This window comes from Protopterus annectens, chromosome 13.part0 (assembly GCF_019279795.1).
Source record: "Protopterus annectens isolate FY-2018-M chromosome 13.part0, PAN1.0, whole genome shotgun sequence".
NCBI lineage: Eukaryota > Metazoa > Chordata > Ceratodontiformes > Protopteridae > Protopterus > Protopterus annectens.
The window spans coordinates 275142806-275214894 of NC_056747.1; positions in this window are offsets into that span (position 1 = coordinate 275142806).

A 72089-nucleotide genomic window follows, 5' to 3' on the forward strand; every position below is an offset into this window, starting at 1 on the left:
AAACCAGGACTAGGAATCTTATTGTATTGCCCTTAAGGGTGAACTAATTTCTACCCTGGAAGGGTGGAAGCTTTGAACTGGTTTTATAGCTTCAAGATGCTATAACACCTTAGCAAAGCTCTGTGTGTGTATTATTGACACATATGTGCTAGATTCTGGTTCAGTTGTTAGTAAAGGGGTAGTATGAAAACCAGAAGTCAAATGACCAGATGTGTGTGATGTCATTCTGTAATATAGCACTGAAATTATGTTTTAATTTGAGATGTTCACAATGAGGAGGGATGCATGTCCAAAAGCTTTGTGTTTTATTAAAGGCGTTTTGTTGTATTGAAGCTGCTATCAAGTGTTTCCTTACACTGGAATTTTTGTGTGTTTAATATTAGATGAGGCAGAAGTCTCAGTCAGGGGCAGTCTGTTTGTGAAACCTGACAAAGAAGGACCCCCCCTCACCTACTTCATCTTGCCTTGTTTTAGTAAGTCAGGAAAATATACTGAGATTAGTTAAGTACTATTTTTTTCTATCTGTGTGAATTTATCCATCAAAGTTATTTTTAATATTTCCTGTGACTGAAACTCTGGTGTTTATTGTAAATAGATATTTAGTGTTCTTTTCTTATTTATTATTAAATATGTTTAAATGTTTCATTGTAGCTGGTCTTTTAGGGACTATTTTAACCTTTGAAAGTACTCATATTTATTTGGTGGCACTGTGGCTGCTCCTGAAAGCCTTGCTACATTGGTCAAGCACTAACATTTGTATTAGTATTAATTTTACACAGTATAATTGGGTACCCTTGTAAGATCCTTAGAGTATCTGGCTTTGGAGTGTTCTGGTGGCAGTACCTACCTTACAGTCTAGGCAGAAGGGGCATAGGTAGTAAATCTGTGCCAGCCTTTCCCAGGTGTGTGTGTGTGTGTGTGTGTGTGTGTGTGTGTGTGTGTGTGTGTGTGTGTGTGTGTGTGTGTGTGTGTGTGTGTGTGTGTGTGTGTGTGTGTGTGTGTGTGTGAAAATCAAATTTCAAAGAATGTGTGTGTCAGCTACTTGGAGCAAGGACACAGAGCACTGGATTCACAGAGAAGGGTGGTAGAGGACTTAGCTTAGAACACTCAGCTGAGAACTCAACTCTACAGCTGTATCAGTGGGGATTCTTACTGGGGACCTGGAGTGAGAGAGAGGGAAACCCAGCCTCCAGATTGAGTTCCCTGTGTGCTCTTAAGAGCAGTTGTGCTTGGTGCAGAGAGCTGCATCTGGAAATACTGTGTGTATCTATTTTTGTTCCGAGTGAATGTCCCTCATTGGTATCCCTGGTAAGGATTGAGACTCCTTGATCACTGGCCCAGAGGAGGGGAGTCGAACCATTGGCATTTAAAGACATTACAGAAAGCATCATTGTATTAAAGAATAATTATTCCCACCTTTTATGTATAACAGATTTTTTTGCTAATTGTCTAGCTTCAGCTTTTTGTTACATGCATACACTGTTTGGCAGGTTGAACTTTTATACAGTTATTTCTTGTCTTATCCATTTGAGCCTATGACACATCTTACAAAATGTTTTGTTTTATTGAAAAGCCCTTAAGCAAAAAAAAAAAAAAACACCCCAAATACTCCCAAAACCTATTAACTTAATACTAACAAAGAAAACTATGTACATATTCAAATATTGAAGTTTTACCCTCCTAATAGGAACAGATGTCCCAAACTGACAGCCACACTCACAAACTTCAGTTGACCTAAAAGAAAGGTTATCCATGCTAAGACACATGGTGCAGCCTATGCATCTGATAAGTGCTGTCTGCTTTTGTCATATCTTTATAGCTCACTACAAAAAGGAGACAAATGCAGTTATAGTACTGTTTTTTAATGTGTGCTTTATTTTGAGCATATGTGTCATAGAGTCTTTTAAAGAGTGCATATTTTTTCCTTTCTTATAAATGTGTATCTTTTTTACAAATATATTTTTTATCTGTGTTTGACTTTAAGTGACTATTTGATTAAGTGATTTGATTGGCTATGTCTTTTCAGGGTATTTAATGAATGCATTGATTTTTAGAGTTTGTATCACACTGAAGAAGGGTTTACTACACTGAAGCTTTGTGGATAATAAAACATTTTTTGTATGCTCTAAGCTTATAGCTCTCCTGGGAAAATACCTGAATGCTGTCAGAAAATATTATTTCCTAGAAAATTCTCTATTTTTGTTTTGCCAATTTCTCTTTATCAGATTGTAGCCAGTTTTTCTTTATCAGATTGTCTCCATGGAGACATGAGGACCAGATACATAATTGCTACTAAGCATACATTTATTTGCTAGAAAAAAAGCCTTATAATATTCAATATTATTTTTCATTTACTTGCTTTCTCTTAAAACTTGTGATTAGATCAAGCTAAGGGCCTTAATCCAGTCTTTTCCCCATGCAAGAATGACAGGAATGAGAAAAAGCACATTAACTTCTCTTTTGTCATGCTCGTTTAACCAGATTTTGTTTTACATTGCAGTGCCTACATTTCTTAAAACTGAACAAGGAGAAAGAGAAAAGAAGGGAGGAAAAAAAACAGGAGCACCTGTTTACAATAGTATTTCCATTACACTTACAAACAACTGAGAAAACTTTACTTTATGACATGCAAATCATATGTTATAAAAATAGCACTATTAAGAAAACCATTGTTTTTATTTACAGTTAACTTTCTCCCTCCTCTTCCTCTCCCCTAAGTATTTTTTTTCAAACATTAGTGACATGAAGTAGGGCAAATACTTTAGAGTCCCCCACAAGTCCAGTAAAGTCCAAAAAGGTCCAACATTTCATTCTGTCATATTTCACAAATATAATTATTGAATCCCCTATTTGTCAATTTCCAAGTTACTGGTTTTATTCCTATTCATCTCCATCTCCCAAATCTTGTCTCTGCCTCATTTTCAGTGTACTCTTGATTCTTCTAGTTAACTCTCATGCTCCCTTCCTTCTCTACAGCATTTTCTTTTGAAAATAAAATGGAAAAGGTTTCACTGGCATAGTCTCTCAGTGGTCTTTGTTACCAGAAGAACAAGAAGCAGAATTTCCTGCTGTTTCACAGTTCATTTTTTTACTGGACAAACTTTTGTATTTCCTCCTTAGCATGTACTTCATCAAAAATGATTTTTCCCTCCAGTGAAGAATATTTTGAAGATAACTGGGCACAGCAGTTTGAATCTCATGCCTGCTTCTTGACATTCCCTGAATAATGGAATACATTTGCTCCTCTTCTGCATGGTGTACAATGAGTAATCATTCTCCACAAATGCTACTTTGTCCTTCTGGCCCAGTTTTGTCAGAATCAACTCCTTCTGCTGGTAGGATTCCATCTTTACTATTAAAGGTCTTGGTTGCTTTCTCATAGCCAGGTTTGGAGCATACACACAATGTGCTCTTTCAGTTAACAACTCCTGCTGTGGAATACCAATCCAGTTGCTTATTTGTGCTTTCATAAAATTAATTCAGTCTGTTCTTTCCAGCTTCTCTGGCACAGCTGAAAATCTTAGATTTTACATGCTCTATTCTCTAATTCTATTATTTTTTGAAACATCTCTTCTTGAGCAGTCTCATATTCAGCCAACCTTTTCTTCATTTCATTTTTCTGATTTTTGCAGTTTTATCACCTCATCTGAATATTTGTTTAAAGCTTCTTCCATTTTTTCCAGCCATTTGTTGTTTCAGTTGATATACTTTATAAGTGTTTCATTTATTTTTAACCAGATCTGTGTGTAGTTCTCTTATGCTTTCTTCTAGGTTACTGGAAGTCATGTCTGGAGCTTGCACTGCTTTTCACTGAATAGCTGCAGTTCTTTTCCCAGTCAGTGTTTTTTCCTCGCCTCTTATAGCTGATTTTCCTTCAGGTCCACTGTATTTCTTTTTTTCTTGGCATCCATGCAGTGCACTCACTAGCCACTTACTGAAATTTACCCAGAAATGCAAGTCCACTTGCCTTCTCTGCTGAGTTTCTGTTTTCACACTGGGAGAGCTAGAATTGAGCTGTTACTCAATGTGCAGCCTTCTTGAGAGTCTGTGGCCTCTTGATTGTTGTGCTGTCTGCAGCATAGCAATCCTCACATGAGGTCAGCCAATATGTTGTAGATTGTTTTGTTCAAGGCAGAGTGATTATTGATTTCCAGAAATCCCTCTTATTATATTATAGGCTCATAGGTGTTTACTAGGCTAATGACAACAAGGGCCTTTTTAAGGCTAGCCATGCATCTCAAATCTCTGACAAGTTCTGATATCCTTGATAAGTGTAAGCAGGGGCTTGGTAGATGAAACATTTCAAGCAGGGGCTTGGGAGATGAACCACTTACAGGTTGCATGTCCATTAGAGACATGGATGCCAAACCAGGGATGAATTTCCTGTAACCCATCTAGTTGTCCAAGTTGCACTTGAATTAGGTTAGGGAGGAACTCTGCTTCACTTGGCTGGGGAGTCTGTTCCAGAGATGGGGTAGTCTCTGGGATACATAACTGTCTCTCCAGCAGGTACTGTTTATATCACAGGCAAGGTTTAAGTTTTTAGAATGGGTAATTCTGGTGCTGTTTGTTTTGTGGATATGCAGGAGGTCCATCAGAGTGGTGTCTGACAATGCCCTGTATGCCAGGCATAGATCTCCCTTCAAAACCCCGCAGGAGACAGAATACAGGGATAGGGCCTTGAGGCTGTCTGTAAAGGAAATTTTATTTATGCCCTGTATTCTTTTAGTGAGGAACCTCTGTGAACATTCCAATTGTTGGATATGCCTGATTACATACATACGAAAGGTGGCATTGTACTCAATGATAGATCTGCTGAATGCCAAATTCAGTGGAACAATGACTTCCTTGGACTTAGATTCCATACCTTTATTTATAAGTTGATGATGGTCAAAGGTTAGATTACTGTCTGTGTGTGTCCCTAAGTCCCTGATTACTTGGACAACTCTAAGGGGTGTGTTGTCAATATGATAGTTACCAGGGGTGGATGACTTCCCAAAGGATACTATTATGCATTTCTTGGCATTTAGTTTTAGTCCATGGGTCTAACACCAGTTGTTTGTCTGTGTCTACCCTTCTTGGAGAACATTTGTGTCAGTGTGGGATTCAATGACAGCTCCTAATTTGCAATCATCTACAAATTTAGTCAGCCAGAAACCACTGAAACTGGCCTTGACTTCAGAGAAGTAAATGCCAAAAAGGAGTGGTCCAAGGACCAATCCATGAGGGACTCCATTTGCGACTGGCCTCTTTGTAGAGGTGGACTTCCCAATTCTAACCTCCTGGGTCCTATCTGTGAGCCATTTGGCTGTCTACCAGGTGTCATATGGGTTTGTTTCTAACCTCTTGAGTTTGTCAACAATGCCAGAGTTGAGTATTGTGTCAAGTGCCTTAGCCAGGTCAAGGTAGGCAGTGTGCATCATTCTGCCCTCATCAATTGCTTTGGTGACGTTCTCAAAAAAGTCCACCAGGTTGTGTTGGCATGACCTGCCGTTGACAAAAACCAAACTGTGTTGGTTCCAGTATTTGGAGGTTTACTATATCTAATCGATCATTTCCATTATAATTCTTTCAATGGCTTTACATATAAGACTAGTGAGACTTATGGGTCTGTAGTTTCCAGGGTCTGTAGATGGCCCATCTTTGTGCAGGAGGATGACTGTTGCTGTTCTCCATTCATGATGCTGGAGCCTGCTTGATGGCTACAGTTAAAAAGCAAGTCCAGAGGGCCTGATAGGTCATGATTCATGCTATTTAGTAGGCATCCTGGAATATTGTTTGGACCTATCATTGCAGTGTCCTTGGCCTTAGAGAGAGCATTAAAGATCTGTTCCCAAGTGATAGCAGGGGGAGTTATATTTGATAGTATTTCCTGAGGGAACGTTGAGCGGGAGACAGGGGTAAAGTTGGAGCTGAATTTATTGGCCAGTAGATTTGCTATATCTTTTGGCTCAGTATAGATGGCTCCATTTACAATGAGCTCTGCACACAGTTGTGTATTACTTTTGAGGTTGCAGACATAGCTAAATAATGCCTTTTAGTTTTCCTTGGCCTGTGAGGCCAAATTTAACACAAATTTGGCTTTGGTAGACTTTATTTGTCCTTTGAGTTGTTTGATTAGTTTGAGGATGCTTTTATTCTGCTGGGTGCTTCACCTCCTAATTTTTGCCATGATTTTCTTCCTTCTATTATACAACCTATTGATTTTGTAATTCTACCAGGGTGGCTTGTTTTTTGAGTTAGTTCAGTACTTCTTCCTGGTGAGTACAACTGCCTGTATGCAGCTACTAACATGCTTGTACATGGTTTCTGTGAATAGTTATGCATAGGCAGTTGTGTTCTCAAGGTTTATGGAGGCTTGAAATTTTGCAGTTTTGCCAGGTTATCAATTAATAGCAGAAAGTTAGCCTTTGAATAGTTCCTGAATATTCCAGTTTTAGCTTGGGGTCCAGGTTTTATTTTTACTTCAAAGGAGACCATTTTTTGGTCTGCCCTTGCCAGGGAAGATATTACAGGAGGGGGGTGTGCAGCAATCTCCAATATTAGTAATTATTCCTTTGATTTATTGATTCTGCTTCCAGGTCTTCTAATTTATCTTTCAAAAATATGACAGAAGTGTGTTTTTTTTTTTTTTTCGTTTTGTTCATTTCCACCATTTGTGCGAGAGCCAAGAGCTATTGCTATCACAGAGTGGAAATCACTAGCTTTGCACACTTCCTAACTCCCCATGGTGGCTGATGAATAGAGTGCAAAAGTGTGACTGCTGTACTGGTCCAGTGGTACATGTGTGGTCTACTCCCATCCCCCATACACAAGTATGTATGCAGACACAGTAGCATAGCTAGATGGGGTAAAGGGGGCAGGTGCTCTGGATGTAAAGTGATACAGAGGTGTGATCAGTAGATACTGAGTGAGTGTAGTGCATTAGTGGCATTCAGAAATGAATGGCATTATTGCATTTATGGTCAGAACTGAAGTGCTTACAGCTTTGTATGTGGCATAAACAACTGTAGCAGCTGCTTGCTGTTGCAGTTTAAAAGGAAACATTTTTTAATAACTGAAGTGTATGTGGCAAAACTGTAACAACTATTTGATAAAACTGTAGCAAGTAGTCGCTACAGTTTAAAAGGCTAGAAGAGAGCCCTTTTATCATTAGTTCTTACACAGACCTTGGATTTTGCTGAATTGACAGTGAATTTGGATTGTTCTTTAAGAGATGTTGAAGTGGGTTGGTATCCCTGTGATAGTGATGCTGCCTGTTACTGACATGGCTGAATATGCCCTGTTAAGAAATGCAGTATGTGATCCTTCTTCAATAAATAGGAAGGTCTTGTTTACTCCTTTTTTTGTTTTACCTGTATTTCTAAACATTATGTTATTCCAGATTCTGATTCTGATATTTCTTTATTATTAGGGGAAGACTACAATGTATATTTCCCCAGAACCTGCCCAAAACGTTTTATTTATTTATTTATTTATTTATTTATTTATTTTTTGAGTGATCTTGGCTCTTTCAGAATAAAATCTGTCTGATGCTTCATCAGCTACAAAAGTGCTGAAAGTGGATCCCAAGTAAGCCTTCTTCTTCAGCCATGATTGTGTTTGAGATGACTGTTATGCAGGAGAAAGCTCTGAAGACAATTTCCAGGTGGACTTCATCTAAGAGGCAGCTTCCATACTTCATATCTCGATCCCCAATCCTTAGCCATGCAGACTTTCAAGTCCTTCTGAAGTGCATTGGATGAGGATTGGGAACACATGATGAGGGCTTTCTTGATGACTCAAACTGAGGCATCTTCCCATCCCCCTCATTCTCAAGGGCAGATTGGGCTGACCCTTCCTGTCCCATCTTTTGCCCTTCCCTGATCCATGTTTTGGTAACAAAGGTTTTGGAGCCAACACAATTAGTGGACGCCAATCAGTGATAATTCAATAAAGATGTTTCTTGTTAAAAAAAAAACAGAGGACATAACTAGTTTGTCAGGAACTGTACTCCAAAGCTGCTTATTCACTAACAGCTCTGGAAATCTTACATATACAATACATTCAGCACCCACTTTGACTCCATCCTGTATGGATCCCTTTTTGGTGCCAGAGGTTTGGCCTTCGAGGTTTTGCACTGATCCTGTCATTAAGGCCCTCTAGTATGTCAGTTTCTTGCTTTCATCAGTGCCACTCACATCTTTCTCAGGGAGGAATGGCCATAATAATCAGTGTAGATTCTTCAGATCCGACAGATCTTGGGTTGGCTTTCAAAGTTATGGGGACAATGATAGCTTCTCCACTAAGAACATCGACACAGATTCCATCGGTGTTAGCTTTACTCCAGGGCACTCACAGCCTCTTCATAATACTCCCCATGGTCAGAGCTGAGGGGATAGCCACAAAACACCTTCTCATTTGCAAACAAAGTCTTCTGAAGAGTTGGATTCCTCCTCACAATTTTCCAAGCAATTGGACTTGTGAAAGGAGACACATCAACTATCCTTCAGACCTAGATTAGGATGATTGAGAGTGTTCCTCCAGTCACCTCTGAAATATGCCATATTTGGCAAGATTCTTGAATTAATGTGATGGGGGGTCCTGGCCTAGAGACCCACCCTGTCAGGAAGAAGAGGTCTTGTTTGAGGCTTATCACTTGTCACCTGATAGTTCTTGTGTGGTTCTTCCTACCAACCACCTTATTGACCTGGTCACCAGGAGAGTATGGCAGGAGCTGGACTCCTCAGAAACCATACCTAGTAAACCAGACAAAATTATTTAGCCACCCAAAGATAGACAGTTTTGGTCAAAGGGTTCTTTGGTGAATTCTCTTATTGTAGCAATAGCTGCAAAGGAAGAGCTGACAAATGACAAGTCCACTATTCACCAACCCAGCAAGCAGTCTAGGGCTATGTACAGAATAGGGAAGCAGGTGTATGCTTCAGGTACCTTTGCCTTGGGGCCTTGAGCTACATCACTGACACAAACCACTTCCAAAGTGATCTAGCAGAAGAAGCTTTAGCATCTTTGAGGAAGCCACCTGCACAAGATTCCAGAAAGCAAATCAAGACCACTTTGGGTAGTATGCTGAGTATACCTAATCTGTTCATGCAGCTCATACAAAGCTTGGTCAGTGGAGCAGCTCATGCAGCTGGTACTGGCATTACAAAGAGATGTCATGCCTGGCATCACCATTGTGATTTTAGGACAACTATAATGAGTTCCTTACAAATGTTTCATATTATGGTTCCACTTTGTTTGAAACATATATGCAAGGAAAAACTACTGAAGTGCAAGCAGGAAGACAAGTTGCTGTCTGCCATAGGTGTCAAATTTAAAACCCCTCAAAGATCATGTGACAGAAACCAAAAAAGGTCAATAACCTTGTGGTTTCACAAACCCTGGCATCAACTCTTTGACTCCACTTCAGATAGGTTTGGCCAAGGCAGAGGCCATCCCCTTCAGCGAATGTATGAATTCATACCCAGAGGTTGACGTGGAATGCAAAGCCAGTGATACTGGAGTCTCCTGTAGGAAAAGCAACCCAACTGTTCCTGAAGGGCTGTCTGCCTGCCCCTCTCTCGTGGCATTTGAGGGTTATTTATCTCTCTGCTCACCTGCATGCATGGCCATCATGCAGAACTTTTGAGTAAGAAGAAGAATATTCAGAGACTATACAATTTCCTTTTCCTGCCAACCACTCTTACTATGTCACTCACTTCCACACATTCTGCCCCATCAGGGAAAAGCTGCCAAAGGAGAATTTCTTTCTCTTCTAGAAAAATGAGCCATTCAAGATGTCCCACCAGATCAGAGAGGGTAAATATATTATTTGAGTTTGTTTTAGTTCCAAAGAAAAAACAAGGACCTTGGGGCCATTTTATACCTTAGCAGCTCAAACACGTTACAAGGCCCCTTTTCAGAATGGTCACAGTGCAAGCATTGTCTATAGGCAAATGACTGGATGAGCTCAGTAGATCTTCAAGATGCTTACACCCACATCAGAATAACCAAGGAATCCATATATGTCTGATTGGGGGCTGTCATTTTCAATTCAGTCCTCTGCCCTTCAGTTTCACCATAGCACACTGGGTGTTAATCAAGTGCATGGAGAAGGTTGCAGCTCATCTGTGACTCAAAAGGATTAAAGTGTTTGCATATTCACTGGTATGACAAGATATTTGCTGCTGAAAGCCAAAGACTACTTACTTCAGCTCTGTTTCTCTTTAGGAATTTCTATAAAATATAGAAAATCACATCCTCAACCATAAATACTGCAGTTTATACAATGCAACCTAGACACAAGTTGTACAGTATTTCTTCCCTCAGAGAGAATTCTGTCTTAAGGAATTCAGTTCATTTTCAATTTTTTTTTTTTTTTTACTATTTTCCACATACAAATTTAGTTGTAAGGATTCTAGGCCTCACAGCTTTCTCCATAGTCATGGTTCAGTTTTCCTTCTTTGCAAATACTTCAGTGGCTTCTAAGAACACAATGATCTCAACTCTCAGATCATCCATTTGCTCTGGCCATCATCACCCAACTTTGCAGTGTTCACATACAATAGTGGCTGATTTCCACCAACATTAATTTAGGAAAACCTGTTGTTAATTTTGGGCACACATGTTCAGATAAGATGGCATGCACTTATAAAGATCAAGGAAGAGAATTTTTGTAGCAGATATTTTGCAATATTTGACAAACACAAGGCAGGATTTTTGCCGGGTCAAAAAAATGTAACAGTTCACAGATAGCAACATTTGATGCATCTTTGATGGTTGTTAATGCTAGGATCATTCATAATAAAGTTTTTTCATTGGAAAATCTGCTGCGTTCTCACATGATTGATGCTGTTATTTTTTGTGAAACATGGTTAAAGAACAGTGACTGGCAACCAGTTCTGTCTGGGTATAAATGCTTTTACTGTAACAGACATTCTAATAAAAAATCTGGTGGACATGTTATGATAGGGATTAAAGATAGTTATGAGACCTGTGATTATTACATGTTCAAGGATGACACCAGTACTACAGATTGCATAACTGCAAAATAAAGACAACCCTGGAACGTATAACAGTTGTTGGAATATATAAACCACCAAAGTCAAATGCAAATGACCTAGAGGATTACATACATTTCTTGTAAGAAAGACAAGAAGGAAAAAGAAGAATAGTGGATGGAGACTTAAATTTACCAGAATAACTGAAATAAATTAATTCAACAGCATTAGTAAGGAAATTATTCACAATGTATGTTCAGGAACAGGAATTGCTTCATATTGTAAAAACCCTACTAGGAAACTGAACATACTAGAAATTGTGTTCCTAAAGAAATTACTGTTAACTTCATGTCAAGTTTTACCACCATTGATGTGCAGTGATCATGGACTTATAAAGGTTAATTTGGTGCTAGATAATTCTGCCAAACTGAAATCTAAAACAATGCACAAAAGATTAACAACAGATGATATGGAAACAAAACAGTCACTATGTAAAACTAATTGGAGTGATGTATTCTGTGGAAAAACTGTAGAAGGAATGTGGAAAGTTTTGAAATAGAAATTGTTTGAATGCAAAAAAAAAAAATATTTAACATCAGGATCTAGGCACACAACATTAGGAAGAATATATTTCCATAAGAACAAGAAAGCTGATTAAGGTAAGAGACATAAAAATATAAGAAATGGAAAAGGGGTTGAACTACAACTTTGAAAACTGAAATAAAAAAGCTGAACAAACCAATTAAGCATAGTTGAGACAATATCAAGAAAAAAATTGAAGAAAAATTATATAAAAATATTGAGCACAATAGGAAACCATTATATAGATACATAAGATGTGGAAAGAGTAAAGATATACACATTAATAAACTGTGCATAGATTCTAAAATTTATTCTTAGACATGCCAGTTTAGAGATATATTTAGAAAATTGTATGCAAAACAGTTTAGCTCCACAAAGGGAGTGATAAGCTGTCCTAGTGGCAGCCAGGTAACCTCAGATACTGAAATCAAATTAGATTATATTGACAAAGAACTATGCAAACTAGATCCAGTTAGTAATAATGACCTGAGAAAAATTCAGCAGAACTTACAGTACCATTATGTGTATTATTTAGTAGGTTGTATAAATGTGGGGAGATTCCTCAAGATTGGAGACATGCAGGGGAAGCTGAAGATAAAAGGAGAGTGGGATTTTGGATGCAGGCCTTTAAGGAGAATAACAATAATCACAGAGAATATTATATCCATAAAGTAACAGAAAGTATTCTAAGAACTAAGCTAACACGGGAATGGAGAAAACAGATTCTGATGCTAGGGATGACTGCAATTAGGGATATCGACAATAGGCAAGATGGGATTGGAATTTATTGGAGGAAACTGGCAAAGGAACCAAGGCATTGGGAGCAAATAACTAGAGTGGAAAAGATGATAGAATGAGAAGATGCCAAGAATTTATTTGGACTGCAGGTTAGAGATTGCCTTCCCTATCAAGGATAGATAGAGTATAAGCAAAGAGAAAGAAATAGGGGGGTCCTAAAGAAGCGACCAGCACTGGTAGAGGTTTTAGTAGAATCTAGAACAGAAGCTGCCATTAAAAAAGGAATAATTAATACAGCATATAAAATATTGCATAATATATAACAATCAATCAAAGGAGGTTAGAAAGGATTGGGAAGAGAGACTGGATAAGCAATTCACAAAGAAACAATGGGAGGATATATGTATGTCTGCCAAATATGCAACAAAATCTAGAAGATTTAGGATTTTTGCTAGGAAATATTTACATAGATATTTTTATACCCCAGGTAGACTCCAGAGAATTTTTCCTTGGGTAGATAGCAAATGGAGGTGTGACAGAGAAGAAAGAAGTAATTGGGAACATATTTTCTGGGAGTGCAATGAGTTGGCGGATTTTTAGGATTCCCTGTGGGATGCACTGTCAGAGATACTGAGTGGGCAGATTGGTGTGATAAAGGAGATGATTTTTCTGAGCTATGATACAGGATTGGAATTGCCTAGACATAGTAAGGCCTTGATGTCTCTAATGATGGTGGCTGCCAAAAAAAGCAATTACTAGAAAATGGAAATCAAAATCTAACCAACTATATTAGAAGTAGTGAATATAGTAACAGAGATAAAACAACTGGAACTGAGATCTTTTGAAAAATGTAGGAGCAAACTACATAGGAAAAATGGGAATTGTGGGAACAATACATACAGAGGAGGAATGAGGTTTAAAAGAAGGCAGGACTTAAATGAACAATGTAATGTTTGACTGAAAATGATTGGGTATATTATAAGTGATGTATAATGTTTTCAACTGGGAGTGCGTCAGTATGGTTTGTGATATAAAATGCTTGCAACTAGGATTGTGTCGGTCTGGTTTGTTTTAATTTATATAAATGTGTGCTTGCTTATGTCGTAAGTGGTGGTTTAATAAAGATGTTTCTTGTTTAATAAAAGGGGCAGGAATTGAATAATGTATGTGATGTTGCTTATGTTATATGATATATAGCAATATATGTGAAGCATAATGTTTGTTAATTTTAACTTGTTAATGCAGTTTGAGTACTTTTATATAAATGTAAATGTAACTGTGTTTCAAGTTATAATTCAATAAAGGTGTTTAAAATAAAGAAAGAGATTGGAGACATGCACTTATTAAACCTGTCTTTAAGGGAAAGGGGAGTAGGACAAACCCAGAGTCATATAGACCCTTAAGTTTACTTTCACACTTTGGAAAAATAATGGAGAAGGTAATATTGGATAAGTTATTGTCAGAATTGGAAAGGCTGGGAACTGAAACCATATATCAGCATGCGCATGTTGAAAATAGTTCTATTACCATTTGTAACACGATGTTCTATAATGATACAATAACAGCTATGAATGAAACATTGTGCTGTGATATAATTTATATAGATTTAAGTTCAGCATTTAACAGGGTCATATTCAAAACACTGATCAGTAAATTATAACAACTATATATTCATGTACTCTTGATAAAATGGATAGCTGTATAGTTTACAAATAGGACATGGCAAATATACAGCAATTGGACAGGTGAAAGGTGAAATTCTTGGTTACAGTCAGGGTGTCCCACAAGGCTCTGTCCTAGGCCCATACTTGTTTAGAATGTATTTTTCAGATCTATATTTTTCAATTGGGGTGTTCTTCAGTCTCTATGCAGATGACTTGAAATTGGATAAAATTATAAACACGTTACAAATGGGGAACATCTGCAAAAGAACTTGACTAAATTGACCATTTGGGCACAAGAGGATAATATGCTGATAAATACATCAAAAACTAGGCATATGAGATTTGGGAGACACAGACGGAAAGGTGAATATTTAATACAGCACACAGTGATTGAAACAGTAGATTCAGTTAAGGATCTGAATATATGGGTAGATCCAGCTTTGAGTTTTTCTAATCATTATCAACCAATTGGCTAATGAGAGTTATAGAACTATAGATTGTATACAAAGATTTATAAAGTCTAGGAAATCAGAAATGATGAAGTCATTGCTTATTTGTTAAATTAGACCCAAAGTTGTTTATGGAATAACAATATGGAAACCTTATAAGAAAACAAGTATGAGTAAACTGGAAAGAGTACAGTGAAAATATAGAAAAAGCATCCATGGATGTGAAAATTTAAGTTATTATCAAAGAGTAGAGTATTTGAAGTTGTACAGTGTCTCATTTAGATATTTAAGAGGATACTCAATTCAGGTATTTAGTGAATTTAGAGACAACTACCTCTAGGAATGTTTGGGGTTATCAAAACATAGTAGAGAATCATTAGACAACCTATGTACAAAATTATGTAGAAATAAGTGTACTAATTGATTCTCTCAGACAGCAACTAATGTATGGAATAGACTACTAAGTTACATTAAAGCAAGCACTACTTTAGATATTTTTAAGAACAGCCTGGACACTTATAATGGGAACAACTGTTTTAGTATATTGGTAGGCTAGAAGGGCATTAATGCCCAAGCTTAAAATATTTGTATGTATGTATGCATGTATGTATATATTGTTATTCCACTTTCCTCAGCAATGGTCACCATAGACATTGGGATGAGGTGGAGTATTTTCAGAGAAGGATGGTCTAAGGTATTTAGAATCTTCAGGAGGCCAGTCTTCACAACAATATCCTGGAGATGAGAGCATTTCTTCTTGCACTTTAGGACCTCTTGCCCTAAGGAATAACCCCCTATCCAGACAATATGTCTGTAGTATGGTACATCAAGAAGAAGTGTGTAACAAAATCATATCCCCTATGCCAAGACACTGTGACAGTATGGCAATGGGAAATCGTTTCACATCATTTTCTGAGAACAACACACACATTCCTGGGAAGACCAACTATCTTGCTGACAGGCTCAGAACATCTAATTTGATGCACCCCCAAGTGGTCTCTCAATCCAGCTGTAGCTCAACAGATTTTTATCTGCTGGGGTCAGTAAACTCAAATCAACAGCAAGTTCAGGAACACAAAACCAAGATTCCGATTAAGACTGCACTTTAGTCACATAAAATAACATAATAACTTCTGCAACAGTAATTCCCAGAAGTTATTATTTTATTTTATGTGAATAAAGTGCGGTTTTAATTGGAATCTTGGTTTTGTGTTCCTGAACTTGCTGCTGTTGATTTGAGTTTATCTGCTGGAGTCAGCCATGCTGTAATCTCTTTGCCTATATGAATTACACAAAGTGCAGTAGCTTCTTTGCCTTGATTTCTCCAAAGGACAGTGGTCTAATAAAGGTCTACATGCCTTCCCTCCTTATCACCTCATGCCCAAATTCTTACAAAATGTGATGAGATGCAAAGCCACCATAATTCTCATTGTGCTATACTGGCCCCATAAATTTGATTCTTTTTGGTAAGGCCTCACCCCAAAAAGCCCAGATGGCTTCCAGATCCCTGGCAGGATTTTATTTCCTACCCGTCCATATTGCCTCATCCAGACTTACATAACCTTAAATTAACCACATGGTTTCACCAATTCTTTTGATGACCAAGGATCTCTCCCTCATTATCCAATAATGTCATTCATATTCTCTCAGCCTCTTAGAAAGAATCTACATGCAAAATTTACAGCAGTAAATAGACTTGATCTGACATTGTCAATTTTCATTCACTCCTCAACTGATGGGTTCGGATCCAATCCATCAGATCCGACTCAGTCATTGCTAAAGCTTGTGGCAACCAGGAACTCTCAAGCTCCTTCCTTACCCATAATGCGCCAACTCCAATTACCTCAGACCTTGATTGACGCTTCAGCAAAAAGACGTAGTGTATTGCTACTCTCAAGCTTTGTAGAGATAAGTAACAATTATATTTTTTACATACTTATTTCCTTACTGCTTACTATCTTTCTTATTATAAACCTTATCCTAATGCCGTTTTCATCTGTTTAATAATAACTTTCTATTTTTTCTTCCCTCATTTGTACTTGCATATTCTCCTGATACTATTGTTAGTAACTCTCCCTCTACCTTGATATTTCTTCATTGCCATTGTTGGAATTTTCCCATTTTTCCTTCTGCCTTCCAAGAAAAAAATCCTTCTTTTTCTTCTGTTTAGACAATTTTCAAAAGCTTCTAAACATGTCAAAAAGCCAGCAGGATTTAAGAAATGCATAAAGTGTGGGCATAAATGGCCTCTTTCAGATACACACACTTTATGAATTTATTGTTTTGGCCCTCTTCACTTGCAAGAAGACTGCCCTATCTGTCATAGTTTCAATCCATGAGCTTTAATGGTAAGAAAAAATAACCTCATTTTGAAAGGCCTGCTTCCCCCCTCTTTTGGAGAAACTATTTCTGAAGGTAGTTCTTCAAAAGTTAAAACAAATAAATTCTCTTCTCCAATGCCTTCCTCTATATCTTCTACCTCAGATTTCTCAAGAAAAAGATCAGCAAAATATCCAGTCTCAACCCCAGATCATAAGAAGTCAAAACTTTCAGATCCTACTTCAGCTACGGATCCAAAGGCCTCAAAATCATCTGCTCCAACTGTTTCTGATCTGACAGTTTCCAAACAGGATCCAAGTTAAAACAATTTTTGGATCCTAAGTTATCAGATCTGAAATCACCAAAAATAGCATTTAAACCCCTAGCTAGAGTAAGGTACTCTCCCTCCCTGGACCCTGTCCTGGATAAAGTACCTTCTCCTTTTTTTGGAGTGCCCCAGATGTCCATCTACCTTTTCTGCTCATTCTTCCAGGAGCCTAACCGAAGAAGATATGGAGAGACTGGTGAGGAAGATCCTCTCAGTGCAGGGACAGATTGGAGTTTCCTTGGCTCCTACCCCTCTGGGTCAGGAGATCCAAATGTCTTCAACCCCCCCCCTTTACAGGTTCCTCCTCTGACTACCACTGTAGCATCAGAGTCCTTGGATATGACTTGTCTGAATCCATCAGTTTCATATCCAAGGATATCCTTATCCTTGGATCTGAAGTTATCCCTGAGAGCTCTGATTCCTTCAGATCTGGAGAGCTCCTGAAACCATAGTCTGCCTGTGAGATGTAGAGTGTTGCATTCAACTCTGTGATTTTCAGAGACATCTCTGCACTGTGAAGCCTCAGCACTGGGCAGCTCTGCTCCAGCTTCCACCTTGGAATTCTTGCTCTCAGAGTAGTAGGGGGCTATGGTCCAGAACTGTGTCTTTTTGGGTCCAATGTCCTCTTCTTCTTAGGGCCGCTCCAACTTTGAGGCTGTGGAGAGAGTCTTTTCTGCCTCAGTAGTTCTGACAAAACCTTCCCACTTGGATCTGGAGTCTTCCATGATGACCTAGCACTCAGATCCTCACCATCTCATTTCACTAGGACAGCTGGTACAAAAAGCCCCTCTTCAGATACCTCCCCAGAGCTTCCCACTGAAGAGGTCCACAAAAAGAGGACAGGCAGCAGGAAGCACATTTTCTCTGGATGAATCTGTCACCCAGGATATGGATTTTGACAAGGATGAAGGGTCCCCAAGGTCGCCTCCTGAAGATGTCTCACGTGGAGACATCCTGGAAATTCTTAAACATAGAGGTGGCTGAATGCCCAGTAACCCGAAGCCTGAAGAATCTGTTCTCCTGGAGGCTTTTGGTACTAGACCTTCTACCTCCTGGGTGACTCTGCCCACTGATGAGCTCATTGACATGATCTCTCAGCAGATATGGAAAGATCCAGACACCATAGAACCCATTCCTCAGAGACTGGATAGGATTATGGCACCACCCATGGATAGGCAGTTCTGGAGTAATGGAGTTCCTGTTGATCCCATGGTCATTTCAGTGGCCACCAAAAAGGAACTAGCTGAAAAAGGTTCTAATGTCCATCTCCCCACCAGGGAGTCATTAGCAACGGACAGATTTGGAAAGCGTGTATATGCCTCACCCACTTTTGCACTGAGGTCTCTCAACTGCTTGGCACATTTTATCAGATTACAAAGGGATTTGATTAAGAAGTTATCAAATACCCTTTCAGGTGCTGTTTTTGAGGAAGTTCAGGCTTCTGTGATTTCCTAGTTAGCTACCCTTCAGTCTATATCCAATTCTTCCATGAGGTTGATCTCAAATGTAACAGAGGGAATCTCAAGAGCAGTGGGTTCAAGCATTTCCATAAGGAGACATGCCTTGATGTGCATTTGTGAGTTTGAGGAGCCTTTCAAGTCCTCTTTTCATCAATGCACTTTTGACAGAACTTCTTTGTTTGGCCCCAAGATTAAGGACACTATCCAGGTGTGAGAAGGATGAAAAGACCCTTTCTGCCATGGGCATGCTTTTTCAACCCCTCAATAAACCTTTTCCAGGAATCAATGAGGAGGTCAGAAAATGTGATTCAAAAAGTCTCAGGGTCCTTTCCAGGACACACTTGGAGGAAGATCCCTCAGAGGCAGAGGAGGGACCTCAAATGGATGCCGCCATCCACACAGCAGAAATGGCCTGCAGAACCAGGATTTCAAAGATTCATTCTTTGACAAACTCTACTAGCACTCCTGAAAGGAGGCCTGATTGCTCACCTCTGGAGGCAGTCTGTGGATGATTATCCCTGCACAAGAGAGCCTGGATAGATATAACAAAAGATATTTGGGTGCAGATGATTATTTACAGGGGATATATAAAACCATTTTCCCCTTCCACCACCACTTTCAAGAAAAATCCCCAATGTTTCACCCAATCAGAGGGAAAAAGCAGCAATTCAAATACAAAAGCTGCTAGAAAAAAGAATCATCCGAGAGGTCCCGCCAGACCAGATAGAATCTGGAACTTGTTCATGGTTCTGCTTAGTGCCAAAGAAAACAGAGGACTGGAGACCAATTCTGGATCTCAACAAACTAAACAAGTCAATTCAAAGAACCAAATTTCAGATGGTCATGGTTCAGTCCATACTCCCCTTTCTGAGCAAGGATGACTGAATGTGCTCAATAGACCTTCAGGACACATACTATCACTTAAAGATGAACAGATGGTCCAGAAGGTATTTACGCTTCTGGCTGGGAGCCAGTCATTATCAATTCAGATTACTGCCCTTTGGACTTACCACAGCCCCCAGGGTGTTAACCATGTACATGGCAGTAGTAGCAGTACACCTGAGACTGCAAGGATTCTGAGTGTTTCCATATCTAGATGACTGGCTCATTACCACTTCAACAAGGCATCAACTCATATGTGCAAGAGACCAGGTCCTCCAGACTTGCTCTTGTCTGAGGATAACCATAAACTACAATAAATCTCATCTGGAACTGACTCAGAGTTTAGAGTTTATAGGAGCAGTTCTCAATACAAAGACAACCATTGCTTCCTTTCCATTACTGAGGGTTCAGACTATAAGACTTCCAGTCACAAAGATAATCTGCAGTGCCTCAGTTTCAGCCTGACTGGTCCTTCAGTCTCTGGGATCAATGGCAACAGCAATAACGGTGGTACCACTAGGCAAGTTTTATATAAGAATTCTACAATGGATGTTAGCTGCTTAATGGTTGCTTCTTTAGCAATCTATGTCGTACGAGATAAGAATCACCCTAATTTATAAGAGAGATCTAAAGTGGTGGATTAATTCAGACCAGGTACTACGAGGTCGTCTGTTCATTCCCCCTCAGCCCAAGACCATAGTGACCACGGACGCTTCCAGATAGGGTGGGGGGGGGCATTATATGGGGAAGACCATCCAAGGCAATTGATCCCCCAAGAAGGTCAAATTGCATATAAATGTCCTAGAAATGAGAAAAGTGCTCTTAGCATTGCAGGCATTTCAGAGTGTTCTCCCTTTGGGGACAATTGCAGTGCAGTCGGACAACATGTCACTCATCTGGTACATCAACAAACAAGGAGGAACCAAATCCTACCTATTATGTCAAGAATCTCTCAGAGTTTGGCAGTGGGTGATATCTTTCAACTGCTTTCTCTTACAAATGTGCATTCTGGGCAAATTCATTATGACAGTAGCAGACAAATTGAGCAAGTGCATTCTTTTTCTCCAAGAATGGTCTCTCAACAAGAAAATTGCAGAAAAGATCTTCCGTTGATGGGGCTAGCCTTGCTGTGATCTATTAGCTTCTCCCCTGACCACAAGTACAGCAGCTACTTTGCCCTAATCCCCCCAGAGGGAGAATCTCCAAGGGATGTTGTACTTCACGATTGGCCCTCTGGTCTCCTGTATGCACATCCCCCATTCCTTTAATTCCCAAATTCCTTCAGAAAGCTTCCAGGTTGAAAAGCAAAATCATCCTCATTGCTCCATATTGGCCTCTACAGATTTGGTTTCCATTTCTTTGGCCTCACCTGATTCAACCAGCTTGGTTTCTGGATCTAACTCCAGACCTTCTGTCTCACCTGACAGACATGATATACCCAGATTTGACAAACCTCAGGCTGACTGCCTGACGTCTCCAATTCCAATGATATCCAGAGAACCAATGCTCTCTTCCCCTGTTCCTCATATTTTGATGTCTTCCCATAAACCTTCCACTAGGAAACTATACTCCAACAAATGGAAAAGATTTGTTTTTTGGGCTCAGAAACATAACACTGAACCTTTTACAGCTCTCATACATAATATATTGAAATTTTTATCACATCTCTTTGTTGAAGGAGCCAGTTCATCCACAGTTAGAGTCCACTTAGCAGCGATATCAGATTTTCATGTTAGGATAAATGGTTTGTTTGTAGCTTCTCATAAGTTAAGCAAATCATTTCTAAGAGTCATACTGCTCTTAAGGCTTCCCCTTAAAGATCCTACTTCTGCTTGGGATCTGACTTTAGTGTTGCAGTACCTTATTCAACCACCATTTGAGCCCACAGCTACATGTGACCTTAAACTGCTTTCATGGAAGATGATTTTCTTAGTTGCCATTACTTCAGCCAGAAGAATTTCTGAGATCAAAGCATTATCCTCAGAACCCCCATACTTGATTTTTCATAGGTACAGAGTAACTTTACGTACCAAGTCTGTCATTTCTTCCAAAGGTGGTATCAGAATCCAATATTAATCAATCTATTAATTTGCCTGTGTTTCTCCTCAAATTTTCCAACAAATGTGAATATACGCTGCACTTATTAGATGGCCACAGGCAGTTGCATTTTTATTTGAATAGGACTAAAGACATTAGTAAATCGAATCAACTGTTTGTTTCCTTTACAAAACCCACATTGGGTAAACCAGTTACCAAAGTTACTCTATCTAAATCGATAACAAATTGCATTTCTTTTGTCTATAACAAATCAGTTGTCATTTTAGCAAAAAACATTTGTGCTCATTCCACCAGATCCATGGCAACTTCCTCAGCATTTCAGTCCAGAATGTCCATCGATGATATTTGTGCAGCAGCTACTTGGGCTTCTCCCCATACATTTATTACGTATTACAAATTAGATCTAGTCTCCAGAGGAAGAGCATCTTTTGGTTCTGTGGTACTCAGGAATATCCTTCCTTGAGTCCACCCAGGGAATTATGTAGCTGGGACTCTGTCCCATCAGCTGAGAAACAAATGAATGAAAATTGACAACATCAGATAAAGATGTTATGTACTAACCATAATGTTTAATCTGTGTTGTCCATTTTAATTTTTCCTTAACTCCCCTCCCACCAACCCCCATCCTTAAGACTCTTTGAACAATGAGTATCACACATCCTATGTGACTTACTGTTTATATATATATATATATATATATATATATATAAAGACTTCAGATATAGCTTCTACATAATAATTACAATAATTTTCATTTTTCACTTTCCTAAGCAGCAAACAAGATCTGAGGTAATTGGGGTTGTTCCATTATGGGTAAGGGAGAAGTTTGAGAGTTCCTGGTTGCCACAAGCTTTAGCAACAGCTGAGTCAGATCCGACAGATCAAATCTGAACCCATCAGCTGAGGAAGAATGAAAATGAACAACACAGATAGAATGTTATGGTGAGAACATAACTTCCTTTTTTCCCTATTTGGGCAGCTACACAAGGCTTAGATTCCTTTAATGAATCCCTTACAGACATTCTATTTTTTTCTGCATTTGTTCAGTTTAGGCTGTAGTCTCTCAAGTATTAAGGTTTAAGTGGTTGCCATAACCAGCTTTCATAATGGAATTTACTCTCATTCCATTGCTTCCCATTAGTTGTATAAGGCCATCTTGAAAGGGTCTCTTTTCCTTCATACTTCAGTAAGAGACCTGGTGCCCCTCTGGGACTTAACCCTTGCTTTAGAAGCCCTAACAAAATCTCCATTTGAATCAGCATATTCAGTTTAATGGAAATTCCTTTCATGATAGAAAGTGTTCCTACTGTTAGTTAGAAAAAAGAAGAATTTCTGAACAGCGGGCCTTGTCTTCCAGATCCCCATGTATAATCTTCTATAAGGGCAGAGTTTTGCTCCACACAAATCCATCCTTTATTCTAAAAATAGTCTCTGAAGGAAATTTTAAACAACCCATTTATTTGCCTTATTTGTAATGATTCCAACAGAAGTGATAATATTCTCTACACTATACGCGTTCCTGGACAGTTCAGATTTTATCTCCATATAACTAAATGCTGCCAGAAAATACTCAGCTTGTTGTTTCCTTCAACCCACATAAACTTGCCAAGAGAGTTTCCCTATCCATGTGGATATCTTATTGAATTTCTTTTGTCTACTCTATGAATAATAAATCCTTGCCATTCAAACCAAAACATCATTACACTAGATCTGTGACCACTTCCACAACCATCTTCAGGAAATTTTCAGTGGTTGAAATTTGTGCTGCAGCAATCTGATCTGTGTTGCATATCTTTCTCAGTCATTACAAACTGAGCATCATTTTCAGAACTAGGCCTTTTAGTTAGTCCAGAGAAGGGTTTCCTTTCATGATACTATCCAAATCATTGGTAGCTTGGGATTCTGACCTGTCAGTTGGATTGGACAGATAAGATGAATAGAATATGGTTAGTTATGTACTTATCATAGTGCTAGATCCTTTCATCCAAATCTGTCTTATGACATCTCTCCCTTCTTCCCCTTCCAAATTATCCCATTTTTGAGGAACTGAAAGACTGTCTTGAAGCTCATCTACATGCATTTCTCTTCTTAGGCAGTGCTGAGTACCCTTTTAGGCAGCAAACTCGGTCTGAAGGAAGTAGCTGCACAGATGCATTGTGGGAGGGTAACCATTAAAGGATCTCAAGGCTAGCGCATTACTTTTGCTGGCTGAAATCTAAAAGGTGGCCTAAAGACCTGTCAGTTGCATTAGACAGACATGGATGAAAGAATCCAGTGTTATGATAACTACATAACAACATTGTTTTTTCTCACCAGGCCTCCACTGAAAATTTGCTATACCCAGTCAGACTTTTCTAGTAAGCAAATTTACATAAATTAATCAGATTGTGATCCAGCACTGCTTCAGTAAGATTCTTACATTATCAGGGGACTGGCAATGAATTGAAGGTTGGGAGTACTTGGGAGTATTTTACACCTAACAGCTGAAGAGCAGTCTCTTATGACTGAATGCATCTCTTGGCTGCATTCATGAATTGTAAATCATGAAGGGAAGGTGTAGCAGAAGAGTACGTTGTGGTGTATAACAGCATGAAGATATATGTAATGCATGCCGGTGTATTCATGTATAAATATAACAAGGAAAGCGAAGACACAGACTAGTAATGGGGCCATATCTGGTCACTGTGACATTCCCACACTTGAAACAAGCAGCCAGTCTACTGTTAAATGCATTGTGCAATGATGAAACTATTTGATTTGGGCCCATTAGCCTAACTGTTGGAAAATGTACACATGGAGCAGGTTAATAAATCAGAAAAAGGGAAGAGTCAACATATAATTAATTTTACCTGTAGCTATTAAAGCTAACAGCATAGCATTTTATTTTCTACTACACAGATTCTGTGTTTACCTTTTATTTTTAGCAACACGATACTCAGTGGTAAGATCTCTGTCTTTCTGCTCCAGGGTCTGGGATTCAAGAATGACTTTCAGTCTGATTATTCTACACATGCCTGTATGGGTTTTCTCTGGATTCTCTGGTTTCTGCCCACCATTCAAAAGTATGTTGGTTGACTGGCTGCACTAAATCGAACATATCTGTGTACTGTATTTAAACCAAGAGGCCCAGTAGAAAACTAGCATGTGTCTATGCAGCCTATACAATAAATACACCAAACCAACAAGTTACAATCCATAGAAAAACTGTGCATATAGTGTCAACAATCCCAGAGCATGCAGTCCAACACTATTTCTCAACTTGGAAGTTCTATACAAAAACAAAGGCACTTACAGAATTTTAATATTCAAATGATAAAACAACAGTTAAGCACTTTTGTCTCTACACCTCTTCAAAGCTTAACTGTTGTTTGGACTTCGTGTCCTGGGATTGTTGACACCATGTGATTCATTTTTCTACGGATTGTATTCTGTTGCTGTGTACTGTATTTATCCGTGCATTTGTGTCTATGGCTACGGCAAAAAGAGGTTTGCAAATGAAACTGCTCAATCTATAAACAAACGATAAACAGAATAAAAAATAACATTTGCAAACCATGATTTTGCTTTCCACTCTTCCATAAGGAAATGCTTCATTCTGTGTCATATTCTAGAGTGGGTGGTTAAAAAGGCATAATGAGTGATTAGACTTGACCATATGACCATTTTCCTACAAAGTTCAGTGAGCTGAGTTAGGAATATGTTCCATACCATTTTTTTAATTAAAAATCAAAGGACTAGTTATCTACCTTTAACAATGTATGTCACTTACACATTTTGACACAGAAGTGAGGCCATTTTGCTGAGGAAAAATTAAATGCATTTACTGGCCTTCTTCAGACTAGCATTCTTTGGCCTAATTGTTCCATCTGCCTGGCAGATGGTATAATGCACATGTTCAGACAGAGACAGTGTGCATTGATCTGTGCTTGCTATGAATATACAAAATGTGCCAAGAGCAAAAGAGGCTGGTGTATTGAATCTATCCAGTTGTGTAGCATAACAATTCATTGGCAAAACTTTTATTTGTCTTGTAGATTTAAAATATCAGAAACATGCATTAATGAGATTTCAGTCAATGAATGCCCATGGAGCTGAATCCATGGGTGTACAAGGCACAAGTTCGTATGAAAGCAGCACTTTCATAATGTTTACAGGCATGTGCTTGAGATACTGTTAGCAGGTTGCAGTAATGTAAGAAAGAAAGAAAATGTATATAGATGGTGTGAGGAGAGGTATATGTCCATTGTATTTTTGAGCATCTGTTCTTTATATTTTTGGTTTCATCCTTTCACTTGGAAGTCCTTTTACTGAACTCATATATCTTTGCAGTACCCATGTCTCTTACTCAATCTACATTATCCCAAAAACACTGAAAATGCTTTGCTTCTTTACACTATTCTTAAATAACAAATAACCATAAACATAACACTTCCTTTTCTCAGAGTGTATGTTCCTCCCTAGAGAATGATACCCCTATTTTCACATAGTAAAAGAAGTTAGCAGTTTCTCCCCCTCTGTGGCATTTCTAGCCTAGTCAACTTCTTTAATGCACACCTCATTACTGCAGAATGAAATTGCAGGGGTCTTTCTTTAGGAATTTGTCTCCTTTGCTCTTGCATCATTTTGTCTATCATATCTGAAAGTCTTTTGCCAATGAAAATGCATAGAAAAGTTACCTGTAGCTCTTCTAGTTTTATTTTGTACCCACTGAGGTCATAAAGTAATTCAGACACAAAATTTACAGCTTACATTTACAGAATCAATGCTTTGATTTTACACTTTCATAAAAGATGCATTATTTCCCTTCTGTGGTGCTGTGAACCTATTAAACCTTTTGAAGTTTGAAGGTGAATAAATTTGATAACCACTGAGAGTAACTCCATTAACCAGTTCAGCTTTGCAAGCTATGAAATATTGCACTTTGGCTCACTCAGGGAAGGAAGGCAAGACCTGAAATTCACAAAATATCACTTTTTAAAAGGCTGCTTTATGTAAATTATTTATGTATCGTTTTGTAAGAAATTTTCACAGATAGTGCAACACCTATGTAGGAAACAAATATGCAAGAGTCACTACAAAAAGTCACTAGCATTTTTACTAAGTATCATCATACTTTGTATTTCAGACTTAATTCCATTCAAAGTGAATGGGACTGTGATCTAAACACTCAGACTAGAGCAGCACAGTCTCATCATCTATATGTCCTCACAATGCGTTGTGAGCAAGAAGCGGCTTTCCAGAAAATGAAGATCACATCAGCATGTCTGCCCCATAGGGCATTCAGGGTTAGGAAAAAATAATTTTATTATAAGCAGCTATTATGTTGCTAGCAGTTTTGATTGTGCAAAACTTCCTGGCTTGATAAAAATATATATATTTTGTTTCAGTTTCTACTCATAGTGGTCCCTTAATAGTTACAGCTATACTTGGAAAAACTGTGTTGTCACATACACTAGAAACCATATTATACCTAGACTGTGGCAATCTCTGCTTATGTATGCACATAATTGAGGACAGATTTTCTATGAAACTAATGAAAAGGAACTTTGGGGATAGTGACATGTTTCATAGACTGGAGGAAATGACATAGAACAATGTCTGATGGGAAACATCCTCTGGGGAACAAAATAGGAGGAGAGTGTATTCCTGTATTTCTGAGAGTGCAATGTCATCTACCAAGAAAAGAAACAGTCTGCTACTGATCATCAGATGCTCTAAATTGCTTGCTGCACACCACAGTTGTGTTGTTTAATTCAAATATCCAATTATATTTGGTGTTGCTCTCAAAAATGATACCAAGTCTCATAAAACATAGTCAGTGGTTCTCACTATGTGATTTCTGTTTTCGTAAGTATGAGAATTATTGTTTCATTTTTAACGGTAAAGTCTGAGTTCACTTTTCCCTTAATGCATACCCAGTAGCATACCAAAATCAATATATTGCAATCACCCATTAGTACAAAGACAAGGACTATGTCTGAAACACTGGTAACCTGAGTTTAGTTAGCCACCTTAATGACAGAGGGCCGATAAAGGATGGAGATGGAAAAAGATTGGCTTTGGTACCTACTTTTGGGGTCCCCCCCACACACACTTCTACTACATTACAAGACCTATTGCAGACTGAATAAATTGTTGCCCAAGCCATACTAGGAATGGGGGTGAGGTAACATGCAGTGGTTTGAGGTGTACGTGAAAAAGCTGGCTTTCCAATTAGTTAGGGTCATTACATGGTAACTCCAGTAAGATAGTATATAGGGCCAGGTTAATAGAAATTCAGATAGACTACACAACAATATGATATTATCACTTCTTGCTGACACACTTTTTACATCTGCCAGGGAAAGGTATGAGCCAGGAAGCAGTTATAGAAGCAGCACCATATAGTCAGCTGAACTGTCATGGTTCCAAGTACAAAAAATTTTGGCTTATAAAAGTAATTTACATCTGGCTAGAAAAAGTAATGTATGTTTTAAATAATTAAATAGGTAATTCTATAATTTAAGTTAACCACTGCTATAAGTCATGTATTAACATTATGAAATGACATTGGTTTCTGTTCAGTTAGATATATTAATTGATACATATTGTGAAATGTAGCCCCTCTCCAGAGATCTAGAGAAGAATATGAACAGACGAAAGAAGAAACAAAGTTTCTTATAACGAGATGTGCATCTCACTATGATAATCAGAGGGACATGGGGTTGTTCTAGGGGTTCTAATACTGATACTTTTCTGGGGAATATGATGACAATATTGTTCTGGGGGGTTATGATGGCAGAGCTGTTCTGGGGGAATACAGTGCAAGTGTTGTTCTGTGGTGTATGACAACAGTGTTCTGGCCAGGGATATGATGACAGTGTCATTCTGGGGGTATGATGACAGTGCTGTTCTTGGGGGATACAGTAGCAGTTATGTTCTGGGGTGATATGATGGCTATGTTATTCTGGGGGTAAATGATGACAGTGTTGTGCTGGGGGATATGATGGTAGTACTCTTCTGGGGGATATTCACACAGTGCTGTTCTAGGAGGATACACTGGAAGTGTTGTTCAGGAGCAATATGATAACAGTGTTGTTCTGGGGAATAAGATGGTGTTCTGCAGGAGATTTTGGTAGTACTGTTCTGTGGGTATGATGAAAATGTCATTCTCAAACATGTGCAGTGCCAGTCCTGTAATGGATGGATGGCATGATAGTGTTGCCTGACTGCGGCTCTGGTCATATACTCATAAAAGGTAGCTGTGGACAAGGGTAAGAGCAGACATCTGTGCTTGGTGCCAGCCAGATTTTAAAAATAGAAACCAACAGTTTGTGCCAATATCTGAATGAGGCTCTGGTCATAAACTAATAAAAGGTAGCTGTAGCCAATGGTAAGAGCAGACATCTGTGCTTGTTGCCAGCCAGATTTTAAAAATAGAAACTAACAGTCTGTGCCAATACGGCATATGTATTAATTGTTTTTCTAGTTTGTTTACCAAATTAGTGTGCAATACATAAAAGTGCCTGTACCGGACATCAGCCTTATTATTCAGTACATCAGTTTTCAGTAAGGATTTATTTCTTTTTGTTAGTTGTCTTCATTTTGGTGAAGCAGGCAACAAAGGAAGACAGTAGGAATCATACAGCATTGTATTACACTTTTTAGTTTATTTCCTCACCAGCATGGACAGTAATCTCACAAAGGAGAAGAGAAAATATACGGCATGATATGCATAACTCCTTTTCAGATTCACAAACCTTGGCTATTAGCTCCTGGAGCTCAGACAAGACAGAGCAGCACTTTAGGTTCATAACCTATTATGTGTGATATTCATTGAAAATAGTCTGCACATAAGACCAATCTGAAGTGTGTAAGTCCTCTCTTTTATCTACAGTTGCACCTGACTTTCCATGCCTTCCAGATTGCTGAAGAACATGTTCTCTTATAATGACTAATAAATATATACAACCATAGCTGCAAAACATCTTAAGAGTTACAAGTACTCTCCTCTTCCTCTGTGAGACTTTGAGCATGTATTTTATGTATCATTTTTGTTCTGAATCTGAAATAAATGACTATAGCTGTAAATGTGGCAAGAAATGTCAAGAATTAGACTGCAGCTTATATTAGCTGACAGATTTTCATTTTACAGAAACAACGAAATAAAGCAATACTCACATGAGAAGCTTCAGACATAATTTTTTAATGTACATATTCTCCTAGTGACTTGTCCATCTTGCTGGGTGTTAATGTAGCTTATTTTTTTTTTCATCTTTATACACTCTGTATTCTTCTGATTCGCCAACACATTGGTTGTCTGTAAAATAATGTTCATTACAAGCCCAGGATGTGTTCAAGAATGTTGCAAATAAACAAGGAATAAATCATGTACTTCACAACACATCTCCCTAATACAGAAAATATGACAGAATACTCAAATTGAGTAAAATGGCCCACCCTGCAAAACCACCATTCCAGTTGGTATCAATTAGGGTCTTTATTGATGGTCTGTGATGTGAAGCCAAGAATGTAAGGGATACAGAGTCCCATATTCTTTACTAAATGCATAGAGAGGCATGGAGGATGGGGCCTTTCAGTGGTCCCTGACATAAAATGTGCTTGGTGATTTTGAAACACAGACAAGCAGAAAGTTTTGGTGTAAATGTGCTTAATATCATGGACCTAGGGCAGAAATACAAAACACAACAGTATGGTATTAGCAAAATAATATGATTTGCATTTGAAATGATAGAAAACTACATCATCTACCGAATTCTTTATAAAAAAATACTTTTATGCTATTAGGGCCATGAAGCAGAAAATATTGGTCCTTCTAATGAAATTAAGGACTTGAAATGCAACCTATATCTGACCATAAAAATGGCCTATTAAAATACCAACAGAGCACTACTGATGAACACTATATAGGAAGTAGATCAAGGGAGCTGTCTTGTCTCAGAATTAGTTGGTTAAAAAAATAAAACTGTTTGAACAACCCACTATATTATGAACTATAATTAAGACTTTATTGTTTACTTGCATTAACTTATTATGTTATATTATATGAAATCATTTGAAATCATTATAGTATAGTATAATGTTAAGTTGTCATTCTCGCCTTCATTCTTGCTGGATGGGTTCGGAGCCGATCCTCGGCTCCAGCTCGGCCTATACTATAGCTCGAGAGCTATTTTTACTGGCTCAAGGCAGCCCTATATCCCACAATACCATGCGCTAACTCCCCAGATCTCATTTGCCGCTTCGCTGCGAGGTTGCGTTTTTACTGGCTCAAGTCAGTGTAAAATTTTTTTTTCTTTTTGTGAGGACTTTTAAAATTTAAGGTTAGTTTTCCCTATCTGTTCATTATCTTACCCTTAAAAGCTTATTAAAAGTTTTCGTTAAGCCCCCCCCCTCCTTTAGTCAAATTGATAAACGGACCTTCGGGCTTTAGTTTTTCTATAGTCATCCCTATAGTTTGCCCTTATTGAGTGGGTGTGTGTGTGTTTTCCTAGTCAGCCCTTTAACTTCTCCCCTTGTGTGAGTGTTTGAGTGAGTTGTGTGAGCTGACTGTGTTAGATTGTTAGTGTCCACTATAATGTCCAAAGACACTAAAGTCTCAGGATTCAAGAAGTGTGACTCGTGCTGTCAGAAGATGTCTCTGACAGACGGTCACACTTCTTGCATTTATTGCCTGGGACCCTTGCACCTGCAGGACTCTTATTCCGTTTGTCATGGATTTAGTCCAAGAGTCCTGCAGGAGTGCCACAATAAGCTAATTTTGAGGGGCTTATTGAAGCCTGATGACTCCCCATCTAAGTCTGGCTCGGGGAAGTCGTCCAAGCCCGCCAAACCCTCGGCTCCAGTTCTTGAGTCAACGGCTGGCGGAACCAAAAGTGTTCCGACATCGGCTCCAGTTGGATCCGATGCGAGCAAGACTTTGCCCACTCTGAAACCTGTATTGGAGCCGACAGCAGTGCGCAAGCGCTCTAGGTCACCCTCCGTAGAGTCCATTCATTCGGCTCCAGGATCGCCCTTACTGTCGGAGCGGAGTCATAGGACTCATTCTTCCACGTCTTCCAGGCTGTCCGACCATGACATTGAGAGGGTGGTCAGTAGACTCCTCAAGTCTCAGGCACTGGCCCAAGCACTCCAAAGCCCATCTCACCAGACTGTGGCTCCCTCGGTGCCAATTTCGATTCCTCCTCCAACTCTTCAGTTGAGCTCAGAGCCGGAGTTTGTCGGAACCGGGACCTTACCCACGTCGGAGCCGATACTACCACCTTCGGCCCCGGTGTCGTCGGCTCTGACCTCTTCATTGGTGCCGTCCGTGGAAAGGTCCGGGCATCAGGACTCCATCATCGGCTCCGAGGGGGCGAGTGGCATCGGACCCTTGTCCGACCCCGTTCTCCCTCTCGGAGCATCAGTGCTGGTTAGTTTGGCCCCAACATCATTCTCGGAGCCTTCTATGTCGGTGCCGGGAGTGGTTCTGGTATCCTCGGAGCCAGGACTTTCTTCTGTGCCTGATAGGGGAGCCTTTGAGGTGATGAGGAGCGTGCTGGATCCAGTGTCTGCTCCAAGGTTGGTTCCTTCAGCTCCTCCCTCTACAGTGCCTGTTATGGTCTCTGGTCATCCTCTGGCAATTGATCTACAGTGCCTGTTATGGTCTCTGGTCATCCTCTGGCAATTGATAGCAGAGATCCAAAGCATAGGGTACCCACTTTGGGTGTCTCTTCAGGAACCCCCTAGGAAAAGAAAGTGCAAAAGGAAGCACGTAGACTCTCCCGAGTCTATCACTTCGGACACCGACTTGGATGAGTTGGAGGGTTCCCCGAGATCCCCCTCTGAGGATGTCTCCTTTTCAGACATCCTAGAGATCCTGAAACAGAGGGGGAATTGGTCCACCCTCAAACCCTCCGAGGACGAGTCGGTTTACCTTGACGCTTTTGGGTCTCGCCCTTCCACCTCCTGGGTATCCCCTCCTTTTGACCCACCGATGGAAGTAGTGGCCAGAAAGGCATGGGCAGCTCCTGAATCGATGGAACCTACCCCTAGGAGGCCTTCTAAATTTATTTCTGCTCTGGTAGACAAACCATTTCTGACCAAAGGTGTATCGGTAGATGCTATGGTGGTAGCAGCCGCCACTAGGAAGGAATTAGCTGATCCTTCTGTACCTGTTCATCCTCCTAATAAAGAGTCCAGGACTATGGACAGGTACGGTAAGCGGACATTTGCTTCAGCGACCTTTGCCATGCATTCGCTGAACTATTTATGTCATTTCTCCCGCCTTCAGAGAGATTTGCTCAAAGAACTGAGTGAAACCATACAGGATCCTTCTGCTGCAGGGTATCAGGACAAGATTAACTCCCAGCTGGCTACCCTGAATTCCATTGCCAACTCCTCCATGTGGCTTATATCTTATGCAGCCGATGGAGCGAGTAGGGCCGCAGGCACAGGTGTTGCGTTAAGACGTCACGCCTGGATGCGACTCTGTAATTTTGCTGATCCCTTCAAGGCATCCTTCACCAACACTCCCTTTGATGGTTCAGAGCTGTTTGGACCTCAGGTGAAGAATACCCTCACCAGGTGCGAGCAAGATGGTAAGACTCTCTCTGCCATGGGAGTCCACTTTTCCACACCATCTAGACCATACCCTAAAGGTCAGAAGGGTGGAAAGATGTGGTTCCGCAAACCACAGGGAGTCGCGCCTGCTGCTGCACGTGGTGAACTTCCCCTCAGAGGCAGAGGGGGGAACAATAATAGATGCCACCCCAGGGGCAGAGGGGGTCCACAGAACCAGGGTTCCAGGGAATCCTTCCCTGACCAACCCTTTCAGCATCCCTGAGAAGCTGCCCGACTGTCCACCTTCGGAGGCAGTCAGGGGAAGGTTATCTCTGTACCCGGAAGCCTGGCAATCCCTCTCTCAAGACAAATGGGTACAGTCGATTGTATCCGAGGGTTACAAAATCCCCTTCATTTCCCCTCCGATCCAACCGCCAAGACCCCTCCCAGACGTACCACCCGGACAAAGGGGTCAGGCACAGCTAGAGATAAAAAAGCTGTTAGAAAAAAAGAGTCATCCAGGCAGTCCCAGCAGACTAGCTAGGATCCAGAATCTACTCCAGGTTCTTTTTGGTACCCAAAAAGACAGGAGATTGGAGACCCATTTTGGACCTCAGCAGACTGAACAAGTCTGTGCAGAAGACAAAATTTTGGATGGTAATGCTGCAGTCCATTCTGCCCTTCTTGGGGCAGAGACAACTGGATGTGCTCGTTAGACCTTCAGGACGCGTACTATCGTGTAAAGATACACAGGCGCTCCAGGAGGTTTCTCCGCTTCCGGCTGGGAGACAGTCATTACCAATTCAGAGCCCTGCCCTTTGGTCTCACCGCAGCCCCCCAGGTGTTCACCAAATGTTTGGCAGTGGTCACGGCTCACCTGAGACAAAAAGGATTCCAGGTGTTTCCATATTTAGATGACTGGCTCATTACCGCTACCACCAAGCAGCATCTTATCATAGCCAGGGATTACACCATTCGCATTTGCAACAAACTAGGTATTTCCATAAATTTCGCAAAATCCTCCTTGTCGCCTTGTCAATGTATAAACTTCATAGGCACCGTGTTAAACACCACAGAAATGTCTGCAACATTACCACCTCAGAGAGTGACAGACATATGGTGGAATGTTCTGTTTCTGTTTCAGTCCAACAGAATTCAAGTCAAGTTAGTACTGAAAACATTAGGCCTCATGACAGCGGCAATTCTCCTTCTCCCCTTAGCCCGCTTGCACATGAGAATTCTCCAGTGGATGCTTTTTTCTCAGTGGTCCTTTCAACAGCTCCCAATGACTCACAACATTTTGATAACCCCAACTTGCAAAAAACACCTCTCCTGGTGGATGGTCTCCCCTCAACTTCTTCAGGGCAGATCCTTTGTTCTTCCCCCTCCAGTTGCCATGGTGACAACGGATGCCTCCCTGATCGGGTGGGGGGGGGCACTATCAGGGCAGGACTGTCCAGGGCACATGGCAACAATTAGAATGCCACCTGCACATAAATGTCCTGGAGATGAGAGCAGTGCTTTTATCGATGCAAGCCCTTCAGGACTCTCTTCCCACGGGGACTATAGCAGTTCAAACGGACAATATGTCTGCAGTGTGGTACATAAACAAGCAGAGAGGAACAAAGTCCTACCCCCAGTGTCGAGAAGCACTCAGACTTTGGCAGTGGGCGATCTCCTCTCAACGGTTTCTGATAGCAACGCACATCCCCGGGAGGTCCAACGTCATAGCGGACAGACTGAGCAGAACAATTCTCATGCCTCACGAGTGGTCTCTAAATCAGGCGGTAGCAGAGAGAATTTTCCAGAAGTGGGGCCAGCCTTGCTGCGACCTTTTCGCAACACCTCAAAACAGCAAGTGCCTCGACTTCTTCACACTCTTCCCTCTACCAGGCCATCCCCCCAGAGACGCTCTTGTCCACGATTGGCCTCGGGGTCTTCTATACACTTTTCCCCCTTTTCCGTTGATTCCGCAGTTAATTCAGAAAGCAACCGCATTGAGATCCAAAATGATCCTCATTGCTCCGTACTGGCCTCGACAAGTATGGTTTCCGTTCCTGCACCGTTATCTACTGGAACAGCCCTGGCATCCGGAACCATTTCCAGACCTTTTGACCCATCTGACGGGCAAGCTGCACCAGTCTCTTCAGTCCCTCAACCTCACAGCTTGGTTGCTCCACTTCCAACCATAGCCAGGCTTCCCTTTATTTCTCTTCCTGTCCGTGATATCATTCTTGCCTCCCATAAGTCCAATACTAGGAAGACTTATGCGAGTAAATGGAAGCGTTTTTCATTCTGGGCAGAAGCTAGGTCCTTAGATCCTTTTAATGCACCAATTCATAAAGTTCTAGATTTTCTGGTAGAGCTTTTTCATTCAGGGTCATCGTCGGCCACTATCAGAGTACAACTAGCGGCCATTGCCAATTTTCATGTAGGGCTCTCGGAAACCAATATTATGTCCCATAAACTCTGTAAAGCTTTCCTCAAGGGCATCTTCTTGCTCAGACCTCCCATTAAGGATCCTCCTCCACAATGGGATCTAAATTTGGTGTTAACTTCATTAATTCTCCCTCCCTTTGAGCCTGCAGCTTCATGTTCCCTCAAGCTTCTCTCTTGGAAAACTCTGTTTTTGGTGGCTATAACATCTGCCAGAAGGGTGTCGGAACTTCAGGCCTTGTCTGTCCATCCCCCTTATTTGGTTTTTCATAAAGACAGGGTAGCTCTCAGAACAAATCCTTCCTTTCTACCAAAAATTTCTTCTGAATCAAATCTGAACCGCTCTATTGACTTGCCTGTTTTCTTCCCAAATTATTCAAACAGGGCTGAACAGAAACTACATTCCTTGGATGTTCATCGTCAACTGCGGTATTATCTAGACAGGACAAAACAATTCAGAAAGTCAGAACAGCTCTTCCTCTCTTATGCTGAAGGAAAGAAAGGACTTCAGTATCAAAGGTAACTCTTTCCAGATGGTTAGCATCCATCATTACCTTTGTCTACGAGTTGAGACACAAACAACTTCCTTCAAGACCTAAGGCTCATTCAACCAGGGCACGATCAACCTCAACAGCCTTTCAAGCAAGGTTACCATTAGATGCCATTTGTGCAGCAGCTACATGGGCTTCTCAACATACTTTTATTACCCATTACAAACTTGATATAGCCTCCAGAAATAGAGCTGACTTTGGTTCCACCATACTCAGGAGTCTGTTCCGTTGAGCCACCCAGGACCAAGGTGCTAGGGACGCTGTCTCATCCAGCAAGAATGAAGGCGAGAATGACAACTTAACATTAAGAAGTTATGTACCTACCATATAACGTTCCATGTTAGTTGTCTTCTTCTCACCTTCTTTCTTGCGTCCCTCCCTCCTGCCCCCTAGTCTGGACAGACTTGAAGGTCTCTGAGTCCTTTTCTTTCATGATACATAGTTATTCAGGGTTACCCGTATCATGAGTGTTACCAGCAGGGAGACCGTATTTTTATATAATGGCCTTTTTTTTGGTAACAATAAAACTATACTATGTGTTAGCTGTCAACGAGATCTGGGGAGTTAGCGCATAGTATTGTGCGATATAGGGCTGCCTCGAGCCGGTAAAAATAGCTCTCGAGCTATAATATAGGCCGAGTCGGAACCGAGGATCGGCTCCGAACCCATCCAGCAAGAAAGAAGGTGAGAAGAAGACAACTAACATGGAACGTTATGGTAGGTACATAACTTCTTATTATATTATATTATATTATATTATATTATATTATATTATATTATATTGTATTAAGACAGCTTGCACAAATGCAATTTCAATCACTTGTTTTTCAATCAAAACTGCAGATGACTGCATGGCTTTCATAGAGTTGCTCAAGATGTCTATTACATTATGTTGTCTTCTAGTGTTTTCTTAAGTCTTACAACCAGTTACTATATGGATCTGCCCCCACATCCCATTATACTAACTCTTTGGTCTCAGAAACATAACCAAAACATTCACTGTTGTGCTTTTGTCTATGAACACAATTTGACAGTAGCACAACCCAATCTATACAGCACTCAACAAATCACACAGCAAATTCTACACTCAGTGAAAGCAGTTCTCAATAAGCAGACCTGTACTCTTGTATATCCACACACACACACACACACACACACACACACACACACACACAATATGTGTGTGTGTGTGTGTGTGTGTGTGTGTGTGTGTGTGTGTGTGTGTGTGTGCGCACGTGCGTACTGGATGTTCAGTTTCATTTCCCATGAAGTAGTACAGTAGTATAGTAATGGAGAAAATGTATTTGGTAAACAAAGCCAGGAAATAAGGAACTGGAAAAGGTTCATATGTGCTGTCATGACTTATTTATTTTTTGCCTCTCCTGCCACACATAAAATTCCTGAAGGCTACTGCTTCCTTTGGCCATCAGACCACTCTCTTCCCATGAGTGATCTGCATGTTGGAGTGCCTAACTTTTTCTATCAATATCTTATCATGGCAATCAGGGTAGACAGTCCAATTGCTACAACTGTGACAGGAGGGACCCTCAGGGATAGAAAGAACAAGTGGGTTTTGAGAGTAGTTTTATTTATTTATTTATTTCTCTCCTGCTACTCTTCCCCTCTTGGGAGGTATGAAAAGCAATGAGGCCAACATCTGCCCTTCTGCATACCCATGTGCATACTTATACTCTGTCACAATCATGTACATACTCACACTCATGTCACTTTCATGTGCACACTCACACTCTCTCACACTTGTGTACACTCACACTGTCAGTTTCATTGCACACTCACACTCTTGTCACTTTCATGTGCATGTGCACAACCTGTCACAGCTAAGAAAATGATCTACAGTCCCCACTACATGTGTTCTTTTCACTTTAATAATCACTATCTCCAAACAGGAAGAACTGAGTGGCTAGAGGATAATTCTTCTCTGATGATGATGGTTTGAACTTTTCTGATTTCAAAATAGCCTGTAGTAGAGTTAGCAGTATAAAAGACTGTCTGACAATATTTCACATGAATGTGAGCAATTCCCTAGTATATGGAAGCTTTTAAACTGTGTGTTTTTGTTCTGGGTCAGGGTTGGAGAGCTAGGGGAAGTAACACTTTGTGAGGGTAGATGTGTACAGGGACGGTTCCTCAAACAAATCTCTAGCAAACAGGCAGGAAAAAATGTGTAAGTAATAAATCTTTCTAGTGTGCCTTTTAAGTGCTTTTAACATTCTACTTCCCCTCAGTCCCTGTTTCCCCTTACCTTTGTAGACATGACCCAGCCCAAAGGCAACAGTAGTTGACAATGTATCAGAGTTTACCAAAGATTTACATCATTCAAGTTAAACATGTATTAATGCTAATATCAAGGTGCACCAAATGCTTCTTGAGTACACTGAAGTGGAATCTTTATACAGAAACATTATTACAGTGATACTAGGTTACTGGTTAATGTGATTGGAAAATTAATACAAATGACCGAAGTACTATTATTCAGAATTTTATCTGTCAGTTATTCAAGAAACCAAAATCAATGAAATCAGAGAAAATCCATGAGGAAAATATTTAATTCACATCCATAAAATGTTGGCAATCATGAATCCCACTAGGGAAGACAGTTCCCTCTCACCCTTCTCCCTCTCATGTCCTGGTGTCTGTCTACTATTTTGCCCTCCCACTCTCAGCATGGCACCTTCTTCATACTAAAAAAAATAAAGCATTACACTGGCACTTTTCCTATAGTTCTGTTCTGTCCTTCCCATATCTAATCCACCTAGGATGGTCTATATGTCTCTTTCTACTTTCTGTTATATACTTAAAGAAGCCTTTATTCACCATCTTGAAGCTTTCTGTCATCTTCCTTTTAGCCTGTGCCTTTGCTTTCCTCACCACCTTAGTTGCCTTTCTGTTTGCCTGTTTGTACTGTGCTTCCTCTGCTTACCCACTCTCTCCCTTGCATTTCTTTTATGTTCTCCCTTTTTCCCTAATCACTAGCCTCACTTTCTTTTGTAGTCTCAGTGGTCTTCTCTTCTTGCTACCTTTTTGCCTCTTTCTCAGACTGTTAACTACAGCACTGAGTGGCACATCCATGGCCCATTGTCATAATTTGTTTAATCCCTCAATTTGTTCCCAGTCCCCTAACTCACCTACGACCCCTCTCCAGCTCATGAAAATGCACTAGCATAAAACCTACACCACCTTTGTCCTTGTAACTTTACCTCTCTGCCCCACTCTAAGCCACACAGAGGAAATATCACCATTGGCTATTGGTATATTTATCTAAACATCCTGTGTAACCATCAGCTTGATGAGGACCGAATCCACAAGTCTTTCCATTCTGTTATAGAACTACACTAGCTCTCTAAACCCATCATGAGCTTAAACATTTATCATTTACCATTCCATTCTATTTTAGTGCCTTGTTGGCTTGTTGGCTGTTGGTAAAGCACCCTCCAAGAGGAAAAAACGCTGAGAGAAGAAGGGAGCCACTTTTGAGATTTTAAGTATTTTTTCTCTGTTTATTTGCTAAGTTTTTCTGCATAGCTGCCTAGCTTGAGCATTTTCTGGCTTGTTAAACTTGATTTCTGTATTAGTAGCTGTATTTAGAGCACAACCAAAAGCTGTTTGCTGAATTTCCTGTTTGCACTTAATTTTAAATCGTTTTTTCTTAAAACTTGCATATTTTCTGTCCTTGACCTAGCACTCTTGTGTGGGGTCATTTACTGCACTGTTATAACTTGATATTACTTGTGAACCTCTGCTATCTCTGTAAAAAACAAAACAAAAAAAAATCTTGCTTTTTCCCACTTTTCTGAGAGTTAAAAAAGTTCAGTTACAGGCTTGCTGTTCCTGAACTGTTTGAAAGTTTCTGTGAGGCCATTTTTGCTTGGGCTGAAGGAGGGTCTCTCTGTTCGTCAGTGGCAGTGACTAACATTGAGCAGCTTCCCTGCCCCCCCCGTAGAGGTGGTTACTGACTTGAAACTGTAGTTTTATTGGCCACTAGGGGTCATTTCCATAACTCCTTCATCTTCCTCTCTTAAAACCTAGTTGCCTCGTGGTTTGAGCATCTTTTCAGGCTTGTTGGCTGTTGGTAAAGCACCCTCCAAGAGGAAAAAACGCTGAGAGAAGAAGGGAGCCACTTTTGAGATTTTAAGTATTTTTTCTCTGTTTATTTGCTAAGTTTTTCTGCATAGCTGCCTAGCTTGAGCATTTTCTGGCTTGTTAAACTTGATTTCTGTATTAGTAGCTGTATTTAGAGCACAACCAAAAGCTGTTTGCTGAATTTCCTGTTTGCACTTAATTTTAAATAGTTTTTTTCTTAAAACTTGCATATTTTCTGTCCTTGACCTAGCACTCTTGTGTGGGGTCATTTACTGCACTGTTATAACTTGATATTACTTGTGAACCTCTGCTATCTCTGTAAAAAAACAAAAACAAAAAAAAATCTTGCTTTTTTCCCACTTTTCTGAGAATTAAAAAAGTTCAGTTACAGGCTTGCTGTTCCTGAACTGTTTGAAAGTTTCTGTGAGGCCACTTTTGCTTGGGCTGAAGGAGGGTCTCTCTGTTCATCAGTGGCAGTGACTAACATTGAGCAGCTTCCCTGCCCCCGTAGAGGTGGTTACTGACTTGAAACTGTAGTTTTATTGGCCACTAGGGGTCATTTCCATAACTCCTTCATCTTCCTCTCTTAAAACCTAGTTGCCTCGTGGTTTGAGCATCTTTTCAGGCTTGTTGGCTGTTGGTGAAGCACCCTCCAAGAGGAAAAAACGCTGAGAGAAGAAGGGAGCCACTTTTGAGATTTTAAGTATTTTTCTCTGTTTATTTGCTAAGTTTTTCTGCATAGCTGCCTAGCTTGAGCATTTTCTGGCTTGTTAAACTTGATTTCTGTATTAGTAGCTGTATTTAGAGCACAACCAAAAGCTGTTTGCTGAATTTCCTGTTTGCACTTAATTTTAAATCGTTTTTTCTTAAAACTTGCATATTTTCTGTCCTTGACCTAGCACTCTTGTGTGGGGTCATTTACTGCACTGTTATAACTTGATATTACTTGTGAACCTCTGCTATCTCTGTAAAAAACAAAACAAAAAAAAAAAATCTTGCTTTTTTCCCACTTTTCTGAGAGTTAAAAAAGTTCAGTTACAGGCTTGCTGTTCCTGAACTGTTTGAAAGTTTCTGTGAGGCCATTTTTGCTTGGGCTGAAGGAGGGTCTCTCTGTTCATCAGTGGCAGTGACTAACATTGAGCAGCTTCCCTGCCCCCGTAGAGGTGGTTACTGACTTGAAACTGTAGTTTTATTGGCCACTAGGGGTCATTTCCATAACTCCTTCATCTTCCTCTCTTAAAACCTAGTTGCCTCGTGGTTTGAGCATCTTTTCAGGCTTGTTGGCTGTTGGTGAAGCCCTCCAAGAGGAAAAAGCTGAGAGAAGAAGGGAGCCACTTTTGAGATTTTAAGTATTTTTTCTCTGTTTATTTGCTAAGTTTTTCTGCATAGCTGCCTAGCTTGAGCATTTTCTGGCTTGTTAAACTTGATTTCTGTATTAGTAGCTGTATTTAGAGCACAACCAAAAGCTGTTTGCTGAATTTCCTGTTTGCACTTAATTTTAAATCGTTTTTTTCTTAAAACTTGCATATTTTCTGTCCCTGACCTAGCACTCTTGTGTGGGGTCATTTACTGCACTGTTATAACTTGATATTACTTGTGAACCTCTGCTATCTCTGTAAAAAAAAAACAAAAAAAAAAATCTTGCTTTTTTCCCACTTTTCTGAGAGTTAAAAAAGTTCAGTTACAGGCTTGCTGTTCCTGAACTGTTTGAAAGTTTCTGTGAGGCCATTTTTGCTTGGGCTGAAGGGGGGTCTCTGTTCGTCAGTGGCAGTGACTAACATTGAGCAGCTTCCCTGCCCCCCGTAGAGGTGGTTACTGACTTGAAACTGTAGTTTTATTGGCCACTAGGGGTCATTTCCATAACTCCTTCATCTTCCTCTCTTAAAACCTAGTTGCCTCGTAGTTTGAGCGTCTTTTCAGGCTTGTTGGCTGTTGGTAAAGCACCCTCCAAGAGGAAAAAATGCTGAGAGAAGAAGGGAGCCACTTTTGAGATTTTAAGTATTGTTTCTCTGTTTATTTGCTAAGTTTTTCTGCATAGCTGCCTAGCTTGAGCATTTTCTGGCTTGTTAAACTTGATTTCTGTATTAGTAGCTGTATTTAGAGCACAACCAAAAGCTGTTTGCTGAATTTCCTGTTTGCACTTAATTTTAAATAGTTTTTTTCTTAAAACTTGCATATTTTCTGTCCTTGACCTAGCACTCTTGTGTGGGGTCATTTACTGCACTGTTATAACTTGATATAACTTGTGAACCTCTGCTATCTCTGTAAAAACAAAACAAAAAAAAAAATCTTGCTTTTTCCCACTTTTCTGAGAGTTAAAAAGTTCAGTTACAGGCTTGCTGTTCCTGAACTGTTTGAAAGTTTCTGTGAGGCCATTTTGCTTGGGCTGAAGGAGGGTCTCTGTTCGTCAGTGGCAGTGACTAACATTGAGCAGCTTCCCTGCCCCCGTAGAGGTGGTTACTGACTTGAAACTGTAGTTTTATTTTCCCTTTGGGTCTATTCCTGCTTCTTTCCAGCCCCTGCCATCAAGCACGCTTTAACGTCCTTTAGAGCGATTTAGCGCGGAGTTGCCACTAGAGCAGCATCGGGCAGCGCCGGTTAAACAAGGTTAAACTCTTTCTGGCTCCAGAAAGTCTGTTCTTCAATTTTTCCCTTAGAACTGCTCTGTTAGGAACCTAAACAGTTTACACCTACACTAAAAAGTGCAGCACTTGTTCCAAATAGCTTTTCTTCCCAAAAGCTCAGCACTTGTCTTATAAGCATATCCCTTGTCTTATAAGCATTCTCTTTGCAGGTCAAGCACTCCTATATTATACAAATCTCTCACTAGCAAAACCCCCAGGAGTGCCCACTTCCTGCTAAGCCCACTACTTTTCTGTCTCATACCAACTCATAATTCTTTCTAGCATGTCAAGGGTCAGATGCTGGCGTCCTCTCCTGCCCATTTGGTGAATCTGGGAATTCTGAGACAATGTTACAATTGCCTCATGTACACGGACAACCATCTCCTCCTCCCATGTAACACTAACACTTGTGAGAGATGCAGCTATTTAGCCAGACTGGAGGCTGAGCTCTCTCAACTCAGGACTGGCAAGACCAGGCAGGAGGAGAAGGCAACTACACACACCACAATACCAGTCTCACATAACTCAACCACACCACTGAATCAAACACATAAACACACTAAGACATACTCGGAGGCGCTGAGTAAAATTTACCTAAACAGCAGAGGCCTCCAAAGCAGACACCCAAGCAACTGCAAACTCAATACACCACACAAACAACACATAAACAACAAAATCAGTGTGCAAAGCAGTCACTGCCCTTAAGGCCAAATACAACACCAAACATACTTGTCATAGGTGACTCCATAGTCAGACACACTGACGTCCCGCTCACCAGACTGAGTAAGGAGAAGGTCACAGTAAGCTGCCTGTCGGGCGCTAGAATCCGCCACATAACACAAGCACTCAGGTCTCTCAACAGCAGGTACAAGTACGACTCAGTCATTGTCCACACTGGACGTACCTCCTTGGACTACATGAAAAGAGACATTGAGGAGCTCTCTGATTATGTAGCCCAGGCAGGTATGACCCTGACCTTGAGCAGTATCCTACCTTCACCTAGAATGATGCCACAATACAGTGATAAGATGATCAGCTTTAATAATTGGCTTAAATTCTGGTGTCATTCAAAGGGGATCCAATGTCTGTCTGCCTGGGATGACATGCTGGACAAGCCACGCTGTCAAGGGACGGCTTGCACCTGTCACCCTAGGCTTCCAGATATTGGCAAAGGCTCTTGCCACCCCATAGTGCCTTTTTAGGCAAGGCTCAAATTCTAAACCTACCACCCTAGAACACAAAAAGTAAAAACTAAGGGTAATGCTGCTCAATGCCAGAAGTCTCAATCTCAAGATGCACGCACTCGAGGCCCTTCTCAGTATGGAGAACATCGATGTCTGTGCTGTGACAGAAACCTGGTTCAAGGCTCCTGAGAGCACCCCAGCACTAGCAGGTTTCACCTCATATCATGCGTTCCGCCCCAAAATCCGGACAACACCAAGAAAGGAGGGGTGTCCATATTCATAAAGGACACCCACACCTCAAGGTTGGTGGCAACGCACGATGCATCGGAGACCATCCAGGTGCAATTAACCATAGGCAAGACTGCTCTGCAATTTGTAGCATGTTACAGGCCACCCTCTCAAACTCAGGAACCTCACATGGCCTTCCTGAAAACAATGGAGGGATAAATGTATCTCCAAACACCATCATACTAGGTGACTTCAACTACCCTAATATAGACTGGGAACACTACTCAAGCCCAAACACTCTAGCCCAAAGGTTCCTGGAGTTCATAAACTCAAATGCCATGGAACAACTAGTCACCATCCCCACAAGAGGAGAAAACATACTTGATCTCATCATCACGAACATGGGATCACAATGTTCAACACCGGAAGTATACCCCTCACTGGTGAGATCAGATCATAAACTAATCTCGCTGGAGGTCCTCATCCCGCCCCACCTGAAACAAAAAGACCACAGTGAAAAACTTCTCAAAAGCCGACTTCACACTTCTAAAAACTAGTGTGGTCTCCTTTAAGGCCCCTGAGCCAGTGGTAAACATTACTCAAACCGCTGAATCACTTACAAATGCCTTCTACCAGCACCTACAGGACTGCATGGATCAGGCAATCCCAAACAAAACTAAGACTCTTTGTACCAAAGGCAAGCGTCCAGTCTGGTGGACCCCAGCCATAAACAAGCTCTACAACAAAAGGAGGAAGCTACTACAAGATAGAGCAAAATCCTTGAAAGGTAAGACACCTTGATCATTATAAGTAAAAACTAAGAGCTCTCATAAAATCATCCAAGGCAAATTTTGAGAGAAAAATCGCCAAGGATTCAAAAGACAATCATAAGGCCTTCTTTAGCTATGTTAGAAACCTAGGAGGAAACTCCCAGATATGCTCAGAATTAGTTCAAAATGATGTGAAGATTACTGAACCTACACACATTGCCAACATACTGGCTGACAGGTTCAGTGCAAACTTCTCCCCCCCCCAAAAGGAGAGATATCTATACCAGAGGATTGTAGCCCCCCAAACATCTCCAACGCCCAGGTGAGAACTGCTCTCTCCAAAGCAAAAAACACAGCATCCATGGGACCGGATGGTGTCCCCGGCTGTGTGCTCCATGAACTCAATGAGGAATTAAACCCGCAGTTAGGACAGCTGTTTAATCTTAGCCTCACCTCAGGATACGTACCCAAGGAGTGGCGCCTGGCGACTGTGGTCCCACTTCACAAGGCGGTGCCTCCACCGACCCTGGAAATTACCGTCCCATTAGCTTGACAAGCCTTATCTGCAAAGCCATGGAGAGGATCATAATGGAACTCATAAATAAAGACATAGGGAACTTGCAGACTTTGGATCCAACCCAGTTTGGCTTTGTCAAAGGCAGATCATGCCTTTTAAACTTGGTTGACTTTTTCGAGACAGTCACCAAGGCCATTGATGAGGGAAAGGCAGTCCATACAGCCTACCTTGACCTGGCAAAGGCCTTCGACACAATACCCCACTCAGGTATCATCAAAAACTCATCAGCTTGAATGTAAACCCATACATCACAAGATGGGTTGCAAACTGGCTAAGTGACAGAACCCACAGGGTCAGAGTTGCTGGAGCCATGTCAGACTCAAAGCCTGTCACAAGTGGTGTCCCACAGGGCTCAGTCCTGGGTCCACTCTTGTTCGGCATCTACTTTTCTGAAGTACATGCAAACACAGGAGGGTTATGGCTGACAAAGTTTGCAGATGACTGCAAACTGGGCCATAGTCGAAAACACATCTGACACAGATATCCTTCAGAAGGGCCTCACAGAAATGGATAACTGGTGCCAGAGCCATGGCCTAAAGTTAAATGCCAAGAAATGCATAGTCATACCCTTCGGGAAAAACAAGGTTACCCCTAGCTACCATATAGGTGGCAATCCACTGAGCACAGAAGAAGTCATCAGGGATCTGGGGACCCAGGTTGACAGTAGCCTTCGCTTGACACTCATGTTGCTAAAGTAGTTAGGAAAACCTTCTACATTGCCCACCTGATCATGAAGGGATTCACATCTAGATCAAGGGAGGTCATCGCCCCTGTACTCATCACTCATTAGACCTATGATTGAGTACAATGCCCCATTCGGAATGTATCTGACCAGACACCTGCAGCAGCTGGAAAGGCCCCAAAAGTTCCTCACCAAAAGGATAAAGGGTCTCAAAAATATGTCTTATGCTGCCCGACTGAAAGAACTCCAACTCTATTCAGTCTCATACCGCTTGCTCAGAGGTGACCTGTGCCTGACATATAAGGCCATGTCAAACCCTGATTTGATGAATATGCTTCACCTCAAAAAATCTAGATCCCTCAGAACCACAAGGGCGGGAGACTTAAACCTTGACACGGTTATTAATAGAACATGCTGGAGGGACAGATTCATCACCCAGAGACTCCCTATGCTGTGGAACAAAATCCCGGTACATGTGAGGCAGAGCACCTCGCTGGCCTTGTTCAAGAGGAATCTTGACCAATGGATGGGGGATCGCAGATATACCCCAGGGATTACTTCAGTGTCACTGCTTGACAGAGGCACAGCAAAATAATAGGCATAGTTTTATTCAAACTAAAGGGGTGGCGAAAGCCAAATAACTATGGGCTAGGCTTATAAATGCCCTTGGGCAGATAGCCTAGTATGAACCTATGAACTTATGTACCTCCTTCTCCTGATGGCTGTAAATATGCAAGTAAAGCAACAAATTAATAAAAGATGGATAACTGTTAAACAGCTGTTTTCATTTTTTTTGAACACTGTTCTTCTGGTTTTATAGTAATGAATGATTGTAGTGTTCATACTGTATCATCCATATTGTACACATTGATATTCTTAGAAGTGAGTGAGTTAATAATCTTGTTGTACACTTTCTAAGTAATCAGGCATATGGTGGGTTACACTGATGGCTATGTAATGAACTATTGCTATAGTGGTAAGCTGCATTTTAGGTGTACAGAGACAATGTAGTAATGGCCACCTTTATTTTTACTGATCTGGAACTGTTCAGTTTGCGGGATTGAGGGGATATATTCCTGAATGGTCTATATCAATTTGTCAATGGTTCATTTGCGCAAACCTTTCCTCGTCGACCCGAAATCACAGAATGTTCACTTCAGTGAACATTCACATCCATGAAAGATTTACATAGGGAAAAGAAGCAATTGGCCAAAAGCAGAAATTTGCCCCTTTCTCCACTGTAGTACGATTTCAGAGTTGGTATATATAGTTGGGGGGGTACAAACCCCCCACGTTGTGGGGGTTTGGGGGCACAGCCCCCACTTTGGTGGGTTTGATATACTGTGGTGTGTGTTATGGTGTAGTGGTGCCCAACTGCTTCCTTTCCCTATCTAATTTTTTTTTATGTAAATGTTCACTGAAGTGAATGTTCGGTGGTTTTGGGCTGATGAAGAAAAGTTTGAGAAAATGAACCTTTGACAAACTGATATAGACTCATTCCTGAAAACAAATTGTTTATAGATTCATAGATATTCCAAGGCCACTAAGTTGTATGACCTTTCATGCTTTACCAGTACCCTTTATCAGGCCAAGCTTCTTTTTTTCAGGAGGGCCATATCAGTCCATTCATAAAGTAAATTTGTGGATACCTCTCCAATCTTTTATGTTTAAAGGAAAATAATAAGTTGCCATGCTTAACATTCATAGAATGTTTACTCCAGAGGTTTGGGAGGCACTGATTCATAAGACTATCTTTCCACTATGCTTTATTTATCAGTTAGTGAAGATTTAAGTCCCTGGTTATAATATTTGTGGAGATATTGGACTTGTGGAGAAACAGGAGGCCCAGGACAATCAAGTCTCTACTGGCACAATAAGCAAGATGGTGATTTCCCTCAGAAGTTTATGGGACATTGAATAAAGGGATAGAGCTTCCAGACAATCTTAATAGCTCAGGGATTTTAGGCCTGTGATCTTTTTGGTTAGGAAATTTGCTGTCTAATTGTTTGACATGTTTAGAGAGATGTATCCCAAAGGAAGCATTTGCCTGATCAGTACTGGGAATAAAGGAGTGGTTAGATTTTTAGATCTTGATAATACACCTTTGAAAATTAGCTGGACTAAATAAAAGGATTCCCTGAAAACTGTTGTCACACGATGGTCAAAAGAGACAGCGCTGTCAATCCAAGTACCTAAGTCCCTGACTACACTTTCTTTTTGTAGTGGTCTGTTGTCCATATAGTATGATGAAGGGAGGGGTTGTCTATCAAAAGTGATAATACTACACTTTTACCATTCAGTTTGAGCCCATTTTATTAGATTAAGATGTTTACAAGGGAGAATTCATCCTGGATGGTTTGTGTATCACACGGTGACTTAACTACAACTCTCAATTTGCAGTTGTCTGCAAACTCAGCGCTTTCTGGAATTCATAAATTCCAGTGCCCTGGATCAACTTATTCACACCCCCACCAGGGACAACAGTATCCTAGACCTAGTCATTACCAACATGAGTGACCGGTGTTCCACACCTGAAGTCAACTCCTCGGTCAGATCCGACCATAAGATAATCACCCTAGATATCCACATCCAGCCCCCACTCCCCATTAAGGAAACCACGGTACAAAATTTCTCCAAAGCCAACTTCATGCTTCTTAAGACAGAAGTGGTGAACTTCATGACACCCATGCAGATGGACAATACAGTTACGACTGCTGAATCCTACACAAATTCGCTCTATAAGCACTTACACGAGTGCATGGATCGTGCTATCCCAAACAGAACCAAGACGCTATCCTCCAAAAAAAGGAAGCCAATCTGGTGGTCCCCTGCCATAAACAAACTCTACAACTTTTTCTTCTTTCAGCTTTTCCTGGTTAGGGGTCACCACAGCGGATCATCTGTCTGCTCATGATTGGCAGTGGAGTTTTACAGTGTTGAGTTGCCAGCCCAGCACCCAACCTTACACAGAAGGCATACACACACACACGCTCAAACCTAGGCAATTTCGAGTGTCCAATCGACCTACTGCATGTCTTTGGGATGTGGGAGGAAACCAGAGCACTCAGAGGAAACCCACGCAACCACAGGGAGGACATGCAGACTCCGCAAAGAAGACACCCCAGCTGAGAATCGAACCGGAGAACCTCTTGCTGTCAGGCAGCAATGCTAACCACTGCACCACCGTGGCCGCCAATAAACAAACTCTACAACAGAAGGAAGAAATTGTTGCAAAAGAGAGAAAAATCCCATGAGTGGAGGAGCTCCCTGGTCAGCCTGAGCAAGAAGCTGAGATCCCTTATAAGATCCTCCAAAGCTAGCTGTGAAAACAAGATTGCCACTGATTCTAAGGACAACCACAAAGCATTCTATAGCTATGTCAAGGATTTCAATGGCAACACCCAGATCTGCTCTGAGTTACAGCACAATGGCACAAAAATTACAGAACCAACTGATATTGCCAACATCCTGGCAGATAGGTTCAGTGCTAACGTTACCCCCTCTCTCACCCCATAAAGTGCCCATATCTATACAGGAAGAATGCAGAGTCCCTGTAATCACAACTTCACAGGTAAAAGCAGCACTCTGTAAAGCCAAAAACACAGCATCCATGGGACTGGACAACATCTCAGGCTGCATTTTACACAAACTTCAGAATGAACTGGCTCCCCAACTAAGCACCATGTTCAATCATAGCCTCACGTCAGGCTTTGTGCCCACTGAATGGCGCACAGCAACAATTATCCTACTCCACAAAGGGGGAGCCACCACTGATCCTGGGAACTATCGCCCTATTAGCCTGATGAGCCTCGTCTGCAAGGCCATGGAATGTATCATCATGGAATTCATAAACAAAGATATTGGTAACCTCCAAACTCTGGACCCCACCCAGTTCGGGTTTGTGAAAGGCAGATCTTGCCTCCTGAACCTGGTCAACTTCTTTGAGGCAGTCACCAAAGCCGTAGACGAGGGTAAGGTGGTTCACACAGCCTATCTTGACCTCGCCAAGGTTTTTGACACCATCTCCCATTCTGGAATTATAGCTAAACTCACTAAACTAGGTATAAATCCCTATGTCACAAGATGGGTTGCCAACTGGCTCACTGGCAGAACCCACACTGTAAAAGTTGCAGACAACAAATCTGACTTCAAACCAGTGACAAGTGGAGTATCACAGGGTTCAGTCCTGGGACCTCTCCTGCTTGGTATCTACTTCTCTGAAGTACAGGTTAACTCAGAAGGTCTCTGGCTAATGAAATTCGCAGATGCCTGCAAACTAGGAGCTATAGTCAAGTCCCCAAATGATGTGGACATCCTACAGAAGGGCCTCACTGAGACAGATGCCTGGTGTCAGAGCCATGACCTCAAGCTCAATGCCAAAATGTGCATTGTTATCCCCTTTGGTAAAAATTCTGTACCCATGAACTACCACATAGGCAGCAATCTTCTTAACACCAAATGTGTGATAAGAGACCTTGGGATCCAGGTGGACAGTCGTCTCTCCTTTGATAATCACATTGCCACAGTAGTCAGGAAATCCTTCTACATAGCACATCTCATCACAAAAGGGTTCTCATCCAGGAAAAAAGAGGGCATTGTTCCCCTCTACTCGACACTCATTAGACCCATTATAGAGTACAATGCCCCTTCTGGAATGTACCTCACAAGACATCTGCAGCAGCTGGAAAGGCCAAAAAAGTACCTCACAAAGAGAATTACTGGCCTCAAACAGATGCCCTACACTGATTGTCTCAAAATCTACAGCTTTACTCTGTAGCATATCGCCTACTCTGAGGTGATCTCTGCCTAACATATAAAGCTATGTCAAACCCAGAGCTGTTGGACATGCTACACCTAAAGAAATCCCAATCCCTCCGAGCTACATGCTCTAGGGACCTAAACCTTGTCACCACAATGAACAGGACTTGCTGGAGGGATAGATTCCTGTCCCAGAGACTTCCCATACTCTGGAACAAGCTACCCATTAATGTCAAGCAAAGTTCCTCATTAACACTCTTCAAGAAAAATCTTGATGAGTGGATGGGAAATAGGAAATACCCCCCGGGGGATCACTTCTGTGGCTCTGCTCAACAGGGGCACAGGAAATTAACTTTCTTGGGTTGGCGTAAGCCAGGGAACTTTGTTGGCTAGGCTTACTCAGGCCCTTGAGACGATAGCCTAGTACCTACCTATGAACTTTGTTAGCCAAAGTTATTGTTGATACTTTACATGAAAGAATTGTACTGTGTTAAAATTGTATTTCTCTCTTTAATTCAGATGTGTTTATACCCCCAGACTGAACCTGAAATAGGTCCACATGAATCAGCACTCTACCCCCTACCAAAAAATGTAAAGAAAAGAAAAATATTTTAGTCAGCAAAGTGATCCACTTGATTTTTCATTTTGTGCAGTCTTGTTCACTACTTTTTCTATGAGTTTATAGACATACACACAAGGCTGGTGCTCTAGCTCAAAGATAATCAACTGAGGGAGAAAACTGAGTTAGGCCCACCAGTCCTCCCAACTTTTGCCTCAGCCATTTGTTGGCACACAATATGCTTACATTTTTCTTAGTGATACTTCTTCTTTTGTACAGTAAGTCAATACAACATATTATCTCTACCCTGACCCTCCAGGCTATCAGAGCATCTTTAGACATGATGCAAGCACCTATACTTGTATTTACCATATGAAAATAAAATCAGTACATGGCAACCAACTTATACATACACAAGCCCCTTTAATTCCATTGAAAAACTTGATAAAACACTTTAAAAACTAAATGGTTGAGCACTTTCATCTGTTAATTCAACATCCTCAGGTTTCAGAAAATGTCGAATAAACAGATGAAAGCGCTCAACCATTTAGCTTTTATTTTGTGGTATTTTTTAAAAGTGTTTTATCATGTTTTTCAATTAAATTAAAGGGACTTGTGTATGTGGAAGCTGCTTGCCATGTACTGAGTTTATTTTGATTGTGGATTTGTATTTGGTATCTGGGTTTGTTTTCTTCTGTATTTACCATATGATTACTCTCACTTTGTGTGATTTTTCACACTGTCTGCAGACACTTAAATCCACTCCCCCACCTTATTATTCAAGTGAAATGTAAACATATGCCGTCATACTTCAGCTTTTTCAACAAACTGAGTACTTGCCATTCCTTCTACGGTTAGCAATTACTTATTTGTTTGTTTGTTAACTGGGCAGGAGGACTAGTCAGACACCCTTTTTAGCCATTATCTGAGCCAACTGGCAGAAGCAACATCATTATTACAAAGAGGAAGAGGCAAGCAGAAACAGCAATAACACATTATCATGTGAAAGAAGATTGATCAGAAACTGACATAACGAATGTAGAAAAATATATATAATTGTAGAATAGCAGAGTCAGTTCAGCGCAATGAAAAAGGTAATTGCAAATTTGAAATACATGCAAACAGTGAGAGACATTTAAAAAGCAATTTAGTGGGCAGGGGTTCTTGAATAATATGACATCACTTCTCTCATTGGCTTCTTTTCACAAACTCTGATCATGGTTTACTTTCTATTTATTACTTCTACCAATGCCCTCGAAGCAACTCTATTTGCATTTTATTATGGTATTCATGGAATCTTCTTCAGGAGTCCATGTGTGTCTGTATGTATGTATGTATGTATGCATTAATTAATTAATTAATTAATTAATTAATTAATTTATTTATTTATTTATTTATTTACATTAGGTGAAAGTATAGGTGGCCAGTGTGTAAGATCCTTTTCTGCCTTGGTCTTGACCATATGACATAGATTAGAAAAATTACATTAATGTTTACAACAAAATCTGAAGAAATTTTAGACAAGAATGACAAACATTTTTAACAGCATGCAGGAGTAAGAGGTTTTATAGTTAAATTGCATCACTCTGTGAAATACTTTACAACACCATGATTAATACATTTACATCCTTTTCTGAAACATGTTTTTAATAAGGAACAATAAACGTGCCCAAAAGAAAAATATTGAAGGAAAGGAGCTTGCAAATTTTTGGAATTCTGAAGATGGAGTTAAAGCAGAGAAAAGGTAAAAAAAAGGTAAACATATATTAACTGAGAGTGGAGAGAAAGGACATAAAAGTAGAAATACAAGAATTAAGAGTGAATAATAAGAAGGTTATAAAGGGCAAAAGTGCACTCATTGCTGACTGTGTACAGCTTCCTAGGCTAAAAAAGTTAGATGTAAAAGTGATAGTAAAATTGTAAAATGATGATTAACTAACAAGATTACTCTTTATCTCTGAAACAGGTGCATCTACATTCTTTTTAAAGGAATAATTTCATGTTTTGTTTCCCTTTACCAGAAAAGGCTCATCCAGACTTTGCTACACTTTGCTGTGAAGGAAAGGTTAGTTTGCTGTTATTTTTTGTATTTCTGTATTGCCTTTCTATATTTTGAATACTGTAGTTTGTTTTCTTTATCTTGTGTTTTGCTTGCATTCTGTTTTAACAGCATATTAAAACTTCAAAAGAGACCACAGCTCTCTCTGTTCTGAGTCAGGCAGAATTTTTTTCCCTCCCTCCTACCCATTTAAGTTGTCTTGTTAAATACCACTGTCTTTCTAGTTGCCCGCCTCTTATGTTAATCTGACCATATATCTCATTTCTCTCTACTTTCACTGGCTTATGTGAGTAATCACAAAACCATCACTTTTGAAATCCCACCCCTTCAATTATTTAAATTTATTGGCCATCCTACAGTATTTCATAGTACCAAAATACAAAAGTAACCACCCCTTTCAGTCCATCTTGCTGTTTTAAAATAGTAACTCTCCACTAAACCTTAACTTTTTAAACAGGTAAAACTCAAGTTACCTACTTTCATATCTAACTTCTCTAGTGCACACTGCAGAGTGCATTCTTTTCAATCTTACCTTTAAGCATCCCTGTTACTAGCACTTTCTCTAATACCTAAAAGATCATCTCTACTTGACTCCAAGTAGACTTTTCTCTATCTGTTAAACCTAGCACTTGCTCCTACAGTACTTATTACCTTGATACGGCACTCTTATAGATAGCACCCCAAAAGGCAAACCCCATTTCTCGGTCACCCACATCCCCGGAATCTCTTTTAAAGTTGTTTGTCTAGTCCTTCTAGCATGTCGAGGGATCAGTTGCTAGTGTCCTCTCCTGCTCAGCTGGTGAACCTGGGAATATTGAGGCAATGTTACAATTGCCTCATGTACACAGACAACCCTCTCCTCCTCCCACAAAACACAAATACATGCGAGAGATGCAACTATACGGCCAAACTGGAGGCTGAGCTCTCTCAACATAGGACTGGCAAGACCAGTCAGGAGGAGAAGGTTACCACACACACTATAGACCCAGTCTCACATAGTACCATCACAACCTCAAATCATACACATAAACACACAAAGACATACTTGGCGGCTCTGATCAAAAATCTACCAAAACAGCAGAGGCCACCAAAGCAGACACCCAAACAACCACCACCTCAGAACACAACACCTGCAACACATAGACCTCACAGTCAGAGTGTCAAACAGTCACAGCCCTTAAGGCCAAACACAATGCCAGACACACTAGTCATTGGTGACTCCATAGTCAGACACACTGACGTCCCGCTCACCAGACTGAGTAAGGAGAAGGTCACAGTAAGCTGCCTGTCAGGCGCTAGAATCCGCCACATAACGCAAGCACTCAGGTCTCTCAACAGCAGGTACAAATACGACTCAGTCATTGTCCACGCTGGTGTAAACGACCTGAGACGTACCTCCTTGGACTACATGAAAAGAGACATTGAGGAGCTCTCTGATTATGTAGCCCAGGCAGGTATGACCCTGACCTTGAGCAGTATCCTACCTTCACCAAGAATGATGCCACAATACAGAGATAAGATGATCAGCTTTAACAATTGGCTTAAACTCTGGTGTCATTCAAAGGGGATCCAATGTCTGTCTGCCTGGGATGACATGCTGGACAAGCCACGCTGCTTCGCAAGGGACGGCTTGCACCTGTCACCCCTGGGATTCCGGATATTGGCAAAGGCTCTTGCCACCCCTATAGTGCCTTTTTTAGGCAAGGCTCAAATTCTAAACCTACCACCCTAGAACACAAAAAGGGAAAAACTAAGGGTAATGCTGCTCAATGCCAGAAGTCTAAATCTCAAAATGCACGCACTCGAGGCCCTTCTCAGTATGGAGAACATCGATGTCTGTGCAGTGACAGAAACCTGGTTCAAGGCTCCTGAGAGCACCCCAGCACTATCAGGTTTTACCTCTTATCATGCGTTCCGGCCCCAAAATCCGGACAATACCAAGAAAGGAGGGGGGGTATCCATATTCATCAAAGACACCCACACCTCAAGACTGGTGGCAACGCACGATGCATCGGAGACCATCCAGGTGCAATTAACCATAGGCAAGACTGCTCTGCAAATTGTAGCATGTTACAGGCCACCCTCACAAACTCAGGAACCTCACATGGCCTTCCTGAAAACACTAGAGGGGATAAATGTATCACCAAACACCATCATACTAGGTGACTTCAATTACCCTAATATAGATTGGGAACACTACTCAAGCCCAAACACCCTAGCCCAAAAGTTCCTGGAATTCATAAACTCAAATGCCATGGAACAACTAGTCACCATCCCCACAAGAGGAGAAAACATACTTGATCTCATCATCACGAACATGGGAGCACAATGTTCAACACCGGAAGTATACCCCTCACTGGTGAGATCAGATCACAAACTAATCTCGCTGGAGGTCCTCATCCCACCCCACCTGAAATAAAAGACCACAGTAAAGAACTTCTAAAGCCGACTTCACACTTCTAAAGACTAGTGTGGTCTCATTTAAGGCCCCGAGCCGGCGGAAAACAGTACTCAAGCCGCTGAATCACTTACAAATGCCTTCTACCAGCACCTGCAGGACTGCATGGATAAGGCAATCCCAAGCAAAACAAAGACTCTTTGTACCAAAGGCAACCGTCCAGTCTGGTGGACCCCAGCCATAAACAAACTCTACAACAAAAGGAGGAAGCTACTACAAGATAGAGCAAAATCCTTAAAAGGTAAGACACCCTTGATCACTATAAGTAAAAACTAAGAGCTCTCATAAAATCATCCAAAGCAAATTTTGAGAGAAAAATAGCTAAAGACTCAAAAGACAATCATAAGGCCTTCTTTAGCTATGTTAGAAACCTGGGAGGAAACTCCCAGATATGCTCAGAACTAGTTCAAAATGATGTGAAGATTACTGATCCTACAGACATTGCCAGCATACTGGCTGACAGGTTCAGTGCAAACTTCCCCCTCCCCAAAAGGAGAGATATCTATACCAAACGATTGCAGCCCCCCAAACATCTCCAACGCCCAAGTGAGAACTGCTCTCTCCAAAGCAAAAAACACAGCATCCATGGGACCTGATGGTGTCCCCGGCTGTGTGCTCCACAAACTCAATGAGGAATTAAACCCACAGCTAGGACAGCTGTTTAATCATAGTCTTACCTCTGGATACGTACCCAGTGAGTGGCGCACTGCAACTGTGGTCCCACTTCACAAAGGCGGTGCCTCCACCGACCCTGGAAATTACCGTCCCATTAGCTTGACAAGCCTTATCTGCAAAGCCATGGAGAGGATCATAATGGACCTCATAAATAAAGACATAGGGAATTTGCAGACTTTGGATCCATCCCAGTTTGGCTTTGTCAAAGGCAGATCATGCCTTCTAAACTTGGTTGACTTTTTGAAACAGTCACCAAACCCATTCATGAGCGAAAGGCAGTCCATACAGCCTACCTCGATCTGGCGAAGGCCTTCGATACAATACCCCACTCGGGTATCATTGAAAAACTCATCAGCTTAAATGTTAACCCATACATCACAAGATGGGTTGCAAACTGGCTGAGTGACCAGAACCCACAGGGTCAGAGTTGCTGGCGCCATGTCAGACTCAAAGCCTGTCACAAGTGGTGTACCACAGGGCTCAGTCCTGGGCCCACTCTTGTTTGGCATCTACTTTTCCGAAGTACAAGCAAACACAGGAGGGTTATGGCTGACAAAGTTTGCAGATGACTGCAAACTGGGCGCCATAGTAGAAAACACATCTGACACAGATATCCTTCAGAAGGGTCTCACAGAAACGGATAACTGGTGCCAGAGCCATGGCCTAAAGTTAAATGCCAAAAATGCATAGTCATACCCTTCGGGAAAAACAAGGTTACCCCTAGCTACCAAATAGGTGGCAATCCACTGAGCACAGAAGAAGTTATCAGGGACCTGGGGACCCAGGTTGATAGTAGTCTGTCATTCGACACCCATGTAGCTAAAGTAGTTAGGAAGACCTTCTACATTGCCCACCTTATCATGAAGGGATTCTCATCTAGATCAAGGGAGGTCATAGTCTCCCTATACTCATTACTCATCAGACCAATGATTGAGTACAATGCCCCATTCGGAATGTATCTGACCCGACACTTGCAGCAGCTGGAGAGGCCACAAAAGTTCCTCACCAAAAGGATAAAGGGTCTCAAACATCTGTCCTATGCTGCCCGACTGAAAGAACTCCAGCTCTATTCAGTCGCTTACCGCTAGCTCAGAGGTGACCTTTGCCTAACATACAAGGCCATGTCAAACCCAGATTTGATGAATATGCTTCACCTCAAAAAATCTAGATCCGTCAGAGCCACAAGGGCGGGAGACTTAAACCTCGACACGGCTATAAATAGGGCGTGCTGGAGGGATAGATTCATCACCCAAAGACTCCCTATGCTGTGGAATAAAATCCCGGTATATGTGAGGCAGAGCACCTCGCTGGCCTTGTTCAAGAGAAATCTTGACCAATGGATGGGAGATCGCAGATATACCCCAGGGATTACCTCAGTGTCACTGCTCAACAGAGGCACAGCAAAATAATGGGTATAGTTCCCCATACTAAAGGGGTGGCGTAAGCCACAAAACTATGGGCTAGGCTTGTAAATGCCCTCGGGCAGATAGCCTAGTATGAACCTATGAACCTATGAACCTATGAACCTTGAACAATATAAGAGAGTCTACAGCATTAATTTCATTTGTGCATTAATTCCAGGATGCTGAGGCTAATTCAGGAACACGTTTTCACTTGTAGCAAGTGAATGCTGTGGCCTTAAATTTTGATACTACCCTGACTTCTTAGAGATTAAGATGATAAATTGCATTGTAAGCTTATTAGCAAGTGGAGGGCAGTATATCTCATTAATCACATTAACATTAAATACTGGTGCTGAAGTCTTGTGTATATTAGGTAAAAACACTATTTTCTAATAATTTGGTACATTGTCTTCCTAAACGAGAGGCTGTTAGTAGCCTTCCTAAACGAAAGGCTGTTAGTAGCCTTCATTAATCAGTTTGAAAGTCAGTGTGTTTAGAAAAAATGTGGTTTTAGCTGTGACAGTAAACCAGTTTGCTTTTTGAATGGTATAGTAATGATACTCATTGTAGTTGACTAGGTAAACACATCTAAGAATTTTGTTATAATTAGCAAAGCATATTCAGATCTAAATATTAATGCATTCATTTTTATTGCTTTATATGCTTCTGTAGTAAGGAGATTTGAAATTTTGTAGGTTACTTTACACTGATTTAAGACTTTGGAAGTAAGCGGTTCAATATGTGTGAAAGAACAGAGTTTCATGTTGCATCTAGCGTAATATTTTGTTGTGTTGAAAAAGCAATGTGTTATCAGAAGAATCAATAATAGATACAGGCTTTGGGTAACATTTTGGGTGTTTGAAATGTCATTACATTGAATTTTTGTGAGTTAATAGTCATTTATTGATAGCAAACCAATTCCAGGTGTGGCATAAGTTGTTTTCTAAGAGTATGTGTATATGTGTGTGTGTGTGTGTGGTGGGGGGGGTACTGGCTGCATAGATGATTTGTGAGATTTAATAACTATGATGTCATCTGAGTACATAATATAATTGATCTAAGGGAGCTCCCAAAGCAAATTATTAATTACAGTAAGAAAAGAAAAGAGGAGGGTCAGTTACAAATCCTTGGTGAACACGTTTAGTGAGAGTAACAGACTCCATAACAGTATTGTTACTAATTAATGTAAAAGTTCTGTTTACTAGATACTCATAAAATCATTGTAAAACTTCAAAGGAAAAAGTCACTAAATTTGCTTCATAACAGAACCTGATCCACTGTGCTAAATGCCCTATTTAGATATAGAACTACAGCTCTACTATTTTACCTTTTTTCATGTATGCAAGAATTTGGTTAGTAAGTGAAAAGACAGCTGTCTCAGTGCTGTGTTTAGGGGAAAAGACACAATGCTATGATATAGGATCATACGATTACAGGAAGTTACTACGCTAATGGCCCTAGGACCCTTACAAGCCTAGCCAAGTTCTACCCATATTTCCACGATCAGCACCTAATGCCTGTGTCCAAGAGGGATATAGGTGGAACTCCCGGGGTGAATTTATGGTTACTCATCCAATCATCCAGATTGCGTTTGAAGTTGGCCAATGAGGTGTTCTGTTTGACATGAAGTTGGACTTTGTTCCAAAGGTGTGGCAACTCTGGGAGACAAATCTGTCCCTCCAGCAGGTACTATTAATGTCACATACCAGGTTAAGGTCTTTAGAGCGAGTAACCCCGTGCAGTATTTGACTTGTGGATGTGCAGCATTTCCAATAAAGTATGGTCAGATATTGCCTTATATGCAAGGCAGAGATCACCTCTGAGTAGTCTGTATGAAACAGAATAAAGTGATAGTGATTTCAGATGATCCAGACAGGACAGATGCTGAAGACCATGAATTTTCCTTGTGAGGAATCTTTGCGGTTTCTCGATCTTCTTTGGGAGCCTGGAAAGGTACATACCAAAAGGGGCAAAGTACTCTGTTATTGGTCTGATGAGGGAAGAGTACAGGGAGGTTATAACTTCTTTTTTCTGGAGGCAATGCCCTTACTTATGAGATGAGCAGTGTAGAATGCCCTTCTTACCACTGTGGAGACATGATGATCAAAGGTAAGATTGCTGTCAACCAGTGCGCTCAGGTCTCTCACTATTTAGTGCGTACTTAGGGTGTTGCTACTGATGTTGTAGCAGGAACATCGCTCATACCTAAAGGTATAATAATACATTTTTTGCATTGAGTTTAAGGCCATGACTTTAATGCCAATCATTTGTTTGTGTAAGACCCTCTTGTAGGATGTTGACATGATTTGGAAATTCTATGACAGCTCCCAGTTTGCAGTCATCAGCAAACTTTATCAGCCACAGACGTTTAGTTTTTTTGTACTTTGGAGAAATAGATTCCAAAAAATAGAGATCCCATGACTGATGCCTGTGGAACACCACTGGTTACAGGTCTGCTGTTGGAGGTGGATTCTTCTGTTTTGACTTTGTGTTCTATCAGTGAGCCAGTTAGCGACTCATCTAATGATATAAGGGTTGATACCTAGCTGGGTGAGTTTGTCAGTGATCCACAGAATGAGAGACTCCCAGTCCACTCCAAAAAGAATGTAATTTTTTGTAGTAAGCGCTTTCACTGGAAACAGTTCTCCAGCTTCTTCAGACTAAAAAATTACATAACAGTTACTCCCAAACTTTTAAAAACCCCACTTAAAACCACACTTCCAATGAAATTCACAAGCCGTAATGATGTAATTGAAGCTCATTCTAATTTAAAGCAACAAAATAAAAAACATTCTAACCAACTAGATACTGTTCCTATATGAAAAACGCTTTTGTTTAACAAGTAAAAAAATACAAAGCTATTTTTCCTTATTAAAAATAGGTAACATATTATACTTGATTACTATATTACCCAAGTTACAAACTACATACAGATGGCTACAGACTATTAAATTTGCCATACTTATTATCAACAAAAATACTATACATAATGTTATTAAATGGAACTCTCTGAACATCTTAGATAAATAAAATAATTGTGCACATAAGATACGCTATAAGCCTAACCATATTGATTTTAATCTGGTGGTGTGAATTTGTAAATACTATAAACCATTGCTCACCATTTTACTACCGCTTGTTTAGCATCTAACCATGATTACCTGGCTAGAGCTTTCTTTTTTAACAAACATTTTATTGACAGTGCCTCATTCAACCCTGGTGGCATCTGTGCTCCTGTCTGAATTTGCCATGCTAGTTCTGCTTCCACAAGTACTAAATCCCAGGGGCCCCCCTTTTAAATTCTTCTCTACTTTTAGCAGCACAACAAAGGAAAACCTATGTGAAGACAAATCCAAAATGTGTTTTGCTAGGGCGTTAGTAATGACAATGTTGTTTATACTATATAGCCGTTTGTAAATTCTTTGTTTAATTTTTCTTTCGGTTTTCCCTATATAGAAAGCTTCGCAGCGGTCGCAAGTTGCTGCATAGACCACCCCCTGGGAATCACAGTTAAATTTAGCACCCAAAACATATTCTGTATCTCTAATTTTTATTTTGTTGGTTACTTTAATAAATTTACATTGGTGGCATCTGCCACATTTACTCATACCTGTACAACCCTTAGCTGTTTTTTAGAGTTCTCAACCAAGCTTTTCAAATTCAAGCCTCTTCTGTAAGTTAAATGGGGAACTTGGCTAAAGATTTTTCTTAGCCCATGATCTTCTTGTATAAGCACCCAATTTTACTGACAATCTCTCTAATATGTTGAGAGTCTAAAGAAAAAGTTGTCAGGAATCTGATGTCCTGTCTAGGACTTAATTCACACATGTGGCTGATGTCTAAATCCAACTGTGATGAGGAGGGGGCTATATCGTAACCTTTAACCACTAAGGGAGAAAAATGTCCTGAACATCTTTTGTTAATGACTTCATCAAATATAAGTTCGATGAAGGCCTGTGGATAGCCCCTTTTGCTAAACATAGATTTTAAAAGTTTACATTCTATGATAAAATCTGTAAAATCAGAGACCATTCTTGCTGCTCTTACTGCTTGCCCTTTCACTACCTCTTTCTTTTGGTGCAGCGGGTGGCAGCTTGTAAAATGCAAGAACGCATTCGAATAGGTTAGCTTACGGAAGATGGTTGTCCTAAATCTAGTGTTCGGGCAATCCTTAGACAGGTGAATATCAAGACAATCTATCTCTTCACACCCTACTTGGAATGTGAAATCAAAAAATTTGGTAAATTATGTAATTTCGTCTATAAAAGATTGAATCAAAGATACTTCACCTTTCCATATTAGGAACATGTCATCCTGGTATCTCGTGTACCAGGCTACGTATTCCCTAAACTTCAGGTTTTCAAATAGAAATACTCTTTCCCAGTAAGCCATAACACTATTAGCGAAGCTGCTGCCACAAGGGGCACCCATGGCTACCCCACTTTTCTGTAGAAAAAACTGGTTGTCAAAAAACAGAAAATTATTAGCCAAGACAATCTCTAGGAGTGTTTGAATGACATAGATATGTTTGTCATCTAAACCCTTCAGGTGGAAGAAGTCTCTAACCCATTCTACACCAAGTTGTTGGGGAATAACGGTGAACAAGTCTTTAACATCCACCGTAATAAAAATTAAACTATCATTATATTCAATACTGTTGATATTCTCAAGAAAGTGCCATGAGTCATGACAAATTTGAGGCTCAGATCTAATTATTGGCTTTAACTTGGAGTCAACATATTTTGCACATGTATAAGTAATGGACCCCCTACCATCAACAATCGGTCTAAAGGGTGGATTAATTAGATCCTTGTGGATGTTGGGGGTCCCAAAAAAAAAAAGGTTGGAATAGTGGGTGCTGGCATATTTACATAATGTAAGGTGTCAATGTCTATGCTCCCTTCCAAGAACAAATCATTTAAGGTGTTGTTTATAGTCCTATACGCACCATTAACTTGGTTGAGACTGACCTGTTCATACACAGCACTATCTAAAACAGCCTGCATTCTGCTTGTGTATTCATGTTGATCCATGAATACTAACCCTCCCCCCTTATCGGGTTTCATAACCCGTACTTTGCAAACATTCAAAAGCTCAATAAATGCAATTTCTTCATTAGAAATATTCTTGTGCTTATCTGAATGCAAGGTGTTATTGGCCAACAGCCTTCTGAAATCAATTTCACAAGCTTTTTCAAATAAAGCTAAAGTTTCTTGCAACTGTGGATTAAAAAGGCTGGAGACCCTCAGATTGTTAATCAGTATTGAGTTGGACCCTATAAAGTATGAAAGGTTCAGCTTGCATACAAACAATTTAAGATCAATAATCGTCTTGACCAAATTAGCCCTCTTATCAGGCACAAAAGTCAGACCTTTGGAGAAAAAGTTAACCATGTCCTTGTCCACCCGAAGGGAACTAAAATTAAAAATCTTAAAATCCCCTTCAGTACTTATTAAAATTTGTGGCAGGTCACTTATTATCTCTTCCTCCAGTTCTGACATTTCCTGTTCTGACCCTGCCTCAGCAAGAATGGTCTCTGATTTTGCAGATTTCATTACAGAATGTGAAATTTTAAAATCTATGTTTAGCAAGAGGAGCTATCCACAGGCCTTCATCGAACTTATATTTGATGAAGTCATTAACAAAAGATGTTCAGTACCTGTTGTTGAGAGACTTGAGTGCATGTGTGATATGGCGGATCCTAGCACCTGACAGATAGCTGACCATGACCCTTTCCTTATCCAGCCTGGTGAGAGGGACATCTGTGTGTCTTATGATGGAATCACCTATGAGTAATATGTTTGGTTTTGTGTTTTGTCTTAAGGGCTTGACAGGTGAGACACTGGGACATGAGTTGTTATATGTATTGTGTTCTGCAGAGTAAGTATTATGTGTACGTGCTTATGTTTGTGATTGGGAGGTCTCTGGTGTTTAGGTATGTTTCTGGTGAGGACATTTTTCTCCCTTAGTGGTTAAAGGTTACGATATAGCCCCCTCCTCATCACAGTTGGAGTTAGACATCAGCCACGTGTGAATTAAGTCCTAGACAGGACATCAGATTCCTGACAACCTTTTCTTTAGACTCTCAACATATTAGAGAGATTGTCAGTAAAAACTGGGTGTTTATACAAGACGATCATGGGCTAAGAAAAGTCTTTAGCCAAGTTCCCCATTTAACTTACAGAAGAGGCTTGAATTTGAAAAGCTTGGTTGAGAACTCTAAAAAAAAACAGCTAAGGGTTGTACAGGTATGAGTAAATGTGGCAGATGCCACCAATGTAAATGTATTAAAGTAACCAACAAAATAAAAATTAGAGACACAGAATATGTTTTGGATGCTAAATTTAACTGTGATTCCCAGGGGGTGGTCTATGCAGCGACTTGCGACCGCTGCGAAGCTTTCTATACAGGGAAAACCGAAAGAGAAATTAAAGAAAGAATTTACGAACACCTATATAGTTTAAACAACATCATCATTACTAACGCCCTAGCAAAACACATTTTGGATTTGCCTTCACATAGGTTTTCCTTTGTTGTGCTGCAAAAAGTAGAGAAGAATTTAAGAGGGGGCCCCTGGGATTTAGTGCTTGAGGAAGCAGAATTAGCATGGCAAATTCAGACAGGAGCACACATGCCACCAGAGTTGAATGAGGCACTGTCAATAAAATGTTTGTTAAAAAAGAAAGCTCTAACCAGGTAATCATGGTTAGATGCTCAACAAGCGGTAGTAAAACGGTAAGCAATGGTTTATAGTATTTACAAATTCACACCACCAGATTAAAATCAATATGGTTAGGCTTATAGCGTATCTTATGTGCACAATTATTTTATCTAAGATGTTCATAGAGTTCCATTTAATAACATTGTGTATAGTATTTCTGTTGATAAGTATGGAGAATTTAATAGTCCGTAGCCATCTGTATGTAGTTTGTAACTTGAGTAATATAGTAATCAAGTATATATGTTACCTATTTTTAATAAGGAAAAATAGCTTTGCATTTTTTACTTGTTAAACACAAGCATTTTTCATATAGGAACAGTTTCTAGTTGGTTAGAATGTTTTTTATTTTGTTGCTTTAAATTAGAATGAGCTTCAATGACATCATTACGGCTTGTGAATTTCATTGGAAGTGTGGTTTTAAGTGGGGTTTTTAAAAGTTTGGGAGAATCTGTTATGTAATTTTTTAGTCTGAAGAAGCTGGAGAACTGTTTCTAGCAAAAGCGCTTACTACAATGGACTGGGAGTTTCTCGTTCTGTGGATTTCTTTGGTTTTGATGTTAGTTTTTGAGTTTGTCAGTGATGCCTGAGTGGGGGATAGTGTCAAAAGCCTTGGCTAAGTCTAGGTAGGCTGTATACACAGATTTCCCTTCTTCCAGGGCCTTGGTGACTGTCTCAAAGGAGTCCACCAGGTTTAACAGGCATGATCTCCCTTTGACAAATCCAAATTGAGTAGGATCAAGTGTTTGGAGATTACCTATGTCTTTGTTGATAAGGTCTATCACTCCATGGCCTTGCAGATAAGGCTAGTCAGACTATTAGGTTTATAGTTCCCAGGGTCAGTGGAAGCACTACCTTTGCGCAAGGGAATAACGGTGGCCATTTTCCATTCAGCTTGACGAAGCCGGTGCTTAGACTATGATTGAAAAGAATACCCATTGGTGTTGCTAATTCTTGTTGGAGCATATGTAGGACGCAGTCTGGGATGTATTCGGGTCCCATAGATCCTGTGTTTTTGGCCTTAGACAGGGCAATTACGACATACTCTTTAGAGATACAAGGTAGGGAACACGTGGTAGGGATGTCATGGTGTACATGTGGTTGGGACAGGGGAGTGAAGTTTTCACGGAACCTGTCGGCCAACAGGTTAGCTTTGTCCACAGGCTCAGTATATGTGGTATCATTAACTACCAGTTCGGCACAAATCTTGGCCTTTCCTTTTAGGTTATGGATGTAAATAAAAGTGCCTTATGGCTGTCCTTAGTTGAGGAAACTAATTTGGATTCATAGTTTGCTTTGGTGGACTTCACAAGAAGTCTTATTTGCTTGTGTAAGCTGAGAAGGAAATATTTCCAGTTTAGGGCTCACTCCCTCTTACTCTTAGACAGCTATTTCTTTCTCTTGTTGTAAAGCCTGTTAATGGCAGTTGTCCACCAGGTAGGTTTGCTCTTCCTTGAGGAGCTTGTTTTGGACCTATTAGGTATGGCTGAGTCAATGCAGTTATAGAGTTGTTTGTATAAAGCATTTGTGTAGAACTCTGCATAGTTGCTAGTTCCATCTGAGGTGGGGGTGCAGTGAATCTATTTTACACTATCCCGAAAGAGGTTATACTCTGCTTTGGAGAAGTTTTTTTATTTTAATTGCTGCTGGGGAGGGGGTCAGATGTGATAGTTACTTTGAATGAGACTGATTTGTTGTCAGATCTCACCAGGGAAGACCTCACAGTGGGGGTACTACAGTGGTCCCCTATATTGGTAAGCACCAGATCCAGGATGTTGGCGCCCCTTGTGGGGATGTCAACCAGCTGGTCCAAGGCATTGGAGTTAATGAAGTCAAGGTACCTTTGGGCAAGTGAGTTTGAGCACGAGTAGTTTACCCAGTCAATGGATGGGTAGTTAAAGTCACCCAAAACCATGATGTTCAGATGTATCTTTATAGACTCAAGTAGATCTAAATATGCAGAGTGGGTATCCTGATTCATGGAGGCGATCCAGTAGCTGGCAATGACTTGAATAGGTGTCCTACCAACAATTAATTGCACCTGAAGTATCTCCAGGGAATCATACTGTTTAACCAATCTGGAGGTGTATTTATCTTTAATGAATATTGCTACACCACCTCCTTTACTTTTCACACCTTCAGCTTGTGATCTGAACATGTGGAAGGAGGTGTAACTCAGTATGGCTGGGGAGCTCTCCTTAGCCTTGATCCAAGTCTCCGTGACTGTACAAATGTCTGCATCTTCCAAGGTGATGACTGCTTCCAGTTTGGCAGTATAACCATGAGGTTGTTTTTAGTTGGAGTTTTTACATCAGGAATCCTGTCCTTGAGACACTGCCTAAAAAAGGCTCTGTGGGGTTGGCAAGAGCCTTAGTCAGTAGCCAAAATCCCAGGGATGACAGATGAAGACCATCTCAGGCAAAGCATCGAGGTCTATCAATCATGTCATGCCAGGCTAACAGATAATGGATCCCCTTAGAATTTCACCAGAAACTAAGCCAATTATTGAAGTCAATCATTTTCTGTTTGTAGTGAGGCATCATCCTAGGTAAAGGTAAAATGCTGCTTAAGGCTAGGGACATACCTGCCTGAAACACATAATCCAAGAGCTCAGTCATGTATCTCTTCATCTAGTCCAGAGAGGTACATCTCAAGTTGTTCACACCAACACAGGCTATGACGGAGTCATAACAGTACCTGTTGCTGAGAGACTTGAGTGCATGTGTGATATGGCGGATCCTAGCACCTGACAGATAGCTGACCATGACCCTTTCCTTATCCAGCCTGGTGAGAGGGACATCTGTGTGTCTTACGATGGAATCACCTATGAGTAATATGTTTGGTTTTGTGTTTTGCCTTAAGGGCTTGACAGGTGAGACACTGGTACATGAGCTGTTATATGTATTGTGTTCTGCAGAGTAAGTATTATGTGTAAGTGCTTATGTTTGTGTTTGGGAGGTCTCTGGTGTTTAGGTATGTTTCTGGTGAGGATCTCCACATATGTAAGTATGTGTGATATGTGTTTTGGTGGAGTAGGAGATGAAGTGTGCATGCTTACAACTCGCTCATTGTCATATGTACTGACTGGTGCATAAGAGAGCATGGATTCAAGGTTCTTAATATAGCTGCATCTCTCACATGTTGAGTTTATGTGGACTAGGAGTAGAGTGCTGTCGGTGAACATGAGGCAGTTGCTACACTGCCTCAGGATGCCCATGTCAACCAAGCTGGCTGGAGAAACTGTGGGAAATTGTCCATCCATTGTGTTAGATAAATTTATATGGTCAGGAAAAGAGGCCACACTTAGGAATGGCTAGTGGGTGAGAGGGGTGCTGGTACTGCTGAGGCTAGGCTTAGTGTTCCACCTGACAGTAGAGCAGGACCATGAAAAACCTCTGGATGACCACAAGAAAAGTGCTAACGGAAAATGTAACAAGCAAAACGTTTGCATCTATATAGTAACCACAGCTACATGGCAGTGCACAATGATGTGCTACAAATAAACAAGCACAAATGCGGGGCTTAAATGAAATAAGAAATAACCCTTTTAACTAAAACTAGCCGATAAAACCGCTCTCTCTGAGCTCTAGTCCAATCATCCCTGATATGGGACCCAGACAACACTTTCTTCCCACAAAGGTGCAGAAGGGTCTTTACCAACAAGGATGGATTGAGTTTGAGCTCAGAAGTTACAAAACAGACCTAGAATAAGCAAACCTGGAACTGGGGTAGCTGAACTAGTACAGTATACAGTAAAATATGGCAAAAAAACAGTTTAGACAATTCAAACAGACAGTAGAATGCAAATACAAATTAAAGTGCAAAATAAGAGCAAAAACAGGTACTTATTCATAGGTTCATACTAGGCTATCTGCCCTAGGGCATTTATAAGCCTAGCCAGAGTATGTTTGGCTTTTGCCACCCATTTTAAATTAATTTTGCTATGCCCTTTTTCCAGGTTAGTATACTGTGCCTCTGTCTAACAGTGACACAGAAGTGATACCCGGGGTAAACCTACGATCTCCCATCCACTCATCAAGATTCCTCTTGAAAAGAGTCAATGAGGGACTCTGCCTAACCTGGACTGGGATTTTATTCCAGAGTGAAGGGAGCCTCTGGGTTATGAATCTGTCCCTCCAGCATGTCCTATTTATTTCAGTGCTGAGGTTCAAGTCTCTCAAGCGTGTAGCTCGATGGGATTTGGATTTTTTGAGGTGCAGCATGTCCCTTAATTCCGGGTTGGACATGGCCTTATACGTCAGGCACAGGTCACCTCTGAGCAGGCGGTATGCCACTGAGTAGAGCTGGAGTTTCTTTAACCAGGCAGCATATGGCATCTGTTTGAGCCCTTTGATCCTCTTGGTGAGGTACTTTTGGGGTCTTTCCAGTTGCTGCAGGTTTTTGGTAAGGTACATCCCAAAAGGGGCATTATACTCAATTATGGGCCTGATGAGGGATGAGTAAAGAGGCACAATGACCTCCCCTAATCTAGATGTGAATCCCTTCATGATTAGGTGGGCTGTATAAAATGTTTTTCTAACCACTTTGGCCACGTGGTTGTCAAATGAGAGATTGCTATCAACTTGGGTCCCCAGGTCCCTAATTACTTCTTCTGTACTTAATGGATTACCACCTATGTGGTAATTTGTGGGCACTTTGTTTTTGCCAAAGGGGATGACTATACACTTTTTGGCGTTTAACTTGAGGCCATGGCTCTGGCACCAGTTGTCTGTTTCTATGAGGCCCTTTTGGAGGATGCTTGTGTCGGCTGGAGAGTCGATTATGGCTCCCAATTTGCTGTCATCTGCGAACTTGGTCAGCCACAGTCCTTCCGTGTTGGCCTGTACCTCCGAGAAATATATACCAAACAAGAGAGGTCCCAGGACTGAGCCTTGTGGGATGCCACTTGTAACTGGTTTGGAGTCTGACAATATTTATTTATTTATTTTATTTTACATTTGTTAACCGGGAAAGTCCGACTGGATATAGGTCCATTTTCAGCAGAGTCCCAGGGAGAAAAGCTCCAGACATATTTACATTGATACATACAGTGAAATATTACAAAATGGACATTTGTTCAACAATAGATACACGCATATTCAAGATGTTCTAGAATACATTCAGGAAATATTTTGAAATTATAAACTTTTAAGGGAGAACACATACATTTTTAGTAGTACACATACATTTTAGTGGTACATGGTTGTGCCAAGTTATCATCCTTTCCTTAGTACTTTCCAGTAGGTAAGAGACATGTACTTATAGTTATTTGGAAACAACAGATGCCTCAGGTCTTTCAGTATCTTAGTGAAGGCCTGGTTTAATGCTCAAGTGATACCAAACAGTATAGATTCAACAAGTCTGTATCTGGCCTGTACTATAAAATGCAGAAGTACTAGAAATTCAAAGTGCATAAAATCACAGTCACAACAGCAAAAGCAGTTTAAATAAAGCAGCAATTCACCAGCAATCCCCAGCTTAGAAGGGTATAGGCCACACTCTTCCTGCCACAAGAATCTAGACCACAAACACTCCCAATGTAAAACAACTAGTTTTGGATTCCAAGGTTTGTTTATAGAGTATTTTCTAGAATGTTTGCAAGTGGACAGACATGATGAATATGCATATAATCAGACACTGCAGCTAATAAATGGACCTTAGGAAGTGGAATAATATGAACATATTTAATACAGATTTTATTTAGTTGCAGAAGTCAGTCTGTAAATGTGGGTTAGAAATATTATGCTATTCCCAAAACAGTTGCCCACCACTAAAAATGTTATGAAAAGAAACATGTAGCAATAAAATATCAGCCTCTTAAAAGTAAAATTAAAAAGAAATACAGATATTCCTCATATTGGTCATTGGTACAGTAGCCTAAGGAAGGATATAACAGCCGGACAGCTTCCAAAGCTTTAGAGTACCTTCTTCGCGCACAAACCATTAGTCAGCTTGAGCTGAACTGATTAAAAAGACAGGTTTATGTGTTGAACCCTTATGAGCTTTCCTGCTGCTGAAGAGAGAGTTCCTCTGAGGCTTTTGATGATCAACAGTCAGCTTGTGCTGTTCCTTGCTGGGCAGATAATTTCTCTTCGGGGAAAAAACTTCTTGCTTTAAAAAAAATATTATTTGCTGCTATCACTTTCCTGTTAAGGAAAGTTATTTTAAAGCTAGGAGTTTGTGTTTTAACAGACTATCATAAGAGTGTATTGTACTTTTAAACAGGATCGTTATTTTTTTCCTGTCAGTTCCAAAGTTTAAAGTATTCAAAAAAAATGTTTTCCAGTGGAGCAATTTTATTTATTTTTCTCTTTGGGGCTGGCAAAGTGTTCTAAAGTACTTTTAAATGTGTTTTTCTGTGAAAAATTACTTTTAAAGACTTTAAATTGTACCTGCTCTTGCTGCTTGCTTTCTCTGGGAAGCATGGAACAAACTGTCAGGCCCACTAGCCAAAAAAAGAAAAAATAAGCAAACAGCCTTTGCCACCACAGCAGGCTAGAAATTTGCCTCAGTTGCAGGTGGGTGACTCTGCTGCAGCCATTAGTTGTACCTCAGACCATTCATCTTTTATCCCAGATCCTTCTGGTGTAGCATCTACAGTCACTATGGAACAGTTGGTTAGCCACATACTCTGCGGCTGTTAGAGTCCCCTCAGTGGACAAGGGAGAGTAATCCTTGCTGGTCCTGGGTGAGGGAACAGGAAAGGCTTTCTATTTTGTCAGAATATTTTGCCCATCCATGTGAAAGCTGCTGCCATTAACAACATAGTTGGACCCATTTTTCTTGTAAAAAATAAACAGAAAATTAAACGTCTCTACACCTACTCAAATTTCCTTAGATAGGAGTAATTTACTGAGTGTGGCTCAGGGTTTAGTTCAGGCTATTGATTATTCTTATAAAATAGTTTTGGCAAAAGAAAGAGGGGTGCCTCCTTTCCTAAAGAGATTCAGGATTCTGAATCTAACTGCTGATTGAAGGCTCAGTGTCTGTTATTCTAAAAGTGCAGAAGGTTTAAGCACTTGGGCTTCAGGCCAGTTATTTTACATTAAGAAGGTTTGTGGTCTGCACTCTTGTGGGAGGAGAGTCTGAACTCTGCCCTTCTGAGCTGGGAATTTCTGGTTAAAGGCTTATAGTGCCAGCATATTTGAACTGTTTCTTACTGAAATTGGTGCACCTTGTTTGCTGTAGCATAGACTAGATCCAGGCCTGCTGAATCTAGCTTTGTTTGTATAACTTGAGCACTCATCCAGGCCTTCTTTTTTGGAGAAGGTTCCCCTGCACCCCAGTGGCAGGAGTGTGCAGT